We start from the raw sequence: 72,089 nt of genomic DNA, 5'->3' as shown, positions 1-72,089 counted from the left end.
TTTACCTACAAAACTATTTCAAGCCAAATTAAAATTTGTCTCTACTTCAGGCAAAGCTGTCTGTTGCTTGTATTGCTGTAAAGCCTAATCTAGATGTTTCAGAATAAATTTGTTTGTCAAGGCATTGCTGTAATTGGTACATCTACACTACGATTTTCACCTACCAAAGAAGCATCATATCAGATTGAAATATTTTTCTTTTTTGTTTTTACCTTACATTTTCTATCTCTGGAAGAATTAGAAGGCAGGTGGCTTAGATTCAGAAGATAAACATGAAAGAATCACAGTGTCTGATAGACTGTCTTCATATATCAAATAAATGTTTGCAAGCAAGAGAAAAAAATCCTTGAGGAAAAGTTGAAAGAGCATTACAGGTACAGATTTAGGAAATCTCTGTGTGTGTGTGTATATATATTTACTTTCCTATTATGTTGGAAAAATAATCACTTTGTAACAGTTTTAGAAGAAAAAATTAGTTATACATTTCTACCTAGAAAGCTCTTTTCTATGCACTTCATTACCCTCAGGAGTGTGAAATACTTATTTAGTTTCAAGAGCATTTGCTAACAGATTCTAAAAGAAAGCTGACAACTGGCATTTTAGTTTAGATCACTCCTGTGTTAATCTGGTATCCTTAAAAAATTACAATACCAGGTGTTTTCAGGAAAGAAGAAATAATTTTTCCAAAAATATCCTGCAGTCGGATATGAACGTGCCTGGGATAAGGCAATGGAAGAAATATCTGGATTTGGGAAGTAGTAGTTGAGGAAAGGAGACTAACCTTCTCTATTTTTCCTTTAATTTGTCCTATTTTTGGCTTGGGTTTCTTTTTTAATGCCTTCCTTACAAGGAACAACATTCTTTAAATTTGGGAAATGAAAAGGAAAAATTCCTAGAGGATGGTAAAATCACTGTAGTGGACTTTTTTAGTCCTCTTTCAAAGAAAAGGAAAACCTAGCATAAGATTAATTTCATTTAACATTAGAGGTCTGTCACATAGGCATTTGTATCTGGGCTGGTCTACTAAACTCTTTTTATGGTTAACAGAGATAATCAGGCATTTCTAATTGACAATTTAGCTGAACTGTTTTAAGCGTTTGTTTTGGGATAAGACTGCGTTCGAGAAATATCCATTTATTTCCACTCACTAGAAGGACAAACGTTTAATTAGAGACTAATTCAAATGTAGACATGGAAGCTAGAGGAGATGAAGCTTACAGAATCTGCGTGATCTTCAACAGGATAACAGTTTGTCTATATTTTAATTGGAACATTGAAAAATATCTCCTATGTACTGAAAACATTGATGGAAAGTTAAAATATAGCAGTTTAAATAAAAGTAGGAACTGGAAGTTTGATCGGTCTGTGTCCTCTGGACTAAGTACTGTAAATTTAACAATATACAAATTTAAAAACAATGGCAAAATAATATATCTACTGGAACATTAATCTGTCTTTCCTAGCTTTCATTTTAAACTTCCTTTTTGTAACTTGTATATTTATTTTTAGGGAAGGTGTTATGTCGTAATGTATTAAACCAGTTTTAACTTAACATTTGGGGAACTTTAAACTCTTGGGGAAATTTTTTGGTAATTTCTTATAAATGTTTAACTCAGCTTTTTATTTTTAGTTCATTGCTATTTTGAAAAGGTTTAAATAATGGTTTAACTGCTTGTTATATATTACTTTTATATTTAAAGGTGATTTCCTGTAGCTGTGCTACAGGTATTATTTAAGTGTATACTTGACTTGAAGCTTAAATAATTTTGAAATTTAAAGTATTTGAGGACATGCTTCAGTTGAAAAGAGCTTAAGAAAGTCTTGAAATGCATTGAAGTGAACCCAAACAACAACATAATTTTAATGCAAATAAGTTTACAATATATACTCTAATAGGAAGCTGAAAATGCTAACAAGCGACTTAGCAAAATTTATTTGTATTCAAGACACAAGTTGTTCAAGGTACACACATCAGTTAGTTACAAAAATGCAGAAGAGGATAATATTGATGTTTCTGACACTGCCATGAAAAAAATGCTGAAGATTCATCTAAGAAAGGCCAAAAAATATCTTGAAGTGGAGCCAACAGAGAAGACTGTACAGTGTTACTCTCCAAGTCCGTTACTGAAGCTGATGAATTAGTACAGAAATTGGCAGCAGTGAATCACAGGAAACAAGCAATAAACAAAAAGAAAAGTCCTGCAGAACTGGAAGAAACAGAAGAAGTTACAGCAGAATCACAAAAAAAAAGATGCTAAACTACAAAAAAAAAAAAAAGGATTAGCAGAGAGAAAGAAGTGTAAAAACCATGGAGTTTCAGCAAGCAAGTTAAAAGAAAAAAATCATGTTCAGGATGAAGGAGAGTTGGATAAACCTAAGGAATTAATTCTCATCATTGAAAAGACTCCAAGACTTGCAGCTTATCCATCTGAACATGAAAACACGAAGTATTATTCTAAACGTACTGATGAGGAGCCAACATCATTGTTATCTGGTAAAACCCAGCAAAGATCAATGGCAGCAAAAACAAGCAGAAAGTCAGAGGGTTTGTGTGTTCATTTTTGTTCACATTTATGTATTTTTTTTTAAAGGCAGGATGAATTGATGGAAAATCCCACTCCATTTATGGTTAAGATTTATTTTTCAAGAGTGATCATTATAAATTACAGTGTCAATATCAAGCATATTCATTATCCTTGGAGACCTGTCTGTCATTTTTGGGGCAGAACTAGTCCTGAACTCTAGGAGGAGCAGAGGAGACATTGTGCTTTTATCGGCTCCTGCAGAAGCCTGGGATGCTTGTAATAACGGTGGTACCAGACTGCGCATAGAGAGCCTATTCTGAAAGTGCTGGTTCACATTCTCCTCTATGAGGTGAGGCAGGCTAAAGCGTTCCACACTTGCATCCTGTTTACCTTTGTTTATCCTTGGTGATCTTTCTACTTGCTGCTGAGTCATTTGAGATACAGCATGCTATAATTTTGGCAAGGAGGTACTCAACACCTTTTCTGAACAGAAGGAAGCTTACCATAGCATTCATGGCTCAGTCTGATGACAGAAACTCAGGATGATGGAACATGCCACTGATAAATATCTTTTTCTATTCCTCCAGATTTAGTAGCACTAGTTCTTCCAGGGACACCCTTCTTCCATGACATCCCTAACGGTTCATGTAGTAATGGCTTAGAAGGCCCTTTCTGGAGGATTAGTCTGGCCCATAGATAGAAAGTGATGAATTAGGATGTGCTCACCAGTGAGCAACACTCACTGAGGACGTGTCAAGCACAAACCCCTTGTATTAGGAATACTGGCACATTCATGTGTTATGCATGAGGCAAATGAATGGTGAATGTAGTGCATATTTTTGTGTGTGGGGAAAGGGCGTATTCTGTTTCCTAGGAAATATGAACACAGCCAGTGTGCTCTGAAGGATTTGAGGCTTAAATGGATTCATAGAATCATAGAATCATTTAGGTTGGAAAAGACTCTTAAGATCATTGAGTCCAACCATAAACCTAACACAGCCAAGTCCACCACTAAACCATGTGCCTAAGCACCACATCTTTTAAATGCCCCCAGGGATGGTGACTCAACCACTACCCTGGGCAGCCTGTTCCAATGCTTGACAACCCTTTCAGTGAAGAAATTTTTCCTAATATGCAGTCTAAGCCCCCTCTGGTGCAACTTGAGGCTGTTCCCTCTTGTCCTGGAGATTTGTCTCAGTTGGCCCAGGGACCACAGTTTGTTCGTCACTGTGAATGAATATTACCAAAATATTCTAAATGACTAGGGCCATGGTCATATTGACTGTTGCATTAGCAGTCTAGCTTCATTTTGGGTAATAGCCTAGTTTAACAATATTATTTCTTTTCAAACTCTTCAGTTATGCTAAAAACAGTTATACTGAAAGTAGACCTGATTTTTTTTTCTCAACTTTGTCACATTTCTCCTTTAAACATCAAGAGCAATTATTACTTAAGACTTTAAATATACAAGAAGTTTCACCCCAACTAATCTCAGAAAGACAAGAGAAAATTGCTGCATCTTCACTCCGGTTCTTTGGCTTTTGCAGGACTGATTAATACAACAATTTTAATCTCAAGTTATTAAAATTATTTGTAAAGATGGATAAATATTATTATCCGCTTGCTGCAGATGAAATCTGTGATACAAAGAGGTAATGATTTTGCCAGGATCTCATAGGTAGTGCTTTCAGTTCTGCCACAAAAATCCATGATGTCAGTATAATTTACAGCATCTCTAATGATTGTTCTGAGTTATGTCAGCATTCAGTGTCTGTTTTATTTCTCTCCTCTCCATTGGAATAGAAAGCCTTGTATTTCAGTCATGTAAACTCTAAATCCATCCAGCTTGCTGGCATGTTTCCTTCATATTCTTGAAAAAAATAGTGCTTCTGAAGGCAGATGGGATGGGATACTTGTGCTTGTCATTTTCTGAAGAAGAGTCATACATTTCTAAGAGTCCCTCTTTTTTTTTGGCTAATACAATATCAAGAATCAACAATGATAATACAGGAAAAACTCATCAAATTACTTATTTCAGTCCACCTACTTCAAGAAGGATGTATTTTTCTGGTGTTTTTTTGGTCTGAAGGAGCTAGATGCTGGGGTTTTTCAGTGTGCCTTGGAGACCAGTCAGAGTTCAGTAGTAAAAAGCAGAACTGGCAAACATTTTTTCTTTTAAATATAGGTCATTTCAGACTGCAGCTTTACCAGTCATTGCAGTAGTACAACTGAGAGGGCAGTGAACTGTAGTGCACTGGAGGGAATACTGGCTGGGAGTGTAGTGTGGTAGAAACTTTTAAAATCAGTTGTGATGCCAATTAAAATGCACCATTGCACCTCAGTCCGAATAACAACAGATAATTTTTAGAAGAAATAACTTAAAACTTCTAAGTATTTTCCAAGATGTTGGTCACACATAGTCCCTGCAATTTTACATGGCATTTTGTATGTTCCAATCTTCAAGTCTGTTTCGTGAACTTAGTAATATATTTGAGAAGGAACAGAGGCAAATGAGGACAGAGTTTATTCAGTTCTGTTGTACACTGGACAGGTGAATTTAATAATTTTTTATTACTACAGCATTGCTGTGTCAGTGCTCTCTATATGTTAGCAATTGACACTTAGCATAACTTCATTCAGTGAGAAAACTGTCCTGTTTGTAACCTGAACTGCAGCTGTTTGAACTTGGAGAAACTGATTGCAGTAGAAGGTATGCTTTCATTTTCCTGCCTGTCCTTTTTTCAGTTTTGTGAAATCACCAGCATTGTAAAATGTTTCACTTTAATATTTCTTACTGTGTTGGGGGATGAAAATACAAACATAAAGAAACCGAATCAAGATAAAAAGGTGAAACAAAGTGTTTCCTCTATTTCCAAAACAATCTATTGGCTTTTGGGTACTCTTAGTTCCTGTGTTCAAATGCATTAATGAGTTTTGGTTCCTTAGATTATAGTGAAGCACATAACCCTTTCATAAATGAAGGTTCAGCAGCTGAACACAGAATTTTTTACTTTTGGGACTTTTGCGTGAAAAGATTTTCTATCTTTTCTATCAGGACTTCTACATGACAGAAGTAGCACAGAGGGTGTAGTGGAATGTACTTGAGTGTTATACTATGCTTACATTACAGTATTTTGATTTGAGAGCAATCTGCAAGAAGCTCATGAGGTAAGGAGGTAAAAACCTAACACAGAAATTGGAATATATAAGATTATCCTGTAAAAGTGTTAAAATACAATCAATAACATATTTTGGAGTAAAATACTGTAATGGTTGCCAGCTATATGGAAATGATGAATGTGATTCTAAAGGGGTTTGTGGCAGCGGCAGTAATCTAGAGCAAACCTCTAGAATCTGTTTTTATTTGTACATCAGAACACGACCGAGTCCCTCCGGCACTACTGTGAGAGATCTCTTCTTTGTCCAGCACTGTTCCCATAGTTCAGCAGTTCAAAATACATACTTCCTAAGACTCCCCACAAAGGTAATATATATTCTGTAATTTTCCAAATATCGAAGAATTTCTTTTAAATTACCAGCTGCCAGCATTTCACCAGTTTGATATCAGACTTTGCAGTCTTGAAAAAATTGATGGAAAATGTGAAGCTGGAACTCCACTTCTGTATAGGGTTCTGTGAATTTAATGAGCAGATCAACATGAGAAAAAAAGGGGAAATATTTTTCTATTTATCTGTTTAGAAATTAGTTTTGGTAAATTAACTAGTTACTTCTGAGTTCTTAAAGGTAACTCATTAATTTATAGTTTGGATGAGTTTATTCAGGACTTGGATATGTTAAAATAAGAACATTCATCACTTGACTACTACTGTAAAAATAGGAAACAATGTAACATAATACTATTATTTTTCATTATAGAATGTAACTTTGGAGACCATCTTACCTGAAGAAGAAAATCTTCCATGGACTTCAAAAAAAGTAGCAGATGTTAAAGATACATCTTATATTTTCTTTTGAAAGGAGTGACTGACTGTAACTAGTGCCATCGTGCCAAAGACTGCCAGAGACCTTGGAATATACTTCCCAAATCTAGTATTTTAACGGTGCTGAGAAGCACTTCTCTCTGATACACTGGGAATTTGTTATACCAATGAACATATTTCCAACTGAGTTGATTATATATAAAACACATTCAGTCATGCTGACATGCAGAAAGTATGACTTTTCAATAATTGTAAAACATAATATATGCTGAAAGTTGTATGAAAATGTATGTGCATTAATGTGCTCTGCTATTTAAAAACATTTTTGCTGCATGGGGAGTATTTACACAAGTAAAGCTTATATTTTTATAATAGTTGACAGATGAGGAGCCTATGCCACAAGTAGAAAATATCCATCATTTAATTCAGACAAACAATAACGTAGGATCCCTATAATGACAATGATTATTTTCAAAGTGACTCCACAAATTATTATGAGTTATTTTCTACGGCACTCAGTCTTCCTTGAATGACTGGATTATGTCTTCTTAATTGGTAAATACTGGAACTTGCAGGGTTGTCAGGAGAAATAAGACACATCTGGCCCCACTAAGGTTTCTGACGCAATTCCTGAAACAACTGTCAGTCTTACATGCTCATTGTTTATGTGCTAAAAAGTATGGCAACGTAAACACAGTCTTTAAATTCTACAAATTAATGAAATCATCTTGTTTGCTATTTAGCCAAGAGAACTGGAGTTTGTCCATGTGTATTTACAGTCTTTTTAGACAGAAAAGGACATTGTTCAGACGCTGCACTGATATTTCCACCCTGGCAATTATTTTACTTCTTAACCTTTTGCAAACCTGTTCATCCCTGTCCCCTGGGCTTCAGTTTTTCCTTCTGTAAAAAGAGAAAATGATTCTTATATCTTCAGATACCTTTGCATGGTTGGGTACATATTATAATCTTGAAAATAAGTTTGTTACAAAGTAATAAAACTTAAAGGCTTGGGTTTAGGTAAATACTTAACAACAAAAATATGATATGCGTTAATCTTTTTTTGATCTTTAGATTAACAATAAACATAAGGCAGAATGTGTTTTACACTAGTGGTGCTTCAGCTATTTTAAAGCTTCAGTACGTTAACAGGAGAGTATGCAGTGGCTTTAATATAAAGAATAATCAAGGCTGTAATGTATTATGTATTTATATATAAGATACTATAGTCCAAAAGATCATAGTATTAAATATATAACATAGTTTTAAAGTAAAATAGGTTACTCTGTTTCTGTGTCCTAGATTAAGACCTATGTTTTTCTCTAAAGTAACTTCTTGCTTTTGTCACATTTCCAATGAGATAGAACGTCTATTAAATGGCAGAAGACTTCCATTAGTAAATCAAGTGAGTAAAAAGCATCAACTATTTCACCAGCAGAAGCTGGCCTGAAAACTGGTAAGTGGAAAGTTAATCCTGTAGGGACCTGATAAGGTAACGTTAAACATGCCCTTAAGATGTTGAGATGTTGACAGTTTGCCCTCAGTAAAGGGCTTTTCTTTTTTTCCTTCTTGTTTTTTTCCAACTGTTACTAAAACTTGACCAACTCCATAAAATCTTAAGTTTGTGGCAGTTCCTCATCTATCTGTATAAAATAGCTAATAAAGATGATATAATAAAGGATGATGTAAAGATATTCTACAGCAAAATTTAAAATCTTCATGTGGGGACCAACCTACCTACCTCTCTGCTACGCATGTGCTTTCTAAAATGGGCCAAAATGCCTGTACCTGGACTGGTGCCTACATTGTCTTCACCGCTGAATGAAACTGCTTGGAATGCACGTGCCTGCAGCAAGAAATGCGATGAAGTCTAATTCTTAGTGTTACAGAGAGTTTACTTCACCCTTTTTAGAAAATTCTGTGTGACAGTTTCTAGAGGAAAAACATTAGACACTGTTTAGATATTTTGTGTACTGAACATCTTTCTGAGTAGCTTTTATCTTTACGTAGGGAAGAAGACAGTTGAGTTTTTGCACAGTATGCTTGCTAAGCTGTCATCAGGTATAGAAGATCTGAAGGACAAAGAAGCTTTTGAAGACAGTGAAATAGACAGAAATAAAGGTAAACACAGAATAAATATAGAGATCTGTATTCTATTATTTAGGTCCCTGTTTAATTTACTTGACACCTCATATGCAGTTATTCAAGAGGTGTTACTGCTCTGGCAAGTCCTGGTCTCAAGATGAAGAAACAGACATTAGTGAAAGTTATTGGAGACACCATGAAAAGCAGAATTATTTTAAGAGGAACTTAAATGCAAATAGGCTAAAATACTTTACGTTATTTGATGTATAGTTGACAGACTGTCAAAAAAATTAAATGAGACTGGGAATACTGGCAGAATGTACAAAATATAAATAACCATAAAGCTTAATGAGAGAATATGTTATGAGAGAACTGTAGGGCTATACAGAAGAACAGGAAGAATATTTATCCAGAAATGCATAAAGTTGTGCATGAGGTAATATATCCTGCGGAGAAGCTCAGTACCACTGTTGCTGGTGGTATTTCATTAGTGCTAACTGACCTCTGTCAATACCTGGCTAATTTAAAACTAGCTCAGATGTTTCTTCAACTTGGTGAGTAGGTATGGTTTACCTAATACAAGGTTTAATTATTATTTAAAAAAAAAAACAAAACAGATTTATGCATCACACGGACACTTTAATACTGAAAAATGTAAATCTGACATCAAAGAGCTCTGAGAGCTGGTGGAAGATTCAGACAGAACGGTGTTGAGGGAGGCCAGGGTGTTATGTGAACAAGTTGAAAGGGTTTTCATAGCATTTTATAAGGACTGAAAGGAGGCCGCTTCTGTTTGGACAAACAGGGAAACAGAATGATGAGTAGAGCAGGATCCCAAAATGTCTTGTAGGTATTTTTTTTAGAGCACTGCGAGGGAAAGCATCCTGAGATTTAGCACATGAGTAGCCAGGAAGTTAGTTTTCGAAAGTAAAGGTATGGCAAATTTTTGGAAAGAGAGATATTAACTCTTATTCACAAGTTTAGGTAAAGCTGATAAAACCTTGAAATGACATCATTTGAGAGAAGGACAGATGGAGAATATTACTAGAAGAACAATTAATGATGCTGATCTTGATTTGTTAGTCATCAGCATGGAGATGATAACTGAAGATGTGTCAGCTGGTGAAATTACTTGGAGAGAGAACATAATGTAAGATGAGCAAAAGGCTATAGACACTGCCCTGGGGAATAATGAGAGTGTGGGGAAGGAGTAAAAAGGCTCATCAAAAGACAAACTAAAAGAACACTCTTGAAATGAACAGGAGGAAAAAAACCCCAAACCTGCCTTCAAGCCTAGTGGGAGTAAAATGCCAGGAAGGAAAGAATGATCAATGGCATCAAAAATAGGAAGAAGGCAAAAGAGAAGGAAAAGATAGGAGATGAAGGACAGTGAGTTTATATATGTCAGGGAGCAGCAAGAGTAGGCTGCTCCACAAGGGAAGGCCACCTGGGAGATGACGATGACAGCAAGATGATCAGGGACAGTATTTTCACTGTCAAGGGCATAATCCCATACTAGCTGGGCAAGGCAAGCAGAGTTGGTTATGGTATGGTTGGTTATGGTACTTAGGATCACCTAACAGTCCATGTGACAAGTCCAAAATGATGAGACATGATCTGAAGTCAAGTCAGCATCAGAATCAGGGCTGGTGACAGCCAACAGTCCAGTGATTGGCAGGCAAATCTATAATGACAAGGCAAGTCCAGCAGGTCAAAATCAGTGAGGTTCATGGCCAGGCAAAGGCACGCCTACACTCCTTCCACAGCAGTCTTCTCCCCAGGTTACCGAGTTGCATCATACCAGAGTTGTCCTTGAGCACAGGTAGCTGAGTCCCTAAGAGGGGGAACAGGTTGCACCCAGCGCCCACGTGACTCATACTATTTAATGACTTACGGTGGACTCTGCCATGGTTAATGCAAATTTTGTGATTGGTTTAACTAGGGTCAGGAACCCATCCTCAGTCCTATGTCTGACCATAATTCCTTCTTGCTATTGTAATGTGTCAGATAGGAAAATAAGATATGATCCAGAGACTGGAATGAGAATCACAGTTACATTGTGATAAAAACAAAAAGATCATCTTTGTTTTGAAGGGCTTAAATCTAAAATATAACCCATTCAGGAGGGCAGGGTTAACAAGATAATAAAAATGCCATTGGTTATCATTCCCTATGCACTTCGAAATTCTGATACTATTTAAATGTGAACAAATGACAAAACTTTCTTTTCAAGGCTAAGAAATGTCTTTTAAACATTATTCACAGTACAGGCTAATAATTTAGTGTATTACAGATGTTATTTCCAATACAAAGTAAATTTTAAGCTCGAGATCCATCTGATAGGATTCAATTTTTAAAAGAAATACATAAATGTAGCTTTTCAACTAAAGCCTGATATTTTGCACCTACTGCAGCTAATAGACTAAATGAGCTACCAAACCAGAGAAGGCTTCTTGCAGTTTTGGGCTCAGATCTGAACAGCCTGCAGAGGGCACTGGCTCTGGCAGCCAGCCAAGCAGGCAGCACGAACAGTAAGGACACAGCCGAAGTCTGGTGCCGCATTATTTATTCACTAACAGTTTTGTGTGTCCATAGAGTAGAATCACTGAGCCATTAATATCTGCCAGGAGTAAGAGCACAGAACTGGATTTTTATAAACATGGAAATAATTTTAGCAAGTTTTAATGTATAGAATTCTTTCGCTTGAGACTTACGTAAAAAAAGTAACTTAGGAGCATGATGGTTGAATACGCATAAAAATATACTTCTGATCTATGTCTGCAATACTAGATTGTCATTATAAGTGGAAAAATGTAATCAAAGGTATAAGTCTCAGCAGGCAGGAATTACTTGCTTTTATTCTTTAAGCTGTACAGAGAGAGTGTGACATACCTGCATTATATCTTGCGTGATAGTCTAACAGTTTATAGAACAGTTTCCTTCTTCAATTTAAATATTTTTAAAACAACTTTGAGTAATTACTGTGTCTAATATTTAGTATGCTGTAATTACTATGGGAATGCAAAGGCAACTTTTCAACAATAAACACTGTAGCTTAAAATATTCTATTACAAGAGCTTGTGAAACTTTAAATTGAATAATATATCTGTCATTTTCTACAGAGAGGAGAAGCTATGAGCTAAAAAGGATTTTAGCTGTAAGTCCAGAAGCAAAATTGAAAGACCTGCAGGAAGTGGAGATTTCTGTAGCACATCAACCAGGCTTACGTGGGTCAGAGGCTGAGACCCTAAATGTACATTCATCTATATGTAAGGTCAGCAAAAATTCTGGCTTGGGTAGACAGTCCTAGGACGAATGCTTAAACATCTAATTTTGTACTAATTTGAAAAACCTATATTATTATCATTTGTGTCTGATTTGGAATATGTTAGGTGATTATATTTCTTAGTCATAGAAGAAATGTGAACACATACTCTGATCTGATCTATACACTGTAAAAGATAATTCGCCTCAAGAGGCTTCTGTCCTATCAAGTTGGGCAAATGAATCAGAAGGCTGTAATTTCTTTTTTCATAGATCCCTCAATCTTTTTCTTCCCAATTCAGTACTTAATGGATAGAACTGAAAAATATAGCTAATAATCCAAATATGTATTTAAGTAATTTTAACATTAATCAAATTCACCTTAAAATTCTCAGTAAGTTTTAAAATAGCATCTTGTGATGCAGCCGAGTTCCTTGAAGACCTATGTTCTGAAGCACAGAAGGCAGAACTGATTTATGTAGACTTTCCCTTTGCGTTCTTTTTGCTGCAGCCATTGCTGCGTTACGCCCTTGTGGTTCTACTGAAGCTGCGGGACGCTTCTTGCAGGCTTTATTCATCTTCTCTATTCAGCTGCAGCTATTTTGTTTTTACAAGGCTGAAAAACAGTATTATGGGTCAAGGTGTCAGTTAGAATATGTTTCATATCTAAGTACAAATCTTGATTTAATAATTATCTGCCATTATTATGTGGGTAGTGAAATTTTAATACATAAACTTAATATGAAAATTTAAGGGTATAATGTTGTAATTATAATAAATCATTTTGGTATAAAATTGTTGATAGTGAGAATATCTTTGGAACTTATTTAAAATTGGAAAGATTTAATAAGAGCAGGAAAAACTTGGTTCAGAAAAATTTTTTGTACTAATTTGCATCAGATTTTCAGGTTTTATTCAACTGTAATTGAACTGATGAGACATTTCAGAAATTGTACTGTATAAGGGAAAGAAATATTAAACTTGTTAGACTGAAAATTTTGTACCACAGGGGCATAGGTAGCGTTCTGGTCTGCATATGCATTAGCTGATTACATATTTGCGAGCTGAGGACTGTCTCATAAAGGTACTGAATAAATGAGCTAGTGAAGGAGCTGCCTGGAAAGCTAATATTAATTTATAGTAATTCTTGAAACAGTGGAAAATTTCCAGAGAGCTGTAATGGAGCTACTATTGTGCTAGTGTTTTAAGAGGATATATGAGACAGTATTAGCTTGACATTGATCTTGGATAGAATAAGTTAGCAGGACTACATCTGTAGAAAGCTAAGGGAAGGAAATCTAACTGATGTCCATCATCATTGTTTTAGGGAAGATAATATGCAAACCAACTTCATTTTTTGAGCGGTGAAGTTACCTTATTGATTATAATGTTGGCATAGCTGAGATCTACAAGTCTGGAGTTTTGCAGAAAGATATTTTTATTTTGCAATTAGATAAATATGGAACTAACTGCCCTGTCAAATGTATTACAGCTGAATACCTGTCAGCTTTGTGACATGTTCCTTACTGATGTAAAATACAAATGGATTGTTATTTTCATTTTCATTTGCTACCTTGAAAGGAATTAACTTAGAAAAATCTGATGACTGGTGTTATACAGGAGATGGATTTCAGTGTAAAAGTCAGACCTGACTCAGTTTGACACTTAGGATGTTTCAGGAAGAACTGAGATGCTCAAGTCAAAGAGAGCAGTTCAGCAAAAGCTGAATGGCTTAAATTACCTGTGATAGGGTATCATGCCTTCCTGTTTGTCAACTGTCTAGAAGATTTCTAGGTTTCTGACTTCACAGTGATCCAGTTTCAACAAGGAATGGAGACCAATAGTACTCTCGTTATTCGATGGTGTACTCCAACCACTGAACTCTATTATACTTGCCTGCACGCAGGGGAGGGCTCAGTGCACTGGATCCTGCATGGATGAAGATACCACTAAAGTGCCAGTGAAGGGCAAAAATTGACACAAAATTTTATTTTTCATATTTCTTATTTGCTGCGGGCAGGTAATGCTTCAAACAGGAACGCAGAATCATCACATTTCAGTTTGGGGATTAAATTGGTTGGCACTTGGTTCATTTCACCACAACAGCAGTTCTTACGGAAATGTAGAAGGATTTGGATACTTACAAGTTATCAGTGGCTTTGAAAATCTCAGACGCTATAAATTAAATCCAAATGGCTAGACTTTCTGTTCTGGTAATAGAACACATGCACCATGTGAAAGAACACAACAGAAAGGAGCTGACTGGTGGTATCCTCCTAGTCATATACTGCTAAGTGCCAGCATGATTTTTTCTATATATTAAAGCGAAATGTCTCTCCCAGTCTTTCTGCCACCTGAGTAGGATGAGGTTTTGATGTGCCCATCAGTGTGACAAAGTATCAGGCCAGACAACCTACTGAAATAACTGTTATTTCTTTTGAATCAGGTTTTAAAATGGTAAATGTAGTTTACTTCTATTTACTGCTACAAAGCACTTCTCTTGTGATAGAGAAGAAAATGTAGGAGGTAACACAGAGAAGGCTTTTGCTTACCAGCTTGGGATCAAACTGGAAAGGTCCGCAACAAGCTCAGGCTGCTGCAGCTAGCCAATTTTGTGGCATGAATGGTAAATACTAAAGAACATAAAGGTTTTAACCATCCTGGATCAGTTTAAAGGTTCATATAATCCAGTGCCCTGTCTCTGTGTTCAAAAGCAGGTGCATAGAGAACAGTATATGGTTCTTCCCAAAATATTCTCCGATTTCAAACTAAGCCATACTTGCTATGTTCTGTAGCTAGTATCCCATGATTAATTCTTCTTTTGTGAATTTATCTATTAATTTTAAATCATATCATCCACAGAACGTCAAAGGATTTTACAACTTAACTGTGTGTTATGGGAAGAAGTATCTTCTGTTTATTTTGAGCCTGGAGCCATCTTTGACAACTCTTTGATTTTCCCCTATTCACCTTCTCCATTGCCTCTTGTGAGAGGTCAATATCAACTCTTTGAGTTGTCTTTTCCAGGCTGAAAATCCCTTTGTCATGCCCTGTATAGAACCTGGTATGCAATGTTTGTTTTGTCATCCTCCTCTGTGCCTTTTCTAGTTTTATTTTATCTTTGCTGAGATGACTGAGACCAAAGCGATGTTCGAGATTTAGTCACACTAGTGGGTTTTTTTTAAATTTGTCAGTGTTTTCTGGTTTGTTTTTTACTATTTTTCTAGTATTTCCTAGTTATGCTGTATGTTATGTATTGACTGTTGCTGAGCATTAAGCTGATGGTCTGTACCTTATTTCCTGAGTAGGCAACAGGTAGTTCAGGGATTGTCACTGAATATGTCCAGATTTGATTGATTGTTACCATTTCCCTCAGTTTAGATGTATGAATATGATTTTCTGAGGGGAGAGCAGTGGGTGTGTTCTCAACTTTAGTATGGTCTTTGACACTGTTTCCCATATCATCAGTGTAGGCAAGGTGATGAAGTACAGGTTAAGATAAGTGGACAGTGAGGTGTATTGAAAACTGCTGAATGGCCGGGCTGAGAGGGTTGTGATCAGCGGCACAAAGTCTAGCTTGAGGCCCGTCACTAGTGGTGTATCCCAAGGTTTGATACAGAGCCCTATACAGTTTAACATCTTCTGTAATGCCCTGGTTGATAGGTCAGAGTGCACCCTCAGCAAGTTTGCAGAGGATAACAAAACTGAGTGGCTGATACACTGTGTGGTTGTGCTGCAATTCAGAGGGACCGGGACAGACCGGGAACTGGGCACAGAGGAACCTCATGATTTTCAATGAAGGGAAGTACCAAGACCTGCACCTGGGGAGGAATAACCCCATGCACCAACACACAATGGGGACCAGCTGTCTGGAAAGCAGCTCTGCAGAGGAGGACCTACTGGACAACAAGCTGATGGCAAGCCAGGACCACACCCTCCTGGCAAAGGTGGCTAATGGGATCCTGGACTGCATTAGGAGAAGCACAGGCAGAAAGGTGAGGACTCCATCAATGACATCTCTCAAATCAGAAGACGGGTAATTGTTGTGTTTTCTAGCTCATATCTTTGATAGCTGTTTATTCATTTGAAGATTTTGTTCACATTCCCTTGAAGTTTCTTTCAGAGTCTTTGATGAAAAGCATTGTTGGAAGCCTTTAGAAATCCATTTGTATGACATGATTTCTCTCTGTCTGCATGTGTCGCAAATGCAGGTTTGTGGATATGGCCGACTACACCAAATTGTCACAAATACAACTTTGTGTACCCTGCCGACTACACCAAGTTGTCGGGAATATGATTTGTTGCATAGCTTTGGTTAGCAATTTAAGATTTATTAATATTTTTGAGATAATACTGTGAACTAGGTTGTATAATTCTTAATGGCATCAGCCAATTTAAAACAGTTGTTTGATGGAATTTTTTACAATCAACAGCAACTTAGTTAAAGATTCGAGAACAGCAAGGTTCACTCTATTGTTTACACAGAAGAATTGCACAAAGGAAAATTCAGGTATACTCAAGTTAGAATGATTCAGAGGGATTGTGGATGCACGGAGATAAGGATGACCCTCCTGTTGAGTCACGAGGTTCAGAATAGGCCCCCTTGCTTTTTAAACTTCTCTCAGACAGAAGTCTAGCTGGAGCTAGGTCCAATCTTAACCTCAGACTTGGTCAATGGTTTATAAGAATAGGGATAATATATATATTGTTGACTTGCACACATACACAGACCCCCCCAAAGTTAACCTGTGAATAAAATTTCTCCTTTCGTGAGTTTCACAAATTACTCACTTTTACGTGATGGCGTTTGTCAGCTCATGGCTGGCAAGCCTCGCGAAATCAGGCCTTTGAGTCCTCGCAAAATCGTCAGCAGATGATCTTTCAATCCTCATGAAATCTACTCTGAGAGGTGTCCCAGCCCAGGGGGAGATACAGGGCCACACAGCCCACTGCGGTCTCGGAGAGCTCAAAGGGTCTCCCTCTTGGATTGAGATGATTGGCTTTGGACAATATTTTACATTCTGGCCACAATTCTGGTATACAGGTCAGGCAGCAGATGGCTCAAGTGCAGACAGGGATTGTCTGGTGTCCAAGTTGTTATGACTAAGATAACAGTACAATGGGGCTCATTCTGGGATCCCAGAGTGGCCTAGGGGGGCTGCACCACCACACCATGTTACTGACTCCCTCAAAGTAGTCTACAATTATGAGGTACGACTCCCCTCTGCCCATGTTGATCCATCCGCAATATGTTACACTTACCCATGTGTCCACTTGTTCTTGTAATTTCTACCAGTTAGTGGTAGAAACGTCTGGATAACTTCTGGTTTTTAACTCCCACAAAACCCTCTTGAAAATTGAGACTGTACATGCGCCATTTTCCACTCATATGGCAATGAGCTCTGGCACTCATCCTTGAGTTCCTTAAGCCTTCTTAGATGATCAGCATTGGCTCTTGGCAGTTTGCTGCTATTCCTTTTGTTGATGTATCACTTGAACATTTTGTTGACACTTCAATTTGAATAATTTCTCTGGTGTTTGCTGCATGATGGGGAATTTTAGGTTGGCTATCTCATGAAGCTCTTCCACAGTAAATATAGAAGCAAAGAATGAGTTTATATATTCTGTTACATCTCTGTTCCAATTGTCCTTCTTAGTCTCAGTGTCAGGCTTCTTGTTCCGGTGTATTTATTAGTTTTTATGCCTCCCATGAGGCACTAAATTCTCTTTAGCATACTTTTAATGTTTAACTTTGTTCTTTTTTATTTTCTTCCTTTAAATGCAATTCAGTTTTTTCAAGGACATCCTTCTTACTTTGATCAGCTTCTTTTACTGACTGTTTAATCAGTCCTTCTGTTTGTGTGATCTTTCTGAAGTCTTTCTTCAACAGGTTCTGTGGTGCCCAAGAATAATTTGGCGCCCCCTCCAAACATTTTTAGCTACCCATTTATTTTTTATACTTTCCCTTTTAGAAATTAGGCATTATTAGTACATGGTTTCACTTTTGTCAGTCTTGCAATGACAATGTCCTATCAATTATCACCCTTCCCGAGTTTTTGATACGCCTGTTATGCTCTGTCAGCATCCTTATTAAAAACTCTTCAGTTTACTGTTAACCTGTTTTTTAAAAAATCTGCTTTCAAATTCATTCAAAATTAATATTTAACACAAATATTTTCAATTGATTTAAAATTATACCCTACAGTGGTTTTTTTCCCTAGCTGCAATTTATCAATTTTAATGAGATATGAGTTAATGTATTTATTATCATTAATGAACATTCAACTTTAATTACTTTGCAGCGCTCTATTCTGGTACTTGTATTCACAGTTGCTTATAAATATTTTCTTTCTGCTAGACAACTGCTTTGGCAGCAATTCTGATTTTTCAGAAAGAAAAAGGTAAGTGCTTGGAAAACACCTCTAAATAGTAGAACTTTGTAGCTACAGCATACCCTTTCTCCGCTTCTACTTGATCAATACCAAAGCTTTAGTCAATAGAAGAGTTTTATGTAAAAATAGAGTTGTAGGTTTCTTCCCCTATTCACGTTCTGTGCTCCTCTGGGAATGAATTCGTATTTGTTATGGAAAAGAAAAAATGGTCACGTTGTGGAGCAGTGCAATTGCACAGAAAAGGAAAGAAAAACATCAAAGAACATACATATTTATCAGTCCAGACTTCCTCATATATAGGTGCTCGAGAGGCTGTTTGTGCTCTAGACTAGTCTTCAATCAACCTAGAGGTAGTTTAAGGCAAAAGGCTCAACATACTGTGGCAAAATTACTTCATGGATTTTACTTAATAAACTATGTGATTACAAAGAACTATTTTCTTTAGCTGACTTGTATTTTTGCTGTTATAGTTTCAATCCAGGATAAGAAACTGTTTTATTAACAACTGCCATAAAGCAATTCTAGCGTAGCCCTTTAGTTCCTGGAGAGGAATTGGCAAAATTGATGGATTAATGACAGCTAGACTATGGTTGTACTAACTGTAATTCTTTTAAAACAGATATACTGCTGGCATCTTTTATCTGGCTTGTGTGGGATCACAGTCTTTTGAGTCTCTGCACCTGCTGGTATTTTTGCAAGAGTTCACTGCTTCTCCCACTTGCTGAATTCAGGATAAGTAGCCAAGGTCAGTACTTACAAGCCAGAAAGGATGCAGAAATACTTCTGTTTTCCAGCACTTAAATTTTACCATATTTGAACTACACCATCTCTCTCAGCTGAAGCATCCAATCCTGCTGTAAAGCAAATCATACGCTCTGTGACACTTACAGTATCTTGAATCTGATACTGTAGGATGGCAGCTGTTCTCTCTCATGTAAGCAACTGTTCACTTGGAGATATTAAGCAGCTTCCATCTGGCTGGAAATGGCTACTGGAAACCGAGTTTAAACAAGGACTTAAAAAAAAAGCTCTCCTTAACAGGCCACCTGAATTCAAAGCCTTCAGGGCCATCTCTGTGAAAAAGCCATCTATCGATCCACAAAAGCATTTTGAAACCAGACTTGTTAAGGAAACTGCAGAACATGTAACACAAATGGGTGGACAGAACCAGGCTCATGCACACATTATTAAAAATTTGCTTAATTTAGGAGGACTGGTAATGTTGTCTAGGGATCAGAGTTAAAGGCCAGCATCCCACTCTCCATGTGACATGAATTCTGCTCAGTTCGGGATTCCAGTGTTCTGTGCCGTCTGGGAAAGACAGAGAGGTAAAAAGAGAGATCTGAAGGGGACTTGGATACAATTTGAAAAATCTGGGATTAATGTTACTAGAACATTGAAAAAAACCAAGACCCATAAAGGGCAGAAATTATCCACTGCCTTGTCTCCAGTGAAGACAATTTTCATGGACAAGTTAATACAGAATGAGTTTAGAAGAAATTTCTGCATCTTCTCTTATGGAGCTACTGAAAATCCTCAGTATTGTTGGGGAAGCGACCAAAGCAGTATGGAGGGAGGTAAGTACTCAAATATCCAAAATAAAGTCTGCTCTATCATGGCCGCAGTCAAGTTGTCATTCTGCAGAGTCAGTATCAAGAGGAACAGATAACACGAGCCTGTACGTACAGGTGCAGCTCCCATTGTTTTCTTATCCTGTGGTGAGGTTAGATGGCATTCGCAGGCTGGTTTGGTTCCCTTAGTTGGAAAGGCAATACAAGAACGAACATTCACAATGTGAGAACTAATCCAGAGCGGTACTATGGACTTCATTATGAAAGACAGCAGGCTAAATTATTGCACAGCTTCTTCCCTGCTGCGAGTTTGCTCTCGTTTGCACCAAACAACTGAAAATGTACCTGTTGCCAAATCCAGTAGCCCAAGGGAAACCAGGCTGCAGCAGCTCCATGTCCCCAGGTCCAACCGTTAGTGAGCCTAAGCATGTATCCCCAGTAAGCATGTGCACGCACACGTGCAAAACATGGATTCAGTACATACGTACAGATAGAGCATCACAGACAGAAAACAGCACTCAGAAATACAAATAGGACTGACAGCCTCCTCCCCTCACCTTCCCAGCTGATCAGAATGAAGGCCCATCAGCGGGGAATACAGACACATCTCACACCCGTCCCTCCCATGGCTGGGCTTAGATGCTCCATCTATCCAGCAGCCGCCCCCCAGCTCTCTGCTCTCCCCTGCCGCTGCCACCCATGCCTGCCCTGCTCCAGGGGCTGCTGCGAACCTCCCCACCCCGCTATGGATCCCGCCAGTAGCGGCCTTAGGCGAGTTATGCCCAAGGGGGGCAATGGCCACTGTATGTACCCAACGCACCGTGCTGCACCCTGGCCCTCGTGCGTTTTGTACCACAGCCAACATCTGTTACCCAAGACCCCTTCTGCTTGGCTTGTCTCAGATTTGATCTAAAGGACATATCTGGTATGATTACAATGCCTATTAACTCTTGCCCAAACAGACAACAGCTCTCAGGTTTCTTGAATGGTATCAACTTCTACAAGATAAAGAGACGAGATTGAAGTATTTTAACGTACTTTTATTTAATAAATAACTTCCGTAATAGCACTGTAAAAAGTGAACAACTTAAAATAAAAAGGCACTTAAACAAGAATATGACCATGATGCAGTTTGAATGGTCAAAGGCAAATATACATGGCACATGTCAAGAATGATGTGTGACTCATGTCACATGAGAAACTATGCAATCTTAGCTACAGGGTAAAGGCAAATTTACAGCTAAGACTGCCCAAAAACACAAGAAAGGAAAAAAAACAAAACTTGTGTTGATACAAAAATATTACAAAAAGAATCACAGCCATTAAAAAGGTTAGAAGGGTGACAAAGCACCAGGCTTTAAACCAAGAAAACATTACAGAATAAAGACACAGTATGACGTAAGGCCCTTATGTGTTTTGAGGATGTCTTGGTAAGGTAATTCATGATTCTGCCACCCAGGGCTTGAATTTACAAAGAAAAACTAAGCAAGTTACCAGTCAGCAACTTCTTCAGTAATGGCATGTGTTTTAAAGCTATTTTTTCCTTCTTAACATTCTTCTCAACCCTTTCATTTTAACCATAACCTGGCAATTAGCAACTTAAAAATTCAAAGTAAGTGTGCACACGCTTTTCAGTCTTTTACACTGCTCACTTCCAATTTACTCAACTTACCATATACTTAATCATATGTCTAGCAAGTAGAAGACCAATTAACCACCAGCTCCATGCTACATAAGTTTAATTATATCTGCAAACTCAAGCCCTGATTTCCCTGTAAAGCTAAAAGGTTTAATACTAAATGGCTAGGCAGAACCCTCATGCCGATTGCTTTAACATTTCCCTCCCAGTCATACCACAGCAGTATCGCACCCTGCAGAAGACCTGGATTCACAGCACAGGAGTGGAAAAGGTCAAAAAGGCACCATGTGACCATTGCTGAACAGGCTACACAGTCTCAAGTTTTTTTGTCAGACCCCTGGCACTGATTACTTTTATTTGCAAAAAAACCCCATAAAAATAAAAATTACATATGGTACATTTTCAAAACCTGCACAGAAAACAAACCTATATGTAATGAATTAGTAAAATCACTGCAGTTTGCCCTAAATCTATCTTACTGTGACTACAAAAATTGCTATGCTGCATACAGTGTTGTGAAGTTACACAAGCAGTGTTCATTTTCCCTCATATTTAGGATTGACCACAGTTGTCACTGCACTCTTGTAAATAGGATTTTCACCCTAGAAAAAGAAAAATATTTATATTAACATTTTAAAAGATGAAAAAGCACTGTGTTTGTGAGAACTGTAAAAATTAGCCTAAGAAATTAGCTTAAGAAATTTACCCATTAATGTTTTGTTTGTACACACAAACAGCTTACTCAAACTACTTTTCCCTCTAGCAACTTGAACAAAGGCATGCTCAGCTAATAATGCAAGGGGTTAGGGCACGGTCCTGCCTGTTCAGTTTACACCACTGATTTCCTTCAAAGCTGCTGAACCTCATATGGTCATCTCGAGGCTGAGCTACCACCTCAGGGGTCTGCAGCCCATCATGTTTTTTAAAGAACAGAATTGTAAACAACATTGAAACCACAGCTGACCACAGACCACATTCTTCTATAATAAACATTTAAATACCTTATCTTGTATTATAAATTAATTCTAGAAACAAAGTGGAAATGCTTGTGCTATTTTGATAATACACATTCAAAATATATTGAACATTTAGTACTTGTTCTCATTTTATTCCTGTAGGTCCCCCCCAACCCCCATATGCACAAAATGTACAGTTAAAACTAAGAACCTTCTGTACTGGTCAAGTGCTGTAACAAAAACCATTATTTCTACTGATACGAGAAATGCCTACAGAGCAACCACTCACACCTCTCGCTGAGATTTGAAAACCTCTAAATCAAGCTTATTTAAGCTTCCTTTGTTCCCAGGTTTCCTTTTATCTCAGTAAATCATAATCCAGTTATGGCATCCTTGCACACCTAAGACGAACAGCTTGAACTCAATATTAATAGATAAATCTTAGTAGAAGAAAGGGCTGCCGCTGGGACTCTACTGATACAGCCTGGATCTGCAGTACACAACCTGAACTTCAGCCTCAGTTAATGTTGTTTACCACACAGAAGCTCTCCTCTGCATACACAAATAATTTTGGAGGAAGCTTGGTACCGTGCAGATGTCAATCTGAGCGCAGTTCTGGCCAGAACTTTAGCTGGCCTTAATCAGCTGTCAGGGAACCTCTCTCCCTTTGAAGTTCCCTCCAATCTGAGATGGCCTATAAAACTAAATTAATTCAATTCTGCTCTATTGGTTTACATAGCATTTAAAACATTTCAGGTTAAAAAATTTTTTCCTACAGTCAATTAAAGGAAATCCTCCCCCAAGACACTCACACACACCAGATGTGTCTTTTTTTCATGGTCATAAACCTGGAAAAATCAACTGGGAATACTACAGGATGTGCCAAAAGGTAACAAGGCAAGCAGGAAGCCAACTTGGCATGAAATTTTCTTATCACAATTCCTGGGAAGTTTGTTGCCTGTTTGCAACATGTGGCATGGGGCAAGTAACCGGTCTGCTGCAATAGCAGCAGCTGCTGCTGCTAAGGACGACCATTTAGCCTTTCTGTCATGGTTCCTGTCACAGAAAAAGGGTGTTTCTCCTTAAAGCCGGCTTCTCCACATGCAAAGAGCAATGAGGCACATACAATCCCACCTAGACCAGAAAGACTCCAGCCTAGTCTCTCAAGTCCAGCCAGAACCTGGATTGCGGGACAATGGAAGTCAGAGTTCTCTGCTCATTCTTCTCAAGATCTGAGTCGATGTCATCTGGCTTGCGATGAAGGAGGAACTAGGTGTCCAGTGCTGACTATGCTTCACAAATACAAAGTAACAGCAAAAGACCCTTCTATCAGTTCCCAGGCCAACTCTGCCTTGATTAAAAATATATCAGCTAGGGGTTTGGAAATGAATGGGGAGTTAAGAGAATTTTTTTTTTTTTTTTAAATTATGGAAATACGGTGTTGTGGCTAGTTCTCAGCCAGATAAATTAATCAATGCAAAATTGCAGAGAGCTTATCATTAAACATGGAAGTAGTAAATAAATGTCCACTAGTCCAACACAACTCTCGCTGCACTCCAGGCCCCTCGCAGCTGGCACATGGCACAGACTTTCAGAGATTAGCAGCGTTCCAGATTTTTAACCAGCTACTACAACATGGTTGTCTAAGACAGCAAGTTTGGAATAAGACCACTGTTTTAAATAAACCTGTTTTCTTTACGCCACTGCAGAGAATACACTGGTTTAAACATGCAAAGTTTGGAACACACTTTTGCTACATGCCCCTATAACTGAAAATGCCATGCACACTAAAACCAAAATAAAAATTAACAAAAAATAACTACACACCAGATCGAGTGAAATGCATTAAAATAAAGACGGAGATATTTGAAAAAAAAAAAAAAAAAAGCACCTTCAGCAGAGAATGAAAAGCTATGTTCTTGCAACAGTATTCACTTTCAACTAGGCTGGGGTGTTCAGAGGGTAACAGTTCAGTCTAGTGTTGCATGAAGATGAACCTATTATACAGGCTGTTTGATTAACCTTCTTATTCCTTTTTTTCCTCCATGGACTTACTGTTTCAACAGTCACTTAAACTACCTTTACAGTGGGTTTAAGTCCTAAGTCACCGCAAGAAACTACATTCTAGAGTATTTTAACTCATCTACATATATTATTCAAGAGCTGGTCCTTACTATTTTCAGCTCTCATTAATATCCGTCATTATTTTAGAGCAATATAAAACAAGTCACCTGTCTACCTGTAAATATGCAATTGCATCAGATGAAGTGCGAAGGCCAAGGTTAAAGGCAAGGTGACAGAGGGCGCTGTCTACCACTACTGGAAGACTAGAGGACTGCAGCCAGCCTGCTATTGAGTAAATACACTCATAACGGCACAGATCTAAACCAGACAGGCAGCGAAGACAGTAAGGCCCAACAGCAGTGAAAGGACACTAAGACAGTAGCTATGCTGCAGGCCAAAGACTGATTGAGCTTGGTTCAACCTAGCTGAGCAACAACTGCAAGGATACTGTGGCAGCAAGTCATTCACACATCACGGACCAGAACTGGTTCTCAGGCACCTGGGCCATGAGAAGCTTCATGGTGCTGCAGTTTACTCATGGCAGTAGCCAAGCCACATGTGTGTATGACTGCTGTGGAATAGGGGGAACAGTCACACAAGCTGCATGCAGTTTATTTTATTGTATATGTATACACCTGGAGGGAACCTACTGCAGTGAAATTTTCTTGTAATGGGATTTCAGATTACTTTCTTGCCGTGGCAATATAAGACAACTCTTTCTTCACCTAAATGAAAGGTTACTTCCACAATCTATAAACCCCAGAAAAACTTAGTTAAAGGGGAAAGGAGGATTTTCTTTTACTTTCTGTGGGTGACCTGTTCTACCAATACTGATCTCCTCCCTTTTGGTGGCAAATAAAGCTAAACCCGCCTCCCTCTCTCCCCAGAGTTCTGTTATTCTATGAATACCAGAAAGGATAAAGTCATGTTTAAAAACCTGTACGCTTTCATACTTTTAATCTTTGCAGTGAGTAAAACAAAAGCCAGAAGTCAATCCCTCCATTTACACAAGAGGAAAGCTTTCTGCAAGAAGTATGTTTTGAGGAGAAATGGCAGCACTGAGGACATTAGATTCTGAAAGAGTCGTGGGGTGGAGAACTAGAGCACAGAATGGAAGTTACACATGTATGGTTTGTTAGATGCTTCTCCTCCATGCAACAGAAAGTACACAATCAAGTGAATGACACAAGAGAAGGTAACAGAAGCTTAACCAGATAGGTTTTGTGATATGTTAGAAAGGAATACGAACTCCATTTCCTCCTCAGAATAATCACCTCTGAGAAGAAAAATGGAAAGGAGGTAAATGTGGTCGGTGAGACAAGCAAAATGAACATTTTTACAATCAATTCTGGACACACTGTGAAGTGAAATGATTGCAATAAGAAAGGGAAAGTATATTTCATCAAGGAAGGGCTCAGAATGCTAGACAAAAGTATTTGAAATAGTCACAGTGAGGACAGAGCTTAAATACTCTTCAGTCCTGCTTTCTCCCCTCATTTTTCCCTTACGAAATCTTTTGAGTGCAACAGTGAAAAGGGAGGCAGCAGACAATAAAATTAGAGATACAGATCCTTCCCTTCTACTGGCTCCTGCAAAAAGCCTTTGGATATTTAAAGGGATGTGCTGCCTTCCTGACTTCTTCATTCCCCTCCCTCCAATCTGATCTCTATACTTCATATCTCTCAATGCTCTTCTGACATCCATTCCCCATCCCATCCTCTCTTTCTCACTCCTTCCCCAGCAGCTGGGGATCCCAGGGAAGGAGGACGACACCTAAAGCATTCAAAAAGGAGCAACTTCAAAGTCTACAGAAGATATCCATAATTTCTGGTTTAACGACTTGCTCTTCTGGATTCTGCTGTTTCTGAAATCAGCATTTCCAAACAGAAATGAGGTGTTCAGGCAGAGTTTAGGAGGGACTAAGAAACTGGGGGAAAATGCATCTGGAGGGAACAAGAACATTTCCACCTCTCTTACTGATGTTTCTTTCTACGGAGACCCCCAAGGTGACTGGGCTGCAAGGACTGTGATGTTGCCAGTTTCAATAGAAACAGGGATGGAAAAAGTAAGATGCATATTTAATTATCAAGCCAGTAGAGTATATGCATTTTAGACTTTAAATAGAGGCTAGTTCTATATTAGGTTAATAAGTCAAAGCAGTGAAAAAAATTTAAAAAAATCTGTAGGGCTATTCTTAATGTTCCCAGAGTTATTCTAATAAAAACAGTGATATTTATAGGCTGGGATATCTGAGGAATACCTAAACCAGTTTTACAACCATATCAACTGTAAGCAAACTGACTGCTGATTTGAGGAAACAGAAGACAAACCCTCCCCTGAACACTGTTGCTCTCCACAATCCAAAGAGCTTCTTCAATTCTAACAGCTGTTCTATTATATATCCACATATTTATACCCCACCCCAGAAAAAAGGAAAAAAAAAATCACTTGTAAAATAGTTTAAGCCAGTACTGGTGCTATTAGTAAGTAAGCAATCTTGCTGTCAAAACAAGTTAAAAGTTTTCAAGCTGCACTCTTTTAAAACCCCAGAATCAAATCAGCAGTAGATAAACTGAGCAAGACTCAAACTGTGATTAACTGTGACACACAGCGAGTTTGAATCGACATGCAAAAGAAAAAAAGAAGCAAGAAAAAGAAAGAAGATACAAACTGAGACTTAGAGACCAGCTTTACGTCCATAGTTTGGATTCTTGAAATTGTTAATAGGGCTCTTGTATATTGGATTTTCTTGCTGAAGTAAAAGAAATGGTCAATGTCGAATAATTCAACAGGAAAAAATAAAAGTTACATTCTGAACTATCACTGAAAAAAATCATGCTATATGTAAAGAAAAAATGCTAATATTTTTTCCAGCATAGAATTAATTTTCTTCAATAAAACCAGAAGACTTCCTAGGAGACTTTTAAAAATTATTCTCTCATCAAACATACGTAGGTGTTGATTAGCAGATTCCTAGAATTTCCCAGAGGCAGCAACCCTATAGCCTACGTAAGCCTATAGACCATAGGCTTGGTTTTCTTGCATACTATTCTGTTGGCAATTGGTTGGGAAGACTTCAACAAACCAGTACCAGCCATGGTTTCGTGACCAGTTATTGAAATCTCCCAACTCAACTTGTATGAGTATTTACAAGATCTCTTCTGTAAGCATAAAATTTTCTTCTTCATTTTATAGAAAAGTGACTCGTCTTCTAACAACATTTTAATAATACGTTGTAAAGAGTGGCAGAGCTGCAAAACTGAACAATTCTGTCACCATCACATTTTCTCTCTGAAATTTTATTTCAACTGAAGTAACTACTCATTCTTCTAACCCAAGAGGTACTTCTCATAGAGGGTTGGGATTTTGTTTTTTCTGCTAGAGGTAACACATAACGTGTTTTAAAGTCAGCTTAAAATAAGGATATTTCTGTTCCTCCATAGGCCAAAAGGCAGGAATACAATCTGAAACGTTTGAGGCACATGAACAAAACCCTTCTATTCTTTCTCAACTACTGCAGCTTTTATACAGATTAAAGCCTCTTGACTTACCGTATCCCACTTGGCATTCATCTTCTCCTTTTCAAATTTAGCAAATTCTCTTCTGTCATGAATGATCATTAGTAGTTTCCAAATCAATAATAATGCAAGTCCAATAAGAACAATTCCAGCAACCACGCCAGCTACAATGGGAATGATGTCAGGGCCGCTGGGACATTCTAGGGAACAAAGCAAGGGAAGGATGATTTTACAAAATAGTAAAGGTAATGCATATCCAGATGCTTTTTAAATTTTATTTTGTACTGAAGCTAGCATCTTGAATATCAGAGATATGCCAATACAATTTTCCTTCCCAATAACATAAGTTTTAGAATGTGTATATCCAGTAACATTCCAGCTTATTTTTATCCTTCCAGTTTCTGTATAATCTCAGCAATAGAACAATTCATGTTCTGATGAAAGTCTACATACTGCTTAACCCCTTAAACATTCATCTAGATTATTAGAGTAAAATAACTAGCAATTGCATTTTAAACATACAAGAGCTCCAACTCAGAGCTCCAATTCAACCAGCTAGAGTACAAATGCAGATTAGCAAAACAGTCCCCACATACTCTATCAACAGTGTTACAGAAAAAGGTTGTTCCTCATGTTACCTCAGATGGCTGGGATTGTTAGTAGCTAACATGGAGATAAGTAATAACTTTGCTCCTGAGACAGACTTTAAGGATATTTCATCATCTTGGGAACTGATCTTTGATGAAATAAAATTTTTGAAAAGGCACATCATCTTTGGATAAAAATATAATGTACTTTCAAAATAAGTGAATTATGTGTTTAGAAAGAGTAATACAGATGCAAAATCATTTAAAGTGGCTGACATAGAAGCATATATGGAGACATATCCTCCAAAATAACACCCAACTCTTCTATTGATACAAAATTCTGAATAATCACAAACTGAACAAGGGCTTTTGCAGAGCACGATGCACAGCCTGAAGGAGTCAGAAGCAAAGAAGTGCAACTCCTGTGCTGTCAGTAGGAACACTGCTTCGCCCCCAAACTGCAGATTCCTAATCTTGGTCGCTGCCTCTGCAGGAGGGAAGTGGGAAGGGACGCGGCAAGAATTCCTTGGGAACCAGTAAGAAACAAGTGTCTGCTTCACTGAATACAGCTCCACTGAAGAGAGCTTGTTCCTTCAGCACTCATATGACACAAAATTAAGGTGCCTCCTTGTGCATGAAAGCTTGATTCAGCTCTTAACTAAGGCAACAGAAGTTTATCCGTGAAGAAAAGGTCAAACCCCAAATGCATAGGGCATATGTTGACTTGTCCCTAAAGAAGGCAGGGCTCAAAGTTTTATTCTATACTTTGGACTACATTTTTAGAGAATTTAAAAATATTCTGAAGTGGCACTTATTTCTAAGAGCCACGGACCACTGCACTGTATTAAGTGATGATGACCCAAATCATTGATTCTGAAAATTCCTTGAGTAGAATACAGCACTAAACCTTTTAACACACAAGGTGTGTATTTTGTATCAGACTTATAAAAATCAGATCACATGCTGCTAGTGTACAAAACCAGAATTTTTGCACTGTTAGATGCAACATCCAGCGATTCAAAATAACAACACTCTTGATTAATAAATGGTACATTACCAATTGAGCTATTGAATTGTTCTCCTTTTTGTATCAGAAGATTGAACAAAATCAAGAAGAGTTGACTACTAAGGATTTACCAAGTAATGTTTTTCAAATCTATTCTTGAAGGTACCTCTGTTAAGCAAAAGCAATGGCTCCCAACATGAAATAGCTTAAGCAGTTTGCAGCCCAGTACGCAATTTTGTGGTGTTTGCTTAAGACCGGTCTCACTAAGAAAAGGAAAAGGAAAAAAGCAGCAAAACCCCACAGACACCATTGTTTCTAACCTGCAGCACAAGCCTGGACAAAAACATTATCAAAATTTAGATATCTAGGACTTGCTACAAAACAGGTAAAACAAGCCTGAAAAGCATGTCAAGTGGAAAGATGAAATGCTTTAACAAATACACATATCTGATGAACTTTTTGTTTTTAAAAAAACAAAACCTGTTTCTGTCAGCCTAGAGGTTTGAAAAAACTAGATCTAGAGAGACTTAGGTTTTTCTAAAGCCACTCAAGTTCCAGTCATCCAAAACTCTCGCTCAGGGAACAGGTACTTATTTCCAAATGCGTCTAACTCATGCAAATCAACCAGAGCTACTTTGTCATACACAACAACTGCGTGAATTAACAACGATGAAGGGAGAGTAGGCAACGTCATGTTCATACCTGGGGTCTCTACCACATGGACATTGGCTTCACCATTTGAATTGACAGAATATGTGAAGTAGAACCAACAGTCATCAACATCCTTCTCTTTGCAATGAGACAATGGATCAGGCTGTCCGGGCTGTGGCAACTTGTCTCGACTTTCTACCCGTGTCATGTTGAAATGCATACATTCCTGAGAACACGTTTCCTTCTTTTCTCCCTTATCGAAAGCTCTACATTGAACACAGTCCCTGTGGAAGTACAAATCAGAAGCAATGCTTTTTAATATGTTCACAAAATATTTCTAGCATTTAATCTAAAGAGATATAAAGAAGAAAACGTGGAAAAAAAACCCAACAAAACCAACCCTTTTGCCATAAAGACCAGGAAAAAATAAAGCAAGACGCAGCTTTTCACCAGCCAGAACATTTATGTACTTTTTGATTAAAAAAATCCCCCATTAATAAATTCCTCATTCTCTGGATGACCCACGGGCTTCAAGGACAGGGAAAAAAAATTACCCTAATCTTTAAAAGAAAATAAGGCCCAAACTTTTTCAACACCTCCACATGGAAAATGAATACTCTCAGAGAGGGCAGTGTAGGAACATAACAATTACAGTTTAACAGTATCTGAGAGACAGGTTAAAAAGAACAAGCTGAGTGACAAGCTTTACAGTAGGCTATCACTCTGAATAACTCAATGAAAAAAAGCAGACTGAGCAGGATTTTTATAATAAGAAGACTGTGCTGAGAGAAAACCTTAAAGTCAGCTGCACAAAGCCAGGAATCAGCCCAGCCACTAATCATAAACTTATTTCAAAGTTTCCATGCAGAAAATGCTTGTTTTCCAAAAACTTGGATTTCCAAAGGCAGGGTTGCAAACTTCATTGGCCCACACAAATCTAGGTTTACTTTTCGACTGTCAGGATAGTTTGACTTATTTAATAGAGTTTCAGAATAAAAGTTTTAAGCAAAAAGCTCAGCTGAAGTTTTAACTACTCTGGAAATTGCACAGTATACAAGTACTTTTGTTACATTAATTTCTAGAGGTCAGGATGATGGGACTTCACAGCCTGTCACATTATAGACCTATGTTCCCTCCAGCTCTGCAGAAGGTTGGCTGTTGATAAACATACACGAAATAGGGGAAAGCTGTAATCTGCCCAAGCCAATCTGAATGGTTAAAACTCATTTAACATAACGTACGCATTTCTGTGCCTAACAAAAAATGGCAGGGAAAGAATTTAAGAAATAGTTAGCCTACTTGGAAGCAATCAAAATACTGTATTAATAGTGTTCTGTTTGTAACCACTGATTCTCACCCAACGACTTTTACTGTCTAAAGGGGTGTTATCATACAATGTCCCTACGCTTCAGGGCAGAATAAAGCATAGCATCAAAAGCCTAATTTTAAAAATTCTGCACATGTAAATATCACAAACTTAATGTATAGAAGCTTAGACCCGACCTTCCAGGTACTTACTTGTGCTCTGCACAAACACCAAGGCAAGTCTGACACATTTCACATGTGGGGCCTTGGAATTTGGGATCTGTACAATTACAGGTCCCACATTCGCAGGTTCCTCTTCCATTACAAATCTGCCCGTTAGATGCCATACATGGAAACGTGTCCAAGGAACAGTCACACGCGCTGCCAGTGAAGTTGGGGAAACACTCACACATCCTGCATTTGCAGATACCATTTCCTGTGCATTGAAAAGATATTGCAGTGAAATGAAGCCTAACACAAAATTTATGACAGTAAGATATAAATGTTCACCATCTCATGATAGATATAGGCAAAAGAAAACCCCGGTGTAGAGATAATGAAGACACGAATGAGCTACAAAATAAATTTTAGCTCCTTGAAAAGCTATTTACAGGCATTTCTCCCCTTTCAGTTCTGCTACATTTGGATTTCCTTTCATAAACAAAATAACAAGACTAGGGAAAGCTGATCAAGAACAGTATAATTAGATGGCCATATCTCCTGGGTGGAGAGCATTACAGAACTGCTTCAGTTCACAATTTTATACGTATACAGATGCATTGATCACTACTGTCTTTGTATCTATCACTATGTAAATTATAAAGCAGCACCTAAAAAGATGAGGAATGCACTAACTTAGATATCACAACACAGAAAAATGAAACACTTTCAGCTCCCTAGAATACCACCATTCAGCTGCTGTACTTCTGACCTCATCCACCCAACCAAACTTTATGCTCCTTATACTCCCTGCGCAGGAACAGGATACATCTACCTCTAGAAGGGCGATTTGGATGAAACAGAAAGATCTTTGGCTACACCCCTCCTTCTCCTGAGAGAGACTACAGTGAGAATAAAGTGTTTAGGTCAATGCTTATCTGTCACCATATATTTCGGAACACCACTACCATTGCTCCTACTCTTTGTGGAGCTGGCAAGCAACAGGTGTAGACTGAGGTAGTAGTTACCCTCCTACCAGGTACTTCCACATGCAAAGCAGCCTAGGGAAGTTATAGGACAAAAATACTTGCAGCAAACTAATTTAGACACTGGTTGCCAGAAGATTTTCTAAATTGCTTTTGGTTTCAGGAATTAACTGCTGTCAAGAGTCTTGTTCCAAGCACTTAAGGTGTTTTTCTGGATCTTGCACATTCTAATCTTCACTTACCTTTCAGAATAGTCTCATTGGTATCTTGTTAAGCACCAGGTCAAGCACTCACTATTACAAGTAAGCTGAGGTCATTCTCTCTTTTTATTGACACAGTAGTTACACTGAGCCAGATAACATTATAATTTCAGGCCAGTTGTCTCAGCATTCTGTACTACAATACCTGATGATAATTCTCTAATAAACAGCAGAAGTCAAGTTCACTTCATATCCTTCTCTTGGAGCTGTGATTCAAGGAAGGTGAAACGTGTATTAACCCCCTATATGTTCATCATCACAGAGAGCTGTTTTATTAATAGGCATTTTCAATCACTGAATCTGTGGATATTCGCACCTCTGTTATCAGTAGCTATAACCTACAAGCTAAGTATCACTACTCTACAGGGTAGAATTGACAGACTTGTGAACTGCTGGCCAGTTTTGCCTGCAGAAAACTCTGAAGCAGTTTCTCACCTCCACAAATCAAACCATTTGATCGATCACAGTTGAAGTTATCACATTCACAATATTTGCCAGAATACACTTCGTTGGTGTTTTCTCTTTTCTTGCATACGCATTGTCCACAAATACATTCTCCATTGTTACTGCATATTTCTGTGCTGTTCTCCCTTCTGCAGTAAGCATCCATATCCTCACTATTTACTTCATCTGTACTACATTCACACAGTCTTCCAATACGTCCCTCGTTACATCTACAAGGTAAAAACATGACTGAAAATATAAACTTAAAAGTCATACAATATAAAGACTGCAAAAATACCACAAAGAAGAGGAGTAAGAGTGACTATTCTCTCAAGGGATTTTCCAAGGTAAAACTTCAAATGAGATTTCCAGCTGACTTCTACATAGCCTTTCTTGAAGCCACTGGAGCAAACTGGACTAAATTGCTTCTATGACGATTACTTGATCCAGGTGAGAAACTGTGTGTCATCAACTCTAAATTGCCACATAAGCACTATTAATCCCTCTCTTGTGACAGAAAAATAATTATTTTTAAGTGACAGTGGCTGTTCACTGTAGCTGCTGTCATCTTTCCATGAAAAGATTTCCCATGAACAGCAATTTGGCAGGACAGCAGATGATCTTCAAAGCTGCTGAGACAAGATCTTCAGGAATCAGCACTTCTCATTACCAAGGTTACAATATCAACGAACAAATGGAGGTTGTTCTTGTTCCCAGCACTGACTGACCAGCTGTTGTGGAGAGTCAGGAACAATGCTTCCATCAGGAACCTGTTACTGTTGCAAAAGCAAAAGACTGTTTTTACCCACGGCTCTATTCTACCCTATGTGAAACCACAGGGACACCAGTGACAGTGATACCAAGTTTAGTAAGTCTTTCTACACAAAGATGGGAAAAATCTGCTTTTCTTATATAAAGGGAACGTAAAAAACTGACTGCAAACTGGAGCAATGTATCCACTACTTATGGCCCAGAGTGGCTTATTCCTCAACTTACAGAATTCTGAGCAGTTAGGTGGCCATACCTCAGTCTTTCAAACACCCTGTTAACCACCACCAACAAATTCACGAGGCAAACATACGTCAGTTCTATGTCAAAAGTCCTCTAAGATTAAACTTGGTATCTTTTGTTTTATTTTTAATAACAGTAACATATTAAACCATGAGGTATGAGACTTCCAAATTTCATTTCAGTTACAGTTCATTGAGCAGGAGCCAATATTGTTTTCCAAAGTCCTGGATCTTGTTTTCCTAGAGAAGTACTTAAATTCATTCTGCTCTTACCGTTCTCATCTCAAGTGTTTCCAGGAAGAAAAAGTTTTCATTTTTGCTGTAGGTTTCTTGGAGGGGAAGAAAAGGCTAAAACCTTGACTTACTAGGCTGATCTTCAACCAGTCTCCACTGAAATGCTAAGATTTTGCTCTGCTTTTATTATGTGTCATCCATTGTGTATAATACCAGAAAATCCCCTATCATTTTACTTACTTTTCAAATATGTACTAAGAAATACACATCTAATCTAATCCCTGTGATGAGCAATAATGGACATTTCAAAGGCATATGTACACAAAAAAAGCGATATATAGTCTGAAAAATTTATAGAGCTATGCAATTAGAAGAAATATTGTAATAAGACCCCAAAAGGTTCAAAATAAAGTAGGGAGAAGAGATTGGGGATGTCATCCAAAATAAAAGGTTGTTCTTTTATGACTTTTTACTCTTCCACAGTTGGTGCCAATCTGGGTAGGAGCTCCTCCCAAAAAACTAGGAAGCCTTTGAATTTCTCAAGACCACAGACCTCACAATAGAAGGATAAAATTAAATCAGTATGAATATTTGCAAGAATATCACAGATGAATCCCATTTATTTTGTTCCATAAATCCATAGTTTTGCCATATTAAACGGACCTCTCACTTAAATAAAGAAACAGGAAAAGCGGTAGGACCTTTATCATTTAAAGAACTGACTCAAGGCCAAATTTTAACTCTGACTTGTGCAATAGAGCCAATATAATGATCAATACTATGAATTCCAGCACATGAATTCTTTGCAGACATAATACAGCATATCAAAATATCCTAAAAGAAACACGTCTGTAACAAATTCTTGTCCTTTCACTTAAAGAAATTAGTAAATCCAAATGAAACAAAGGTCTTGCTAATATTCCCCTTTTGCAAAAATAAATAAAACGTCTATTTACTTACCTGCATGCACCACATTCAAATGTTCCATTGCCTTCGTGGCAGGCTGGACTATTAGGTTCTCCTTCACTTTGGCACTGACATTCACAGATGAACTGGAGATTAATTTCCACTTCTTCAGTGAATCCCAGTGGTTTAATCTTAATTGTTTCATTTCGTCCTTTCTTTGGACATTCATTAGCTGTTACATTAATCTCAAATTTAACCTGCAAAGAAAAATAAATGGAGTGCCACATTATTTAAAGGTGTTTTGCCTGTAACTATTAAAAAAAATACTGAGTGTTGGACATTTTAAATTAATTTTGTATTTGGGTAGCAGCACATATACTGTAAGTTACCTCATCTCCGATTGAAATGTTAGAACATTTCCTTCCATCTTCTTGTGTGTCATTCACTCCATTCTTGCAGAAAGATTTATAACTGATTGTCACTCCTTTTGGTAGCTTACTGTTTTCCAAGATAACCTCTGAAGAAAGGGACTAAACCAATAATTATTAGCTAACTTCAAACTGAGTTGCATTAAGCTTTTTGCTGAAAAAAAAGACATTATACAACTATGCACATTCTAACCAGTAATCCCACAGGCACATTGGAATTATGTAAACTCCAATGCACCGAGAAACACCAGCCTGGGGCTGTCTGTAGTCGTACTATGGTGATCTCTTCTCACAGCTGAACCCTGTTACGCAGGGTCGGAGCAGGTCTCCCCAGATGTCTGAGGCACTTGTTTGCTCCAGGTACTCCAAAGAAGAAATGGGTCTTATTTACACGACACAGCTATGAAGAAAATAATTTGGGGCCAAACCCAGGACTCCCTAGGTGTGGAAATTTCCCCTGGATGGGGAAATTTACTTTAGGGTCAAGAGGTTGCAAAATGTCTCATTTCTCTTCCACACGGAAGGAAAGCAAAGAACTGAAGGTACTGAAGAAACAGTGTGGTTTTTGGTTGTGGATTTAATTTTTTAAAAGAGAAAACATGGATGATAACTTTTTCTTTGTAGTATTGTTTTAAGTGGCTTTAAGAGCGTATGTTTGTAGTCATCTAACCTCTTATTGCCATAGCGTTTGAATGTCTAATGTGGTTTTACTGCAATGGCAGTACTTTTATAGTTTAGTATACTCACTTCCTATTTTGTAGAAAAAAAATTAAATCCACCTTCGAGTATCTGCCTGAAAAACTCATAATAACTTAGAGGGAAGAAAAACTAATCTACCTGAATAAAAACTGAACTTACATTGTACGCATCAATGATCAGCTGAATCACATTGCTGGAGTTTGAAGACAATGTCCCCACTGCTGACTTCGGTATCAGATTTTTCAATTCCTTTCAATATTTACAAAAGGAAAAGGAAAATTAGAATCGTACTAACAAACAGAGTATAATTTGTACTATAAATATGTGTACAGTGATATAATGCTTTTGTGGATTAACTACTCAAGATCAAGTACTTCAGAAAACAAGGCTACCGTGTTGCCAGTGATCTTCATTATTTTACCAGTTATGCATAGCACTACTAGTATAAACAAATATTCAGCTTTTTCTTCTCTTTCGCATTTTCATGTTAAATTTGGTAATAGAATACTATGACCTTCTCTTGCACAAGTTGACCACATATGTCTTCAAGATCTTAAAGATGACCCATACCTCCAGTGCATTAAAGATAGGCAGATAAACGATGACTTCCAATGAAAAAAAAAACTTACGATTTCACATCATTTAAAAATGCCAAAACAAAAAAACACACCTTGTTAGGTTAAAGAGTGGAAAAAATATGCATTCCCTTTACACAGTCATTTCCTATTTCACAATCACATCCAGAAGTTTAGTTAATTTTAAACATCAGGAATATAAATAGACCACATAGGAAAAAATATGTTCTTTCATAAGGGTGTCTCTTGATTCAGTGTCCACACCCACCTCAGCTATTTTGCTGTAAAAGTGTTCATAAAAATTAGCACTGCAAATATGTTCTTCTCTCCCTCCTACCTATAAAGAGGGGCAAGGAGGAGGGGCACTTTGTTCTTGGAAATTACACACACTCAGTATCAGCTTGCACAGGTAAAAATGGCTTAATAAAAATGTGAGTAGCAAAATACTGCTTACACAATCACTTACTTCCATAATTATTTTAATTTCAAATCAAGCAGTTTTAATGACTTCAAGCAAATCTGAGTCAGCCTTAGTGCTTGGGCAAAAAGATGTAGAGAGACCAGAACGATGTTATTTATCTTTACCTTATAAACTGCCTGAAACTCTTCAGTAACAGCAAAGATTGTCTGAATATTGTTCTCACTAAGCTTCTGTACCAGATGAGCAATAGAGGGATAATCCTATAAAAATCAAGCATAAAATGCAATTCAAATTTGTGACACATTGCTAGAAAACCATCAGAAAGACTTTGACATCATAAATACAAATCACCTTTAGAAACTTACGTAAGACTTCTAACTAGCCAGCTTACATCACAGTTCTAAAGTAAAACAACCTCTGAAAACGAACATGTATTGAAAAGATTCCATATTAAAACCGCCTATCTTCATGGGACTTCACATTATCATATTCCCTGCCACTTCAAGTCTCCAGGTTAAATCCCTAATCTCAACATTCTCATAAAATTACCTTTGGTAATTTTCCATATGACTTATCTCAGTGAAAACCACCACATTTTGCTCTGTTTCATAAAGAACCACACACTTTGTATCACAAGATTTCAAGCAGTCTTAAAAGAACTGGTCATGCTCTCTCTTTTACAGTATTTTTCACAGTAGTAAAATACTTCTGAACACAAAGACTAGCAAACTGATAAAATAATGGGAAAGTCAGCACAGTTTGCCAGTGGACATGCAGGATTATTAATTATTAAAAAGGTTAATATCCAACAACAGAAATCATAGTGTGAAAGGTGCCAGTTCTTGAGATTTTCCAATTAAGACTGGATTAATTCTTGCATATTTGCTTCAGTTAAGCTAAAGTCACTTGATGTAATAGAGGTAAATGGGTAAAGTTCAAAAGATGTAGCAGCCTGAAACTAAACCAGATGACCTAATGAGATTTTTTGAGTTTAAGCATCCCAAAATATTAATTTCCCTAGAAGATGGTGTACAGACTTACATAATAGTGGCTCATTGTGTACATATTATTTTCCAGATGACATTTCCCATCATTTGGTAAAACAATTCCACCAAGTTTACCATCGCCTGCAAAGTGAAATCCAGCATCCGTGGAAAACACTAACAGCCTTGTAACATTTCTCCAGCCAATTTGATCCTTGGAAAACAAACACATAGATTTTTGGTATTTTGCAGCAATTTATTTATAGCCTTGGGGACCAACGCTTGAGAGATAAATGCATTAAAAAGTAGACAGACGTAGAAGAAGTCATACTGCAAAAGTGTCACCCTGGAAATCACATAATTCACTAAAACCTTAAAAGCACTTGCATCTAATTAAAGGCCTACTCCCAAAAACCTGCTGCAGGTTTTTCCACCAAAGGCAAGAAACATTCTTTTTGAGATCTGCTTTGGTCTGTTCAGCTCTCACTAGAGTAACTGAAGAGCGATAGGGTTTTAGAAATCAGTCCAGCTCTTTAAAGCCAAGTCCACTTCTCTGTCACTACCACACAGCCCAAGCACAGGGGACAACGTTAGTGTGTAGGGCACTGCTGCAGTCCTGAATTGGAAGATGACGGCTTGCCCAGCATTAGGCTCTGAAGAATCATCAGGCTTTGCCAGTCTAGTCCAGATTTGTACCCAGCATAGTGCTTGCCAGACAACTGCCCCTTTTCACTGTCCCACAAGCATCCTGGCCCAAAACTGGAGGGCCCAATTCTGTAACCTGCCCTTTCCTTTTTTTTTTTAATTCTTCCTCAAGTTGATGCCCTAGTTCATTTAAAGAGTGAAGACCATATAAAAGTGTCACATACATACCAGTTACCAAAAAAAAAAAAACCAAACACCCAACAAAAAACACTAGAAGGCTTATGATTAAGACTGCACTTTTAAAATAAGCCTCCATATTGTTTCAGAAGTCCTGACTCCGTTGATCAACAGCAAAAATAATATGGTAACAAAGCAATAAATTTTGATATCACTTTTTTGGGAGTCCATGTTGTACAGGTGCATAGAATGGTCTGTCACACTACAGAAACATCAGAGAATGCAGTGATCTAGATCAGATCTTCAGAAATAAACAAAAATCAGGTTTCCATCTAGTACTGCCTGAGAAGCCAGCAGAAGTTACAATTCAAACTATTCTGAAACAACAACTACAAGAAGCATTTAAAAACTTGAAATAATTTGAGAATAGTTGCTTACTCAGGATTTCATACACCTTTGAGCAGAATTTAACACTTCTTTTACAGCAAACTTCAAAAACTTTGTCTTTAGAGGTCATGTTCGCAACAGATGGATACATTCCAATCAACACACTCACATTTCCTAGTTTCATTCGCTCACTAGAGATCTCTACAAAAAGACAAATGCATGTATCCATGCAGTCTGCCTAGTCTCTCGTCTTGCTAGCATGAGATGCCATGTTCAAGCATCAGCCACCATAACACATAAGGCTGTATACAGACAATTGCATTTAATAGAGCAGTAAAAGAAAACTAATACAGACTTACCCCACAAACTGCAACCTGCATTATTGCATCAAATCCACCTTCAGGAGAATCTAAATTCCCAGAAATGTGCTGTTTACCTACAAGTTCATTGAATTTATTTCCTTCACTGGTAAGGCTGAGCACATTTTTATAGCTAAATGGACTTGTACAGTTCTGGTCACCTGTACAAGGATTTCTGAGTTTGGCTGGTGTTGTACTTATATATGGCATCACAGTTTTCTCCACAAAAGAGCCAAAACCTAAGACAGAACAGTAAAAACCCTGTAAGCTGAAGAATGGAATTATCTTATTTCTATTATGACATAAGAATGCAAATGCATTATAGCTCAACTGATGTCAGAAATAGCTCTCATCCTTGTTTACATTCCACTTTCTCCATCAAGACCAAGTACTCTTATATTCCACAGGTTCTATGTATTACAATATCTGTCATAATATTGCTAATGTAAAAAAAAACTTCATCCATAATCATGTGAAAAACATCAGGAATGAAACTTGATTTTATTACCTTTTTTTTTTTTTTAGAATAAGCAAAGCTTTCTTACCAATTCGAAAGTCTGAAGTTATTTTTTCCATTTCTAACATCAGAGCTGTTCCAAGACTTTTCACATTTTCTAAATCATCTTTCATAGAATAGGAGAGGTCCATAAGATAATAAAGGTCAATGGGGTAGTCTTCAGCTCTCTTAAATTTTAATGAAAACGTTTGGGGTTCCCCTGTTTCAGAGATTAAACAACAAATAGAAACCATTAAAAAATCCACAGCTGCAACAGTAAGAAAAATGCATTTTTAAGTGAAGTCTTTGAAATACTGATGGAGGTTTTGAATTAGAGGTGAGTGATTTTTTTTTATTCTGTTAATTGAAATGCTTAACACCAAATTATGATGAAAAAAATTGTCATGTATTTCTTTCAAACATCCAATTTCATATTTCCGAAGTATTTAATCTCCCTGTAGAAAATACCAGCCTGCCAAAAAAAAAAATCAAGCTTCTCTTAGTTGCTGCAATTTCAAATCCTCATACTTGCAATAATTTTAACAAGGTTCCTGTAAGATCTAATAGCACAAATTTTTAATATCTATTTGCATCCAAAATTATTCTACATTGTTTAAATAGGTTTATAAAAGAAAAATCAGTTCTGGATGGAATATTTCAAGTTACTTTGCATCAAATACAGGCCAAGAGCATAGAAATAGCAGTGAGATAATGGCAAGTTACTACCCGTTGCAATTGTAAGCCTAGACCATGAGTTTTGCCAACAGAAGTGTGTAGTCTCACTCTGACGTTGAAAGACACTGCAGACAAATTACACACACACACCCCCTGCCCCCCTGGGAAAATGGAAAAGTACTCTTTTCCTATTATATATGAAATACAGAACAGAATCAGAAGTTTTTTTGCCCCATACCCCTCAGTCACCAAGTCAAATGGTGACATTGCTGCTGCTTGTCTGCTTACTAATGACCAAACATTTGCTTAAGATGAGCAAAATTAGCAAACTGGGGAAACCATTAGATTGGCAAAATAACAGCATATGGATCACGCAGCTATGCAGCATGGTTTTCACACAAAAACAATAAAACCCCAACTCCCCCCTCAAAAAAACCCAAACAAAACCCACCACCAAAAACAAAACCTAAAAGCTTTAGATTTTCCTTAGCTACTGTTTAAGAGAGCCTGCAGAGAAAGCAAGTATCTGTCTCTGCAAGCACACAGTCCCCTATTGGAAAACTTATTACCAAGAGAAGCACTTAGAGAAATAACCTTTTGGGTAATTAGGTTCCAGTTGCCCAGGTCCCTCATATGTTCTGATGAAGAAACTTCTGTGTCAACAGAGGGACAGTAGTTTGGTTTGAAGCTGAAAGGGTCACATTAGAAATAAATAGGGGCAATACCAAAATTGCAAAATAACTTTCCTTTCCTTTCCTCTCTTCATCATGCTGAGCTTCTTCAGATCATCTTGCATTTATTAAGGCAATCACCATCAAGCAGCTGACCCCATGTACAGGCTCTTATTCCAGGTAAATATAAGGTAGCTGTTGAATGTGTCTGCAGTACCTAGGAACTCTCCTTAAGGACAATCTACACTGCTCGACTACTGCATGAGCTACTAGCCCTGGATTCCCCCTCCCCATTTGAATGAAACAAAGTTATCCTTAGAGGCTGGAAATGGCACACAACTACTTTGTTCTCACTACTGTAGTCCTGTGACCACATCTTTAGCCTCTGGGAAGTATTTTACGTAGCAATTAAAAAAATCGTGCTGTGTAACTACACAAAACCATTCAGTTCAGACACACAGACTTTAGGAAACAGCAGTACTTCAAGGAAAAGGAAATGCTCTCATAACTTGTCTAAGTTTTTGCACACTCTTCTACTTTCGTTCTAAGAAGCCACACTGTAAAAATAAACTACAAAATGCTGTGAATTAAATAATTTTACCTTTCCAATACACATATCAATCAATGCTGTATGTATTTTCTCATAAATTCTATTGGGAATAAGTGATAATATCTAACCTTTCATTAAAAAAACCCAAAAACCAAATACTGTTTGTTTTGTTTTGGGAGTATTTAAACACTTGGGGCTGACCTAAACAGCTCTGCTATCATTCAGGTTCTCTGAACAACAGTAGTTTCTGTAACAAAATGGTTACACATTAAAAACAAAAAATGCAGATGTGGTGGTGGTGACAGAAAAATCATCCGAAGACTAGAATGAAACTGCACTTACCGACTCTTAGTTTCAGTACTAATTTTTGCGGCTGGATCTGTGTAATGGCCTCTGGTTTCAGCTTCTCTGCAGCACCTATCTTACGATTCGTTACTTCTCTATCTTCAAGCACGTGTTTGCTACCTCTGGGATTTTCTATATCTTCCATGGGACAACCTTTACTCTTTAGTGCTGCCAAGTCATCGCATCGGGCAGATGTTGGTTCTCCTTCTTGCAAAAAGTCCTAGAAAACACAGGCAAGAGGATATCAAGTTTACAGCTACCTGCAATTCGTCACACTGTACCCACAATAAAGCTTTTTACAATTACTTTTTTTATTTTGAAGTTCAATAATAAAACACACAGACCTGAAATATGTTAAATTATACTAAATACATCAGTGACTACTGTTTAGTCCATGAGTTTGCAGCTACTTACACTTACCTGCATATAAGATGTAAGCAAAACAAAATTTTAAAAATGCCCAATGCCACCTCTGACAGAAGGACATGCTTTTAAATTAGCTACTCTAAAAGTGACAGCAGGTGGAAAAGCTCTCATCTTCATGTAGTTGTCAATAATGTGAACCTATTTGTACAGCCTACTTGGCAACTACCCTCCCTTTTATCTTCTTTGTTTGTTTGTTTGTTTTGAAAGGCTTTAATTAAAGATTATGTAAGCATACCTTGGTACTCCACAACAAAATAATGGCAATATGCTGACAGAGTGGAGGAAAAACAGACAACTCTATTTTGGGGAAATTCAATATGAAAGTAAGATCCATAAGCAAAACCAGTATGTTAACTTTGTTCTGAACAACAAATTACCATTACCTCAAACCTAAAAAAAGCTCTAACCTCAAATATGAATAAATAAGGCTTCTAATTGAGAAACTTGTCTATTCTGCATATAAATAAATATATCTTAAACTTTGTCAGTTCTTGATGACTAGAACCTACAACAAATCTGACAGCTCAAGGCCAAATTTTAAAGGTAGTCAGCTGAATTAATTGTTTAAAGTTTATAAGCTGGTTTGGGGGATAGTAAGTAGGTACCATATGGAAATAAATACAGACTATCATCTTCTAGCAAGAAAGGGGAAATTTCCCAGTTTTCATTAACCGAAGAACAGCTGTGGAAAACATTTTCTTCTGTTTCTAACCTGAAGACGACACTTCAGCATAGACTGGTTAAGTCACACAATTTAAGGTTATCTTACATTTTGCATTTCCTGAATTTAATTTTTTAATTACGTAAGAAAGCAGTCTTTTTATGTATCATACTGAAACAAACAATCCACCCACACAAACCAGTCTCCTCCCCTTCCAAGCCTATGAACAGAAAACTAAAATTTGAACAGCTTTCTTTTACAGAAGACAACCGTCAATCTCTTCCCCTCCTATGTCTTCTCCACCTCTGTCTACCTAAAATTACTTTTACTCTAATGTCACTGTAGGAGTATAATGAAGCATACTTAAAATCATTCCAGCATGGAATCTGTCTGGGTAACTATAAGACAACCTGTAGGGTCTGTATACACTTAAGATTTAGAAAAGTAGAAGTAAGCACGTTGTGAAAAGCAATTCTACTCAAACCAGAACATCAGGAAAATCGTAGTATCTGATTTTTTAAGTACATGTTAGTATCAAAATGAAGAGCTACAGGAAACTATTATTAACGAAAATAGACATTTGTATAGGTTTAAAGTATTTACTAAAATCTGAAACCAAGGGGAAAAAAAACAAACCATAAAAGTAATTTCACACTTACTGTTTTTTTACACCAACCACAGTTTGGTCCTGCTTGTATACATTCACCACATGATTTCGCATTAGCTTTTATGCAGTCACTTCCACCTAGCAAAGAACACAAATCAGTCAGTTAATTTATTAAAAGCTGCTAACAACAACATTTTAGTTTGTTTCATTCTCGCTTTGTAAACTAAGCTTTAACTACAAACAGGTTATTAACACGAGATATGACTGGCATATTGCCATTAGCACTCATCTAACATTGATATATTTATCTACATAAATATCTGCTAAATATATGTAGTTTTAAAGCAACATTAAACTACTGCAATGAAATTAAGTGACTTACCTTGCTGAGCAAATCCATTCCATATTAAACAACAGAGGATGCCAGCCCATGTGAGCAGTTTTAAATTACTCTGAAATACACAATCAGAAGACCAAATTGTATGATTTGTCGTAACAAGTAAGCAAAACAAAAAAAAAGTTGCACGAAACTGCAGACATGTAACTGTGTTTCAGAGGAGACAAGGAACATGGAGCAGATGCAAATCAAGTTATCTTAGTTGTACCAGCTGGACACTTTTTTTCTAAGACAACCATGTTTGTGGGCTAAACTTTGTATTTAGAAGACATTAAACAGGGTAGCTTCTTCTTAAATTATTTCGAAATACTCTTATGTTAGGTAAACAAGCAAGCTATGAGAAATTTGGAAACGCTCTTCAGTCAGGGCAGGCGGAAGAACCCAAACCAACCGATTAACATCTCAAAAAATATTTATGCTCTAAATGTTATCAGAGATACAGACTTCTAAATAAAGATACCACAGAAATACAAGATGGAAACAAGAGAGCTATAGACCTTCTCTTCAGTCTCTGTTTTAAGATAAACTTCAAGGCCCTTTCAAAAATATTTTCCTCAGAATCTCCAAAGGGCATTTTACAGCCTAACTTTGCACCTTACACTCCAAAGTAGGAATTTTCTCTCACAATATGTAATAAAAATCATCCTTGATATAAACGCAGCCCCTTTTTATTTCTTTAGGCAACACAGAATTAATGGATACCATCTTTATTAAATAAAAAACACTTTACCCTTTGTTCAGTGCTGTAAATCTTAATGAAAGCCTGGCAGAAAAAATACATACATATATAAAAAACCCTATATAGTCTATATGCTTTATGAGACAAGATTTGAATGCCTATAAACCACAGTGTAAGGCTACTGACTTGTCATTTTCCCTAATTATTGGTGAGGCTTCACTTAGCACTCCAGAGTTAGAATTATGTTCTATAAATAGGTTTCAAATATACTTTTTTTTTTCTAAATTTTCTTCTACTCTAATAGCGGGTAGTCGGCCAAGGTCAGTTGTCACATCTTCTGATTTTTGGTACTTTTGAAATCCCATTTCTCTTTTATTCATTATAAGAATTCTGACAATGTGGACCCTGGCTGCCAACTTCCTCGGTCTTCCTAAAATGTTATTGCTAATTAAAGCCTTTCCAGTCATCCTGGAAACATCAATATACTTAATACCTTTTTGTTCTAAAAAATATCTTGCAATACAGCCAAGGAAAAATGAACTTGGCAGAGTCTTTTAAAATGAACCTGTCATTTTCTAGAAGATGTACTATTTTTCAGATAAATTAGCAGCAAAGTGAGCAATGCTTAAATAAGCATAGCAGTTGAGCTTTGGTTTTCCCACACTGATAGGGAGTCATTCATAATCGTTGCTTTGCACATCCAGCCAGACCTAATGGAGAAGGGATAGCTGCTCTAAAATCTGGTGGATAAAGTTTCAAACAGAAGCCAACCCTTTGCTAACAAATTGTATCTAACAACAGTATTATATGGTTCATGTTTTTCTGATAAATCATTTTGGCCTGCTCTTCTCTTCAGTGGATGCTATAGCCAGGGGGTGGGGGAGTTCAGACATAGGAAAATTAAGAGAATTTGCTGTGCAATGACTTTGCTAGATGTTATGCATATAAGAAATTACTGATTAAAAAAATAAAGAAAAAATTGAACTGTGATTTATACCTTACTTAACTTTTGAGCATTACTTATTGCACATATCTAACTCCAATTTTTCCCTCTGCCCATCGCTGCAGACGTCAGTCCTTCATTCACAAACTCTTTTTCACGAACACTCTAATTATTAAGTCCCCTCTATAAGCAATCACCTCAATCAAAACACGCAACCACAAACCTTGATCAGAGGGGAACCATGACCCAACAAATGCAAGTAGGTGGAAGACAGACGAAGGGACTGAATCAAGGTTTGAGAAAGCGAATGGTTACATGGTGTAGGAGCACACCTATCAGACTAGGAGTCTGGAGGGCAAAGCCTTACCAGGTTGGTCAACTTTTAGGTTCCTCCCTTCCTGGTTTTATGGTAGGTATGTTTTGTGTTTAGCAAACCTTACTTCCCTCAAATGAAAGGATATTTTGTTATTTGAGAAGCAGTCTTGCTTTAAGTACAGCCCAGAATGGGGTGGGCTTTTCAGTAAGAAGAAAACCCTAAGCTGCTGGCATCAGTTTAATACTGTCTTTTCTGTTAGCCAAAATGAGAAAGTTATAAACAGTTCACCTTTTTAGGGCAGACTAGCAGCAGATGCACAGCAAGCCCATGCAGACTATATAAATAAGTCAGCAAAGATGTGACACAGTGCTAAAACTATGACTAAGACCATTTGGAAGAGAAACGTTCCTGTGGAAATGCATCTGCATGATGAATGTAGTTCTGGGCACAGATTCCCCGTAAAGTTACCAAGGAAAATGTCCTCTTCTATATATGGCTAAGCCATTGCCTCTCCTAAAGCAAGCCGCCTGCCCTCCAACACACACTAGCTCGTTCCCTTTACCTCCACTGCTTAATGGCTTTTCCATCTGCTGAGTTTTGCAAAAACTCGAGTAACAATTTGCTAATTTGGATTCCATTCTGATTGTTATTTAATGCAAGCAAATCTATGCACACCCTCAGCCTCCAAACCTCCTCCTAACCACTGCAGCAGCCTGGTCACAAGAGTGCCAGATACACTCTCGTGCAAGTCACTGGTTAGTACTGTGGAGTGACCTGTTGCAGATTTTTCTGTTAAGGGAATAAACCAAAACAAGTAACGCCTAACTACACTAGACAGCCAAAGGAAGCCTTTGGAAACCGCTGGTGGAGCTCGAACTAAACCCTGTGTCAGTATTCAACCACAGATGGAGAGAACAGAAAAGAACCTATTGTTACAAGAAATAAATGAAATTTTTTGTGCAACATTTACGTATTTTCTATTATACTTGTTCTTCCCCTTCTAATTAAATCCTTGAAAAATATCCCAGAATCCTTGAAAAAGTGATTTTCCCCCACCCTGAAAAAAGGCAACTCAAAGCTTACAAAAGGAAAGCTTGCCAAGAACTGAAATTTCTTTAACAACTATATCACCAGTTGGATCCTTTTTAAAAGGCTGCAAATGGTGTGCTGTTGAAAAACTGATTTTAAAATTATTTCTGCACATTTGTGAACCGTACTTTATTTTTGTTAAATATTTTAGGAAGACAAACATGGACATAACCTTGAATGTTTGGACTCGTTGCTTTCCAAGTTTTTCATCTAACTGTCTCTACAAACAGTAATGCTTGAGAATTTTTTCTGTACAAAACCAGCTTTGATGGAAATCTCTGGAGCGTCTAATTTGAAATGAGAGACTCATTAAGCGACAACAGGAAAAAGGAAGCATTATTTCTCCAAAGTGAGACTAATTTTGAATTTGCAAATCAAATATTTAGCACCTTTGTATTCTGCTAATCACCATGACACTTAGAAATTAAATTTACCACTCCGCAGCACTAAAGCCTTTTGCAGCTTTTAAAATTTTTTTATTAGAACAGCAATAGCATCTGTGCAGAAAATTAGTTGGGCAAATGGGATTAAGGAAAAGGGTAAGAGTTATGGAAACATTAATTCCTCTGAAATGAAGTATCAATGGCTATGCTCATCTCCTCTCACCACTATTCGGCTCAGCATTCCACCCCACCAGACACGGGCCACAGTTTATACTGACATTAAGCAGCAAGCCGTTAGGCCACTGCAGTAACGTTGCCTACTGTTCCACGTGGCTGAGCAGCTCCTCATCTGACCCAGTAACTCTGGCATCCACCAAGCCAATGCCAAGCAAAGGAAAACACCACAAGGCATCTATCTGCCTCTACTGCGTGCTGAAGTGTGCCTTGCTGCAAAGCTTTCTATTGAAATACCTAACCATGCTTCAGAACACAGGGGAGACGTTTAAATATCCAGTGAGAGTTGAGTTGTTGTGCAGAAGCCACCTTTCTGAGGCACTAACCAGACAGCCTACCGATTTGTATCCCCACACACCACTCTAATCACACTTATAAACCTAGAAATAAATAAGCAATTAACTTTTGGACTAGTGTCCATGCTTCCTGCAGACTGACACCTCTTTACATCAGCTGTGTTTTCACAGGTTTAAAGCTTGATTCAGAAATGCTATATGGAATTGATCCCTCCTAGAGCTGAGATTATGTTTACAGCCAGTTTCATCTAGTGTAAGGATGGAAAGCCACTTAAAGAGAGCTGTCCTAACCTCCTTGTTGATTATTCATCGTCATTAATCAACCTCCTGGTTGATTATTCTTACTGCTTTCCTTTCTTACCAGTGCTAGCATTACTGCAGTCACTGAGGAGCGCTGGAACAAGGAAGAGATCTGTCTGAAACACTAATCTAACAAAGAAAGCAGCTACTTTCAGCCATGTGGGTACAGAAATGCTTGTCCTGGCATGGTGGAGGTAGTGAGATGGGGAGGGAGAAAAAGAGAACTAGTTAAAAAAAAAGCAAAGGATACTGCTTCTCTGCTATAGTCCAAGGCTGTATGCTGGACTACACTGGTCACACAGTCAGCCCCCACCCCCAGTCATCAAGGCTTGGCTTATAAAAAGAGCAGGAAGAGACATGTTTCTAAAATAAGCAGAATTAGTCTCTGGAGATGCCTGTTTCAGGATTTGATGGCTATCCTGCTAAAAAAGTTCCTTCTTCCCTCACTCCAGAAGATTTACTAGCTTTAGCTGAGGGCCACACTTTTCAGTGTGAATTTTATGGACTGGCAAGAATAATCCCACTCACTTTTTTTTTTTTTTTTTGGGGGGGGGGGGGGGGGGGGAGAAAAAGGGCACAGCTATTTTCTTACCTGGAGAAACCAAACAACCCCAGTGACATGGGACAGCTACATGGACACTACAGACCTCTAGCAACAGCCCACACCTCTGTAAGCACTCCTGCCAGCCAGAACTCCCAAACAGATATAATTCATTACAAAAACAAATTTACCCAGACATACAACAACTCTAAGCATGTCAACTTGTACAAAGATTCACTACAAAGCAGCAACTCACAATAAAAGAAAGTAGGAAAATGGTATCTTGCTGCTTTGTCTTGAGAGAAATATACTGCTCAGAAAGGCACAGGTACAGATATTAAAATTTTTCACACCAAGGAGTTTTACTTTTGATTAAAACTTCCAAGTTTGTGGTGTAGATTTTTCCAGCTAATCTTAAGTAAGTAATTTTTTGTTTGGGACCTTAGCAGCTATCTCATTTACTTAATCAACATCGATGTTACTGTAACACTGAATTACAGCTGGAATACACTCCTTGCACAGTAGATTCTAGGACCATCAGACCATGAAACTACCCGATGCATTCTTCTTCATGGAAGTGTAGATTTGGGTAAACAATGATGGTTGAAAAAGCAATAAATTTTAATCAAAGAACCAAAACCTTAACTCACCCTGCAAAACTTTGTTCCCTGGATGTGGAACAGCCATGTGATGCTGCAGTTCACAGGCAGGCCCAGCTCCTGATCTTGCATCATCAGAGATGAGCTACCGAGCATCCCCATGTAGGGGAAGTGAACTTGATGGAAAGTGTCAAGATGTGCAGTCTCAAAAGCAGGACTTCGCAGCACCTTGATCCAAACGGAAATGCTAGAATTAAGCCTGCCTTCAGCAGCCTACCTACCTACCAGCCTACCAACAGCATGGCTTATCAAGACCACGATATTCTTTCTCCCCCAGCAACTTTGCAGATGTTAACAGAGCAGGTTTTGAACTGCTTACAGTAATATGGAAAGAATCGGACATTAAGCCAGACTAATATACAAAATAAGAAATTCTTTAACACTGAAACAGCTTTTATACAAAAAATTAATCACTTCAAAACTGTTTATTCAAATTGTGTCCTGAAAAAGCTTTAAGGCATAACCATTTCAGTTACCATGACGCTAGAGGATAAAAGAATCAGCAGTATTTCACACTGGACTTAATTTCTCTCCGTCGGTTATTATCTCCAATTTAATGGAATAAAACAAGCATAGTCACCAAATGCTCATGATAAACACTTCCATAACCACTCTGTTTTAGTGGGGCATCATACATTAAAATAATACGTAATAAAGCAGTTGGGACTTAAATTTTAATTACAAAGAGGTACAGGAAACTAATTTTCTGCTTAGGATCAGGAGACCAGCTCCTCCAGTATGGTTATCTGAGGTTACCTGCCACAATTAGTGTATGACACTGGTTAGTTCAGATCATCCCTGCAGGGTTGGGAGTCCAAAAACAGATGAGAACACACATTTCTGCGTGCTAGAACCACAGGGAAACATATCACAATTCTGCATGGAAACTACTGTGCCCCTCTCCTATGCTTAGTAAGGCAGACAAACACACACAGTAACGCAACTGGTTTGCTAAGACTCTCAGTCAGTTACATTGCATTACTACCTGTAGTTTATTCACACTTAAGAGCTCTCAAAAATTTCTCAAAAGATTAAGTTGCTTAAAATTCACCAGAAAGGACTGGATTCAATGGGAAAAATCAATAACCATTAGGTTCTAAAATAGACTTCTATGTCTAAAACCACTGCTGAAAACACAGCACAGGTACCTGCATCACATTGCCTCTTCAGCTGAACACATGAAAATGTTCATGTGCAAGTACCATCAGGCTGAGGCCATGGCTCATGAGAACAGGTCTGGAAGGCTGTTCACAGTGTTGGCTGTGTCCCCAGAGTATGGGGTGTTTGTTAGTTTATATAGCACACAGCTGCTTCAAGACAGAACAGCTAACTTCACGAGCACTCACATGGTTTGACCATATTATTCCTTTTATACAGAATTTATTGGTATTTGTTCCTGGATTTCACAGGAGCCCTCAACTTACTGACAGTCTAGAGAGTGGAACCAAAAGAGTTAGGTATTTTCCTGAAAAGCATTTTTTGGTCTTGATTTGAACTACTGAGTGGAAACAAATCTGCCCAAGTTAGGTGGCTGGCTGCAGGCAGCAGGGTGGGGATGATGATTTTTCTTGATAGAACACGTACGTTTCCTCTATAATCGGAAAAAAAAAAGAAGTACCTATTTCAGAACAACTGCAGATGATAAAGTTTTCGATACTTGACATCTCTCCACCTTGAGAAAGATAAAACCAAGATGACACAGTAGATCCAGTTGTGATACAGTTGGCATGACAGACGGTGGTAATGGTTCCCCGATATTTTACAGCATGGAGGCATACCCAAGAAGATAACTGGGTGCCAGCCCCTCCTCAGCCTCAAAGGGTTTGAATTCACATTTCCTGGGAATGCTGTATCAGCCTACAGGATATACTAGTAAGAGCACCCACCACCTCTCTTACTAAACCAAAGCTGCTATGCAACCAAGAATGAAAGGCACGGAGACAGAAAATGGGCTGATAAAGTTCTGACTCTTGTTTAGCTAATGAAGCACTCGCTGGGAGGTAGAAGAAAGATTTAAGTGGGGTTTCTAGATCTTGGTCCCTGTAATATGTACACAGATTTTACAGCATATTGTCAATAGATAAAAGCAGAGAGTCTTGAGACCATGATTTGGAGTATGAGATTTCTTTCCTTCTCACCAAATGCCCTAACGTGTAGGAAGGCGAAAGGAAAGAGATGTATGTTCACACTCAAGACACAGAAGAGAGCCTCGACTGCTAACCTCCTGTATCACGCATGACTACTAACTAGTACACTCTGGCCAGCGCTGAAATCCCTCTCTAATTGCAGACCTGACCAATCTGAACTACATGGACTTCCCTATGGGTTTAAAGAAGTTAAAGCAAATATTTATCTTTCAACAAGCAACTAAAGGCAGCCAGGGAACTTCCGGTAAGCAAGGAGAGACCTACCAAATTTAGACTTCTGTGGAACATAGTAAATCTATTTAGGCCAGACAGATTACATTTATTTAATAGCACTGTATTTCTATACATGTTTTCATTAGCAAAATCCATCGATAATTTTACTTAATGACAAACTCCAGCAACCAGCTGCAAACCTAAATAATACTCATCACAAGCAAACCCAAGCTGTATAGTAAATGGTAAAGAATACTAGTGCTGCTAAAGCCTACTCAAATAGAAATATATTATGAAAAGATAAATTACAAAGTTACACAAGTCCAGTTTTCATGCTGATGACAGTGACTGAAAGTAAAAGAATGAGAAAAAGTGTTCAGGGACAACGTGAAGATGCTGCCGCTGATGAAAAGCCTTCACCTGTCAAGCCAGCAAACCCGAAGCACAACCTTGATCTCTTCCCGTTGTTCTAGTGCCTTTTGGAGAGCACTGTGGTGTGGCCAGAACTAACGTTGGTTAGTCAGCACCACTTTTAAGTAGGGACCTTTTTCCAGATAATATATGTACATACCACCATGCACAAGAGGTTTGGAATTTGTGACTAGACCTCCTTAGTACTACCATACCACCAATAATTGTTAATTTAAGAACACTTTGCTGATTAACCGTCCTTGTCTCTAACTTGGTCCTAACACAGACAAAGAGACTGAGTATGATGCTCTCTTGACCTTTTGAATCATAATTTGAAGCCAAGACTCCACAGTTTAGGAGTTGCTTTGGAAAGCCTCTTGATGCTTGAAAGGCAAGTAGTACTTCAACACAGCTCATGTGAATAACCTGTGGATGATCACCACATACAGGAAACTATTTATGAACCAAGTGAGGTGCTCTTTCTCATGAGAATATTATTTTTTCTGCATGGGTTTATTTAGATATTTTTACCAGGCAATTATCCACAGACTGCAATTTATAAGGTAAGATCTGACAACTGTATTTTGGAGACCTAGACCAACAAACAGGTATGTTGCACTTAATGCTTAACCTCAAATTAGGAGAGAAATACAAGTCTTCATATTCTCAAGCAGAGCAGGCAGAGGCCTGCGGCTACATCTAATTAAAACACCAGAAATATGCTTTCACTGTTTACCTATGGCTTATACCTGGTGTCAGCTAAAAGATTTGCATCTTTTTCTGAAAAGCCAGTTTATAACTACTTCTTTCTATTCTACACCCCTCAAACTATTGTGCTTACTAAAGTACGGAATAAAAGAGCATAACACCCCACCGCCACACACCTGCTCTCCTCTCTTCTGCTAAAAAAATCCCACATCGGCACATCCTGCAGACAAAGCTGGGATTCCTACAAGGACATTGTGAATCTCCTCGAATTTTAACCAAGGACAAAATAATAAAACCTATTCATATGCTGCTTATTCCAGCATGCAAGCACACCACAAAGCACCTCTCTGAGGCTAAACAACTAACACACCAAGCCCACGGGTACTGATACTGTGGTTGAAACTTATTTTCTGTATCTGCAGCAGCTTCTATACATGTGCACCTTGAAAGCCTCCTTTTTAAGGATAAATATATAATGAAGAGATGTAAGCGTTAATAACCAAAACACCTATTCCCCGCCCTTAAAACTGTCACTGTCAAAAATATCCGTTTTCTGTACTCTTGCCAACTGAAGTTTTCAGTAGTTCAAGTCCATCACAGCCTTAATGACAAAGCACATTGTCTCCACGAATTTGTAAGAATTCTCACTGTACCCAATCTCATTGTTGTCAGTAGGCATTTTCCACAACAAATATTTCAGGGCTTTCATTATTACAAGCACCTCTTTACACAACTGTGATTGTAACAGAGGGAGGAAAAAAAAAAAAATCTCGTTTCATCACTTTTCAAATGCTTTCAGACCCATCAGTCATTTTTGCCATAATAATTTAAATTCTCCTCTTGCTTAAATGCAACACCATTTTTTTTTTGTTGGGGAGAGTGTGAACTGAGTATTTAGCTTGTTTACATAGGTCTTGCTAGTCTACAAGACTTCTTAGCTAAGTCTAGCATTTCCATCTCAGAAGGATTACAATTAGGAATGACACATAATGATTTAAGCCATTCTAGTAGAAAAACACAGGTGTCTGTTCCTTGTGGTAGTATTAAATTCCCCACACACACTGCACCACTTACTATTCCCATGAAGAGGCTATTTAATTTTGTGCAACTCAAACCTCACATTCATCCACACAGGGGGAAACGAAAAGTTTAGTTAAACATATAAATATAGCTCCTACACAGCTAACTGATGCTTCTGAGGTTGTACTGCCTTAGTAACATCCACTACTGTCAAAATGTCTGGCTCAACTTACTTTAATCCAAGCTTTTCTTTTAAAGGAAAAGCAGAACAGAGGTATGCACATTCTTAAGTAAAAAGCTAGAGAATTGCAGTTAATACACTGTCTCTCTCATCTATTTCTGCAAGACAAAACAGTTGCAAACATCTCGCTGGCTATTGCTGCAGGTACTGCAGGAAGCCAGAAGCTGGCACACCACAAAGGGCAAACTCAGCGGAAACTCCCTCGTTACATGGCAGTGTTCACCCACCAGCAGCTATCATTAACACTCAGGGTACAGTTTCAGCAACCAAAACCAAGATGAAAGCTAACTGCTGCCAAAAGGAACAGCAGTGCTACAGCATCCTCACCTCCAAAAAAGCAACCTCAGCCCCTGCGCTCCCACTCATGGACCTCTGCCCACCACCATGCCAAGCCAGCTCCACTTGCTGGGCTGGCAGAGCCATATCTTGATTCATCCCTTTCCCCTCCACATTGAAACCGCTTTCTGTAAGCTTCAGTGAACTGAACCAGACCTCGACATGGACAGAGGAGTGCTGAGGAAACAACTTTTACCAAGCAGCACATAGCTGTCAGACCGATGGCCCTCCGAAATGACACCGTGCTCTTTTGACTGCTGCTAAACCAGCCTAAATCCTGGCTGTCACGGGCCCACCTTCCTTCTCTGCTGTCCTTGGGTGAGTTGGTTCGGCAGCAGTTAGCTTTCATCTTGGTTTTGGGTGAATGCTCTGTAACACAGCCAGCCAGTCAGTTTGGGGAGCTATTCTGATTTTATTTTTTCCAGTAGGTTATTGTAATAAATTAGTTGGCCAAAAAAATTAAGACAAGCAAAGAACAAAACACTGAAGGGTTTTTTTGCCTTTTTTGTTTGTTGTTGATTTTGGGGCTCTTTTCGTTTTGGTGCTTTGGGTGGGCTGTTTTTTTTTTAATTTTAATTCACTATTTAAATGACAAGTACATAGAATAATGCTTACAGATAGTAACCAAATATTTAATTGCAAGTTTTTTTAAAAGATTCACTATTCTAACACAATTTAGAATAAGACTTCTACTGAAACAATTCTCATCCTCAGCGTACTTTCAACACTGCGTAAGCAGTCAGGAAAAAGAACATGCAGAAATAATAAAAAACTGGTCACCCCACAGAACTACATACAGCCTTATGAATCTCTATCTGAGATTTTTTAAAAAATATATTTAATTCTATATATATATTTAATTTTACATATGCATGTTTATTTTTAACACATATATAAACTTATCATTATTATTAATTCAATGGCAGTAATAGCTGGCTAGGTATAAGCACACAGTGAAACAAACAGTTGACTTCATTCAGATTTTAATCCTGAAGTTTGAGCATTTGCAAAAAGCTCACCAATCTCAGGGAAAAAAAAATTAATTCAACCTTAAAAGACATCTTTTTTTCTTTTTTTTTGTATTAAATAACCAACCCATCACAAAGTATTTTATGAAAACCAGTACTTGCCTAAACAGCCTGCCTATTAATACACTTCTGCTTTCCAGAGCAGGATTTTAAACCTGGAGTTCACAGACCGCTTCTAAGAGGACTGCAGAAGACAATAAAAGAGGAGGTTTCTCAAAGTAGCTGAGTAGATCTACCAGTTTGCCACTACTTAACAGAGATAGCTCAACTACTCTGGGCCCTAAAATTCCCCACCTTCTACCCTTCATCTATCTGGTGCCAATTGCGGGCGATACTTTCACCTCGTAACTGAGACAGTGGAACAAGCTGAGCAATAACTCCTTGCTGAGTTATTTCTCACTTGATCTAGATGGATTACTCAAGTCAGAAGAGCACTGAAGCATGCACTAACAGATGCTGTGAGGTCCTACAGCAGCTTATACCAACTTATCTCTGGACTACCGCAGTCCCACATTCCTCCTGCTATGACCTGCACATTTTCCTATTCCTCCCCGTCGTCTGAAGCATGTCACTAGTAACGCATGTGGTCACTCAGTTGAAATAGCAGGTCTAACTGAAAATTAATTTTTTGCCAAGCTATTTTTCAACCAGATCAGCTACTTCAGTGCCTTACTGTACAGCCTTATGACTTCCACTGCTGATGCACGGAGGATGGCAAGACTGCACAGCTACAGGCAGCAGGGACAGTTAAGACCTACACTGGTATAAATTGCCGCAGAGCCATTTATTTCCTACAAAAACAAACCACATTTTTAGTGGAATTCATGGTTCCAGGGCCACTGGAACATTTTACAAAATATGAAAACCAGGTAAATTTGAAAACCACTTGTCTGCCGCAGAGTTTTGAGTTATCACTAATGAGACCACTTTTTTTTTCTTAAACTTTCCAGAGATGTAGTATTAAAATCGCTTCCAGCTACAAGCAAATGTTAATCATATTAAATACAGACATTATTCATTTAGAAAGTGAAACTACATTGTGAATTATGCACCAAAAAGTGGCCAGTATCTGTGCAAGCTTTTTTATTACCATCTATCCACTCTCCAAATTGGGCAGATGACAGTGATGATAACGCTGGCAGCAATCTTAGACACTGTAGTTACTCTTCAATGCTAAAGTTGAATTTTGCACTGAAACTGGGGATATCGGCAGTATGGCTACGTAACATTTTAGTCTAGCCTTTGAGAAGTTATGTAAACAACATCCTTAGTGGAGAGAGGTAACAAATACACAGGAAAATAATGTTTATCACCATTTATCAATTTTATGATGCATTTTAAACAACCTATAGCTGATATGCGTAGTATGTTCTTCCAAAAAAGGAAATCTACTGTTTCCTTTTTTATGCTCAAGTCCACACCCAGGAAAAATTACACCGAAGTTCTTGAACACTAATTTCTCACACAGATTTGGATTTGCATAGAAATGACAAAAACAGCACAAAAAAATTATCTCCCATTCTTGAACTGTACAGTAAAAGTGAAGAACAAATGTCATCTCCTAAAATGTTACACTTAGAGTTGTTTTGGAAACGCATGAAGGTTACATTCACACACCTGACACAGGTTTTTAATCTATTCTGACACAAAACCAGCAAACTGACATTTCAAAAAGTCAAGCGTTGTATTTTACATAGATGGGCTACAGTACTCCTTTCAGCATTGGGACAGTCTTTACCTGGCACCAGAAAGTGAGCACATTAACATACACTAAATACAACCTTGCGAAAACACAAAACAAACCTCAGAGAAGGTAATTTTTGACTTTCTCCCATGCCCACCAAACCAAATTCCACGAGAGAACATCAGTCTCATATGAACAAGTCTCAGCCAGAACATGCTGGCAGCAACTAATCAACCTTGCTCACCCTAGTCAATCTTGTGGATGATGCCAGCAAAGATTTTCTTATTTCTCCTTTTTGTTGTCAGAAGAGGGAGCATTTCACTTGCTGACTGGACAAGCACAAAGTCTTCAGCCACTCCACTATCAAAGATGCGGCAATAATACGAGAAGTCATGCCGATGCAAAACTTAATCCCAATTTAAAGATAACCAGCTACTAAAGCATGTAATCTTTTGATCCCTGAGAGAGTGCTTTTTATTTAACATCAAAAAGATTATGTTCTTTTGTATTTATCTCCACTTCAGAAAGAGGCTTTCCCTTTAGCTGTACTCAATATGCACACAAAACCGTTTTACCTAAGATCTGGAAAACCAGACAGCTGAGGGCCTAGGCAGAGCTTGCATGTTGCCCAATTTAATACCTGAGCAACTGAATCTGCAGAGGATGCCAGCCAATCTACTAGAATGCCAGGTCCTTCAAATGACCTCCTACAGTCCCTGGTATGCTCCTGACACCCAGGTTACCCCTCAACTGACTAGGAGAGTATCCTGCGATCTTCTGCTTTATGGCAGCATACGGCCACAGATCACTCCCTGTGGGTCCTGCCGGTACAAAGACACAGCGCAGATGAGGACACATCAAACGGGTTTGTAGAGTAGCTAGCTGCACAACTCTTGGTGCCAACGCCCCAGGTTAGCACCATCTTAAGACACACAAAACTACAATTCCACCAAAGAAAATTAACAAACACTAGAATGACAGCTTATCCTCTTTTTTCCTTTGCAAAAGGGAATGGCCCTTGCATCCTTATCTCAATACTTACTCCAAGGTGAAGGCTGTGCCAAACCACACATTGCAGTCTCAGGTTTGTTTTTCAAAACCACTCGGGGACTAAGCACACATTAGTATCCAAGATACTACCTTTGACTCACAATATTACCATTTCCTAAGTGAAATACTGACTCTTTCTAAATTAATCTAATACAATTATTTTTCTTCTCTTAAATAACCACAAATCAGTCATCTTCACATGAGGGTAAGTTCAGTGTTTCAGTTCAGCCCAATGTATAATTATTGTTTTTCATTCTACCACAAGGACAAGAAAAGAAGAAAGCTCTCACTTTTTCTGGTCACCTTCCACATCAGAAGTGCCTTTATTTGCACAGCTCTAAAGGTACAAAAATTATTTGCTAAGAGCCATAAAATAAAACTAACTACATGTGAGTACTTTTATGTTGCATGTATACTACACAGAAATTTATAGTTTAATACAAGAATCCATAGAAACAACGGCTCTCCGAGGAGAAGTTAAAACTAAGCTAGGTCAAAACTAGGACTAAGTTAAGCCTAAGTGATCTTGTACCAAACACAATTCAGAAATAGATGAACTGCAAATATTATGTTGATCTTTTCTGGGGGGAACATACTGGCACTAGATATTGTATGTATTATAGTTTATGAGCATTTTAAGAAGAATCTGCACAAAAACATAGTCTTACAAATGAGACGTTTAGAGAAAATAACTACAAACAAAAAACTAATGTTTTGTTGGCAGACCATGAGAACCGATTAATTTATCAAAGATATGAAATATGTTTTTCTGTGAAAGAAAACAATGAAAAGGATGGTAAGAATACACCAGTATCATCTTAGCTCTTACTAGCAATAACAAAGTTAAGATTCTAGCCTCAATTTTATTACTCAAAACTTCCCCCTCTAATACAAACCAAAAGAATATTGTAGTCTCATCAGGCCACTTTCCCTACCATGTACTTGGTTATGCACGAGTTTTTTACTAAATTAGTGACTTTACCATCTCTGGGAACATCTTCAATTTGTTAATGGGAGAATACGATAGCCTAGGAAGTCCACTAACCACTCTGATTAATATAAGAACAGAAAAGTAGGTGGTTATTACAAAAATACAGGATGTTTAATATAACATTCTGCTAAAGAGAACACCCTTAGTATTGAAAAAGACAACTGTACTATTTAGTGATGCACAATGAGGTGCCCAATGTCTCATTTTTCATTCACAGGAGTCAGAATTTTCATTTTCTCTGCGTGACACTCCCAATACAAGCTACTTGGCAAGCCTACACACATCTTAAATTGGGCTAGAAACTCATATAGCCTGTTATGAACACAGCTAAAGCACATGACAATTTCTTACAATTAAGCTGTATATGCTTTTTACTGGTACTTACACTACTAATCCACATGGTGGGAGAGAAGAACATTTAGAGAAAGGTCTTGCCATAAATTTGTCCTGACTTACAGTTTTAACAGTTTAGGTTGCTGGGCCATGCCTACGCAGGGCAAATTGGGGGAAAAAAAAAAAAAAGACAAAGTAGAATTTGTCTTCCCATTTGTGGGTAAACACAAAAATGACTTTGTAGGCCACCCAAGAAACTCCATAACCACAACAAGTGACAGATCCTGGTCAATACTGTGGATCACTGCAGTTACTGCACGGCAAGTAATATCACCCTTGTCAGAAAGCTGGCAACAGAATACAGAGCAAAGCGACACAGAGCGAGGAGGAACTACACAGAAAAAAGGAGATGGTATCGGCCACCGTAAATGACATTTGCAGCTTTAGAACTAACAAACAAGTTTCAATTTTTTGACACAAAAGGAGCCTTAAATCAAATTGAGATATTGCCAGTGTCTGTCCAGGAGACAGAGCCACAGAATTTGTTAATCAGTCCGTGATTCTGTGACACTCCCTCTTGAAAAACAAACAAACATCCTCTTCAGAAACAACAGCTAACTCTCCCCTACACCAAAAACTCACTTTCCTGTAAAGCTTTGAGACGCACGCGTTTGTATAAAAAACACTCATGCACACACACACCAGAGCAGAAGCTTGAAAAAATCTCAAGTCACCTAACCAGCAACGTTACAAATTCTACTGAGAATGCTACTACTAGTGAGTGCCTTCAAAGCAAGGCGAGCAGAGCAAGTGGGAACAATCTGTAGCATCAGCAATATAAAGACAGATGGGAGATGAGAGGTAGGAAAACATGGACTTAACTCCAAGTTTGCTGCTGCTGGGAGACAGGAAATTTTATACTCAGCACAGAATGTAGCAGATGACTTAAAAATCTAGTCATAGGGGAATAGTACACATGCTGGCAAGTACTTTTTAATGACACTTCCAAAATAAATCTAACTACATATTGCCTTAATTACATTTTAAAAAATTATTTAATTTATGTAATTGCTTTATGAGCTCTACCAACAGACCCCGAGAAGCTTAAAAGAAAAATAAAAAGGCGCTCCCAACAAGGATTCCCTCTCAGAAGGCTGACTGCAGCTCCTAAGAATTAAAACGATGCCAAGGGGATTGGCCATCCTAAAAAAAAAAAGTTGGAAAAAATAAATCACTAAGTTCTAGCAAAGCAAACGAGGGCAGAATAGGCTCTGCTACTGCCAAACCTAGATCCTCTCTGTTCTGGATCTGTCTAACCAGTATCTCTTCCAAGTGCCATGTGAAGAGGCATGAGCAACTAATCTTAAAGCTAGCTAGCTTGCCACAGTTCACACTGATCAGGAAAATGCTTGCCTGTTTAAACTTCAGTTTTGCAATGTCTCACTGATCACAATAGTCTCTCTCACATGGAGGGGGTACAAAATGTCTTTTGAAAAGAGAGTGGAAGAAGAGGAGGCCGGGTATACCAATTGCCAGCAAAGCTTCATCCAGCCTCTAACCTTTCCCCGCAAAACCCACTCCCCACACCATGCGGTGGGTGCAACTAACAGAACAGAAGGTATCGCAGCTCACACATCCACTCCCTACATGCACTGGTGACATGAGTGAAGGCATCACCAGCAGGTCTGCACTGAAGAAGCCCAGGCCCCTGGGCAGGAGAGGAACAGCAGGGACTCTGCCAGTCTATCCACTGGAAGGAAAGGGAGCAGGGGTGCAGCCTGTTCCAGAACTACACTTTGACAATAGCTTACAAAAGGGTCCCATCAGGAGGAGGCACTTCAACAGCCTTTTTAACAGCAGTCCTGCCGCAATCACAGTCAGAACCGTTTCTGAAGGCCGTGTTACCAAGAGCCACGGAAAGCTAGGAAGGCTGTAGCAGGCTCATCAGAGGGCTGGAAGAACCACGAGCTAAGTGTGCATCACATCACATCACTCAACTAAATCAAGACTGGGTGGAAAGGTAGGCATGACAACTATTTACAAACAACTACAGAGTGTTCATACCAGTGGCAGCAAGGGAATTATATTCAGGGCAATGAAGAACATAACATGTGCCCAGCCCGTGTTTGCATTGCTCTCCCCGAGTTTGCCTTTCTACTACCCGAGTTATCTACTTCCTAACCCACTCACTACAGCAAAAGAGCTCTTTTCAAAATTCCATGACAGCAGAGCTACCTTAAGAAAGGTATAGGGAGGATGGTTAAGAGCAGAGAAGTGAAATAATGAATCAGGAAGAAAGAACAGCAGGAAAAGTTTCCAGACAGTTTGTTTTCAGCTGTGGGAATCACTTCCCAAAGGAAGTGGTAGAGAATTAGCCACTTGAGTCACTCAAAACTCAAGACAAAACACTAAAATTCTGCACTCACATCAGAAATTCATGCATATTCTAAAAAAACTCGCTTCCCTCCAAATCAGTCCTTCACAAGGGTGGGCATAACTCGGAACATGATGCAGATTGGATGACTGCATGTACAGAGCGGAATGAGCTCCCTGGCTGCACACACAAAGAACAACAGATTTTTAACTGCTGACATTCCATTTTGAAATAAGTCTGGTTCAGTTATCACATGGCTGGCAAACATACAGCACTTACCAGCTCCAACTTTGATTAAGGTAAGGTTTCATTCTGCATGCCTGTCAGGTTTGCACCTTTCAGATGAAACATCTTTGAAAAGGACAAAAGTTGAAGGTGTTCATGTCCTCAACTTGCCTTGTCTTGCCTACCTATTGCCAATGGCTCACTATTTTTGCAACCCTTATAAATATAGCCTTAGGCAAGCTTGCTAAATGCTATTTAATCATTTGCCAGAGGCAAGTAATATTTTTTGTGACAGGAGAATGAATCATCAGTTTCATCACTGGGATGGATACGGACCATGAATGCCTTCACTGCTCTTAGTCTTGTTAATTTAGTGTAATTTACATCCTTCTAGAGTACAATACTGCTTTAAAACAAACAAAAAGCACTGCTACCAAGTCATCTCATTTCATAATTGAGGACTGATTTTTCTTGCCCTACCACCATCACCCACCGAATGATTAATGTGCCATGAGTAGATTATCTAAATCCGTTTTCACACACGTAAAGTCCCCGCTCCGTTTGAACACTAAGCACCCACGCAGCATTAGCCATGAGCGCTTCCCCTAATCCGAATAGAGACAATCCTTGCTCCTAAAGTTTTGTGTGTCTTGGCATGAGCAGGACTGTGGCGCTAACGGCAAATCTACCAGAAAAATCAACGTCTTCACCCAACAGGTATGTGCACGTGCTTTGACCTGGATGGACTGTTGTATTATACCAAAGACAAACACAGAAGGAACCAAGAACACTGTTAACTTTTTTTCATAAAGAAATATAGTCACAAGGACTACCTGATGATTCTAACAGGCAGTCAGACGCTTATTCTTTAAGATAAAGGCATCTGACATGGACTAAGCGGTGAGTCAGAGAAGAGTTTCCTATCACTTCATGTTTCCTCCCAGCCATGGGTATAGGGTCAAACATTGCACTCTTGTTGCTGGAAGTTATTTCAGAAATCTCCAGGTGAAACAGATCACATACAGAGGCCTCGCATTCCGGCTTCCACCCCGACACGAGCTTATAACAGGCTATAAAGGCTCGAAGCCAGCTTAGAGCAGAAAACGCACAAATTTGAACGCATCGAGCAGTCAAAACGCTGCACTACGACCACGCCGTCATTCAAACAGTGCACATACCCCGCTCTTCATGGTCACTTTTAGCAGACGTGAGCAGGGCAGTAATCTAGATATTCACCCGCCTGCACTGCTTCGCTCCTCGCGATCCCATTCCGGCAACTCGCTTCTCCTCAGCGCCCGCTTCCCGCGGAAGGCAAGCCCTCCCCCTGCGGCTCTGCCGCCGCGGACCGGGCGCCGGGGGTGGGGGAAGCCGCCCGCCCTCCCACGCACTCCCGGGGAAGCCGCCGAAACTTCACCTATCCCAGCGCTGCCCCTGCCCCGGGCAACCCCGGCGGGGGGCCGCGGAGGGCACAGGGCGGCTCCGAGCAGGGCTCCGAGCAGGGCACCGCTACGGGCTCCCACCTCCGTCCGGAGGGAAGGGTCGGGGCGGGCCAGGCCCTGGGCGGACAAAGGCCTGGCTGGCCCCCACAGGCACGGGAGGACCGAGGCCATCGTCCCGCCGCCGCCCCGGGAAGCCGCAGGCCAGGCCCGACACCTTCCCGCCCGCCCCGCCGGGAGGGGCACACCGCCGGGGCAGGCGCGACGGAAGGCGAGGCGGCCCCTCCGCCGCCCGGGACGGGCGTTGAGAGACCCGCGCCCCGGGGCGGCGGCAACGGCTCCCGGGTGCTCCCCGCCCTCTGCCCCGCACCACCCGCCGGAGCCCGCCCGGTCACCAGCGGACGCGCCCGAGGCGAGGCGAGGCGCCGCGCTGCCGGGCGGGCACCGCTCAGCCCACTCCCGACCGGTTCCAACCCCCGCCCCGTCCTCCCGCTACCTCGGCCATGGCCGCGGCGCTGCTGGCTCCTGGCAGGGGGCGCGCTCCGGCCGGCCCGCCCGACTGACTGAAGCTGCCCCTCTGCCCCGGCAGCGGGCTGGGCTGGGCAGGGCTGGGCTGGGCTGGCCTAGCCTAGGCGCGGCACGGCGCGGCGGGACGCCCGGCCTCGCTCCTCACTCCCCGTCCGGCTGCCCGCCGCCGCCTCCAAGCTGCTGGGGGGAGCCCGCCGCGGCGGGGGAGGGGAGGGGAAGGTCCACGCTCGGCCGCGCTTCCCCGCCCCGGAAACACATTCCTCCCCGCTGCCGTCAGGGCCGGGCGGGGGAGGCGCCCGCTGCCGCGGCGGGGCAGGGAAGGAGGGAAGAGCGCTCACTACCAGTCCCTCGCCTCCCTTTCTGGCGGCCGGCAGTGCCTTATTTGGTGGGGTTTCATTAGCGCCCCGGCTGGCGGTCCCCCCCCGCTCCGCGGTCCCCGCGGGACGGGCAGCGGGGACGGGGCTGCCCTACTGCTCCTTCCCCTCGGCGCTCCGGCGTCAGAGGGCTGCTCGACCCCAGCGCTTCTTCAGGGCTGCGCAGCCCTGTGCTCCCGTCGCGGAGTTCTCCCGGCCCGGCCCGGCGGTGCCCGCGGCGCCGGAACACGCGTGGGGGCAGCAGGGTGGCGGGGGAAAGGAAGGGGGACCCCCCGTCCCACTTGGTCGCAAAGGTTTCCCAAAGCAGTGAAAGTCAACAAGCGATCGCTGAGCTTGGCCTGACGCTGGAAAGCGGGGCTCCCCGCGTCCCTCGGCCGGAGCCTGCTTGTCTTCGCACGTGCCCTTGGTGTTTTGAAGTGCTCCTTAAAGTAGGTTCTTGGAGGATCTACTGATTAAAAAACGAAAAAAGTGGCATTTAACACTTTTTTGGAGTTCCGGAGCGATAGGAAACAAGCTGTGGACTCGCAGCTCGCAGTTGTAAGAGCTGTGCCTTCACGTGTGGCCACTGGAGCTGGTGTCAGTTCCTCGGTGGGATTAGCAAAACGAGCAGTGCTGCAAATTGATAATTTTTATCACTTCTCCCTTGCTTTGTTTCTAGCTGCACTTAAAAAAACAAAAAAACAAAAACCAGTGTTTCTGCCTTACTCAAGCGCAGCCTGTGGTTGAACCCCATGTTCCGTTGGGGCAGTGCAGTTGTTTAAGATGTAGTCGATTAACATAGCTGCATTAGCAGAAGCTTTTAATACTGGTACAACTATAATTGTAAAACTGCTTTAGTGGTGTTAGAAAATGAGATGGAAATGATAGACTGCTGCTCCAAGCAGCTTCATCAAAAGCAAGCGCTGGACACGTGAAGTAGAAGAGAAATAACTTTGACAATGGGAGATAAGGAAGACAGAGACCATATGTTTTAATAAAAGGTGAATTAGTATATAAATACTGTCAGGTGCAGGGAAAGAAGCTGCCATCAAACCAAAGTTTTAAAATGGTAGAAATGCATGCCATGCAAAATAAAAGCAAATGCCAGAAGGACAGTGATCTGCTAAAAATGTAAGAAATGTAAGTATTGGGGGAGAAAAATTACTTTTTGCCAAGGTATTCTTCTCTTCTTCCTTACTGCGAGGAAAAAAGCACATTTTGCCAGAATATGGAAGTGGTGAGCATAAGTCCACTATGGTGTACTGCAAATAAGTGGCGTCAAAAATGTGCCTTAGATTGCTGGGGCTATGAGGAGTAAATAAAACTGCTTAACAAACTGGTGCTTCAAGTACTACCCAATGCTCAGCTCAGATGTTTGTCTGTCAAGTTGCCAGTGGCTGGCTGTCCTGGGTGATAGGAAATTGGCAGGAAAAAAATTCTGCCAAACAGCTGAAAAAAAATCACTGAATTATTTGGCTGCTTTCTGGACTCCTTTGGAGAATACAGATGCATATGAACACCATTTGTTATTTTCCAGCACTTCTGAAGTGCTAAAGATGTCAGAAAACAGTGCTGGAGACGTCTGAGCCAGCATGCACAATTGCAGATGATACAAAAATGTTTAATGTAGCATCTCCATACTGTGGTATATGTGACATCTGGGAGAATGAGTGAATATTTTTGCATGGAAAAGCTCAAGAAAAGACAGGTTTTCATGGCTTGAGTGGGCAGCTAGGAAGTGTGTGGGTCACTGTGAGGCTTGGGTACTCTTTCTGGGAATTCACGTCCTTCCATCTTACAGAAAATAGGTGAGAAAATGTGACATGGAGATAGGAGTGTGAATGTTACGTGATATATATATATGTACACTGCTTTGTTGGATACTGCTGGATTTGCTGGTGGGTTCGCTATTGCTTTTTTCTGTGATTTTGAGAGATGGTGGTTCTTTGTTATAGTATTTAGATGTAAGTTTTCAACTCTTCCTTCTCCAAGTACTTGCGTGTGTCAAACCCATATAGTAATTGGAAAATATCAGAATTCTAATACTTTGCTTAGTTTAACTTAGTTTTATTTAATTAGCTTAATTACATTGAATTAATATACCATTTTTCCTAATTTTTTAATATGTATTTAATACTCGGGTTATATTTAGAAGACAGTAAGGACTGCCATTTGGAATTGATGCCTTTTGTGTGTGTAACATGTTCATTTTGTGTGAACAATGTAAGAAGTAAATTTCTGTGCTGTAGAATATACTGTCGCAGGACATCTGGCAAAAGTGATGCCTACAGATACTCTCAGGAATAGTAAAATACTTTGTTTTATGATTCTTTGCATATCATATTATTAAAAAATTCAGACAAGTAATCAGAAAAATATTTTAGTATTTTAGTTCTTGCTTTCAAAGTACTTACAGTATATTTGGCAAATTATATTACTTAGTGGGTGCAGCTGATTTAATTACATGGCATTATCTTTTATACCTACTAGAGTTTTGCTTTACAAGCCCGTCGAAGAATACATTTTCATTCTGTCTAACTATCTTTTAATCTAAGCCATTGGGAAAAGAGGGCCCCAGTATCATGGAAGAAAAGTGGTTGGTCAGTGGAGCAGCAGCACTGTGTAGGTCACAGTCTGAGAATCTTTGGCCTATTGTCAGTGAGTCATTTCATATATATATATATATATGACATAAATATATACTATCAGCATAACCAGGTTGTGTTGTGGAGGAATCAATCTGTAGCTACAGCTTGCCTTGCAGATACAGGTTTTATTATAATTTTTACAGCATCACCCAGGAATCCCAAACCAGGTTTGGGTGTGTGCGGTGCTCCATGTGTCAGGAGGCCAGCTGTATAAATGGGGGCTGCTCAGCTGCGGCTCGAGGGCTGGTGGTGACCGTCCCCTCTCCAGGCAGCCGCACGCAATATCTCTCAGTACCGGGCTGGTAACCGGGCTGGTGAGCAGTCACTTGCCTGCCTCAGGGACCACTGTGTCCTGGAAAGCAGGAGCTGGTTGGTAGGAGAAGCTGCAGCAGCTCCTACCCAGTTATCAGGGTATTTCCTTGGCTGCAGTTTCCCAGTGGTGCATGTTGCTGCCAAGCCACTGAGCTCTGAGTTACTAAAGCTGACACAGCCGGGAGGCTGTCACCCTGTTCCCCACCGTCTCCTACTTCACTACTGAAGCTTGCAAAGGGTTTAAAGGGAGATACTTTGCAACTGAGGCCAGTGAGGGGTGCCATGGTTTGCACATTAGCCCCCGAATGCCTCCCATCAGGGCATCCCACTGGGCAATTTCATAATCTCATCACTCACTAACAATTCTCCCCTTTACTTCTTCATGCTGTACTAGATATCTCACCCACCGCTGCTTCAGGGAGTGTTAATTTATCTGTACTGCTTCTCTTTCCCAACATACTTTGTTACTGAGAGCAGAATACTTTATTTCTCTTTCTGCCCCTCTTCTCCCCCTCCCTCTTCAGAATGCTCCTATCCTACCTGAGATAATTTTTCTTTCCAAACTAAAGAAAACCAAATCATAAACCTGGGGTGAAAAATTATAGTCTAAATACAAAAGACAGGTAAAGGGTGGGAGCAAAATCAGAAAGCCATTTTCCCAAGGATAGCAATGGAGCAAGAAATGGAAAGCAGGTCTCCAGGGATCACACCATGCTGTGGCCACCTGGACTGTGCTGGCTGCGGGAGCACCGGGTTTTCCTGGCCTGGCCTTGGAGCAGAGCAGCAGCAGCTCCTGCCACTGTTTTATTCCAGCGGCGTCTGTGCAGTCATCGAGGCACACAGCGAGCGTGAAGGCCTTGCTGGCAGCTTGTCAGCACTGGGCTATGCCTCCCAGGGTAGAGGATGAAGATGGTAGACATGGACACAAGATTAATACAGAAAGTATTATTAGAAGATAGGCTCACTCACTACCGGAAGTGGTGGTACTAAATGGTTGTGGTAATTGCTTTCAGTAACAGTCTCTATTTGTCTCCTGTTCTCATGAACAATAAAGAATACTTCTCTGGAGACAGGCAGTGAGCAAACGTGGCAGCTTGTCAGCCACGTAGAATATGCCCATTACATGGAGCGGTATGTTTTCACTTGGAGCGAGGTTCTCCTGCCCCACACAAGGGCTGGAGCGAAGTGAGTCACAGATACCCATCCATTTAGGTATTTATGTGACCGATCTATATACAGATATTCCACCTGTCTGGCTGGAAGATTGCAGTAGATTGTAGTCTGTGGGTAAATGTTTGCTCTCCAAGGTTGTCTACCTGCAAGACACTGCATGACCTGCCGGGCTTGCCTCCTGTTCACGGGAGCAACGTTTGGCACTTAGCTGCAATCAGCCTGATACATTAACACCTGGTTTATGATCAACGCTTAGATGTCTACTTTGTTCAGTCAGCAGTCTTCTGTCTAGCAAGAGCCTAAAAAGATCAGAGTCCACCAAGCCCTTCCTTCAGCTCAGCAGTGTGTTTAAAAAGCAACTTGGCCCCTTTTGGCTGCCAGGCAAGGAGACAGGTGAGGTCAGCCAGAGCACATGGCCCTTCTGGTGGGACTGGCCATGCCATCCATTGCAGAAGCACAGAGCAGGCCCTTAGGGTGGAGGGGCTGAAGGGCAGCTTGCATTACAGCTGCACTGTGGCTTGTGATCCTTCTGTCTTCCTCTGACTCTTTTTCTGCAGTTACTTCCCTGTGAAGCTGCTTTCTCCTCTTTTTGTGTGTACAGTTGGATGAGCTAAGCTGTTGCTGTTACAGTTCCATGTTTTCCCTGCTTCCATTAGCCTACACATTCTTTCTTGTTTGTCACATGGATGTATTTCTTCCAAAGCTGTTTTGTGGGACTCCTATGTCATTGTGAAAATCACTTGTTTTATGCAGAAGTTCTAGGAGGTGTTTTGACTCTCAGTAAGCAAGACAGGAATCCTTTTTCATCCTTAGGCATGAAGCACAGGTTCCTCCTGTGTTCCAAAGTAAGGAAGTGGGCAGGAGTTAAGTGATGAGAATAAAGTCTTTGAGGTTTATGTTCAAAGGAAACACTTAGGAGCATGATAACACGGAACAGAGGACTTCTGCACCAGCTCCTCATGTTGCCTGAACTAAAGCATGTTTTCTAGAGAACTTGATTTAAAAACTTCAGGCGTGAAGATATTTTATTGTTTAATTACCCAAGAAAAGTTGCCTATGGGAAATGAGAAATATCCCCAAAGGATGATAATTCTGAATGTACAATAACTTTCTGAGATTCAGCAGTTAGTTAATTCTTACCATGTGCTGCTTTTATTCTGTGAGGCTCTGAGATCACGTGCCTACATATTCCATTCCCTCCTCCTCAGGGGATTCCCACTGCTTAGACAAGCAGCTCATGCTCATTTGGGAAAAAGATGAATTGCACTGCCCCCAAAGAAGTATGCAAGGAGGGTTGTGAGAGCTTTCTTTTGCAGCTCTTCTGCCTCAATTTTGCCATGAGGGACATGCTGCAACATTTAAGTTCAATGCAGTTGTTAATTCTGCATGAAATTACTGAAATTTAGACTTTTGTAGAGGAGAGGGGAGATTGGAATGAGAGAGGATGATTTTGATATCATCTGCTGCAGAAAAAGTAGGAGAGGGAAACAACCTACTAGTAGTGAGAGCCTTTGTGCCGTGAAAGCAGGAGTATGGACAGATTTTATGTTCATTGGAATATAGGGGAAAGAGGAGCTATGTGGAAAACAGCAGATTAAGCAAGACTAGAAGGCAAAAACCAGACAAATAAAGACTGAAGGAAATAAATAGAAATGGTACCTCTGGGAAAGGATCTCTGGGCAAACAAAATCTCCATGGTATAAGGTGATTGGCTGTTCTAATAGAAAACAATGGCAAAAAAGGCAGAACATAATATTTCTATAATATTATTTCTGGTGAGCAGAAGAGTCTTATATTGAGATTGTTTTGAAAGCTCCATTTCCCCAGTTCCAAACCCCTCCCCATTCCTACGCACCTGGACATTTTCTCATGATTGTGTTTCTTGAAATCATTGCTTTCACTGACTCTTCCCCCCCCCCACCAAGACTCATATCTAAACCACTTTGGCAGTAATGATGTTTGGATGAAGATGCCAGTGATTTACAGCTAAAATCTCTCGCTTGCGCACTCTCAACAATCCCCATATATTGTCCTCCTTCTAGCACAAGTGTCATAAATTTTCTTATTCTTAAGAGGTTACATCTGGACATTAATAGCAGTTTTGCTTGAGTATTGATTTATCCCACTACCTTGTCATCTAAGCAGATGCTAATACAAAGCAATTATGATTTTCTGTTCTGCTATTCACCCAGCTTTTCTTCCCTTCTTTATGACTCTGCCAGCAGTGGCAGTATTTTGCAACAGTAAACTGTATAACTCACAGGACTCATCAAGAGAAGAATTCAGTTTCTCAGTCTGCAGGTGCAGGCTCTGAAATGAAATGCATCATTAATTAAATCCTAGGTGTGAAACTACAGTAAGAAGTATTGTAGTTCGCTAGTATCCTTGGCAGTAGGATATTCTGGCCACAGCTGACGTTGTAACTGTTACAAA

The 72,089-nt window shown here is 39.3% G+C and overlaps 1 protein-coding gene across 1 annotated transcript; it reads right to left on the bottom strand.

Moving 5' to 3' along the window:
• Nucleotides 1-20,797: 20,797 nt before the first annotated feature.
• On the bottom strand, nucleotides 20,798-65,418 carry ITGB1 (integrin subunit beta 1). Its single transcript, XM_075082492.1, has 16 exons — nucleotides 65,139-65,418; nucleotides 44,991-45,060; nucleotides 44,661-44,746; nucleotides 42,912-43,134; nucleotides 40,723-40,893; nucleotides 40,178-40,416; nucleotides 38,668-38,823; nucleotides 37,791-37,886; nucleotides 36,790-36,879; nucleotides 35,893-36,033; nucleotides 35,558-35,760; nucleotides 33,345-33,583; nucleotides 31,718-31,940; nucleotides 30,251-30,483; nucleotides 27,989-28,155; nucleotides 20,798-22,019 (listed from the first exon to the last, which is right to left on the bottom strand). The coding sequence occupies exons 1-16, from the start codon at nucleotides 65,145-65,147 to the stop codon at nucleotides 21,954-21,956; spliced, it is 2,412 nt and encodes an 803-aa protein (XP_074938593.1). The 5' UTR covers nucleotides 65,148-65,418; the 3' UTR covers nucleotides 20,798-21,953.
• Between the last annotated feature and the right edge of the window lie 6,671 nt (nucleotides 65,419-72,089).

This window comes from Phalacrocorax aristotelis, chromosome 2 (assembly GCF_949628215.1).
Source record: "Phalacrocorax aristotelis chromosome 2, bGulAri2.1, whole genome shotgun sequence".
Classification (NCBI taxonomy): domain Eukaryota; kingdom Metazoa; phylum Chordata; class Aves; order Suliformes; family Phalacrocoracidae; genus Phalacrocorax; species Phalacrocorax aristotelis.
Note: the sequence above shows the minus strand (reverse complement) of the source record. Positions and strands in the feature narration are given on the sequence as shown.

Excerpts from the sequence above, each read along its gene's own strand:
- ITGB1 (XM_075082492.1), bottom strand. Across the intron at positions 37,887-38,667 it reads ACACAATGAGCCACTATTAT|GATTATCCCTCTATTGCTCA; the intron begins GTAAGTCTGTAC and ends TGATTTTTATAG. Across the intron at positions 36,034-36,789 it reads TGATCATTGATGCGTACAAT|TCCCTTTCTTCAGAGGTTAT; the intron begins GTAAGTTCAGTT and ends TTATTGGTTTAG.